At 43.9% G+C, this 70057-nt stretch overlaps 4 protein-coding genes and 1 long non-coding RNA gene across 11 annotated transcripts; 1 reads left to right on the top strand and 4 right to left on the bottom strand.

Annotated features, from left to right (window-relative positions):
* Nucleotides 1–2560: 2560 nt before the first annotated feature.
* On the bottom strand, nt 2561–5898 carry LOC111947185 (forkhead box protein B1-like). Its single transcript, XM_023953760.2, has one exon. The coding sequence runs from the start codon at nt 4570–4572 to the stop codon at nt 3652–3654; it is 921 nt and encodes a 306-aa protein (XP_023809528.1). The 5' UTR covers nt 4573–5898; the 3' UTR covers nt 2561–3651.
* A 773-nt stretch (nt 5899–6671) lies between these two features.
* Nucleotides 6672–25596, bottom strand: LOC144991053 (uncharacterized). Its single transcript, XR_013654974.1, has 3 exons — nt 25457–25596; nt 16600–16686; nt 6672–6805 (listed from the first exon to the last, which is right to left on the bottom strand). It is a non-coding gene; the product is annotated as an uncharacterized LOC144991053 (long non-coding RNA).
* Nucleotides 25597–29614: 4018 nt separating this feature from the next.
* Nucleotides 29615–31142, top strand: gtf2a2 (general transcription factor IIA, 2). Its single transcript, XM_004086064.5, has 4 exons — nt 29615–29835; nt 30577–30681; nt 30748–30874; nt 30950–31142. The coding sequence occupies exons 1-4, from the start codon at nt 29764–29766 to the stop codon at nt 30973–30975; spliced, it is 330 nt and encodes a 109-aa protein (XP_004086112.1). The 5' UTR covers nt 29615–29763; the 3' UTR covers nt 30976–31142.
* A 796-nt stretch (nt 31143–31938) lies between these two features.
* znf395a (zinc finger protein 395a) lies at nt 31939–44180 on the bottom strand. 2 transcript variants are annotated; one of them, XM_078944753.1, is made up of 11 exons: nt 43959–44180; nt 42375–42547; nt 38354–38511; nt 36606–36745; nt 36421–36530; nt 36133–36335; nt 35955–36055; nt 34873–35116; nt 34635–34718; nt 33683–33753; nt 31939–33616 (listed from the first exon to the last, which is right to left on the bottom strand). In XM_078944753.1, exons 3-11 carry the CDS (start codon nt 38507–38509, stop codon nt 33505–33507), a joined length of 1221 nt encoding a protein of 406 aa, XP_078800879.1. In that variant the 5' UTR covers nt 38510–38511; nt 42375–42547; nt 43959–44180; the 3' UTR covers nt 31939–33504. The 2 variants fall into 2 exon arrangements, with proteins under 2 accessions (XP_078800879.1, XP_023809527.1); XM_023953759.2 differs by lacking the exon at nt 43959–44180 and having other exon boundaries at nt 36606–36733; nt 42375–42516.
* Nucleotides 44181–44329: 149 nt separating this feature from the next.
* Nucleotides 44330–68542, bottom strand: il17a/f2 (interleukin 17a/f2). Of its 6 annotated transcripts, none has more exons than XM_078944086.1 (7): nt 68378–68519; nt 50451–50626; nt 49629–49689; nt 49487–49547; nt 48362–48433; nt 46431–46502; nt 44330–46356 (listed from the first exon to the last, which is right to left on the bottom strand). In XM_078944086.1, exons 2-7 carry the CDS (start codon nt 50570–50572, stop codon nt 46061–46063), a joined length of 684 nt encoding a protein of 227 aa, XP_078800212.1. In that variant the 5' UTR covers nt 50573–50626; nt 68378–68519; the 3' UTR covers nt 44330–46060. The 6 variants fall into 6 exon arrangements, with proteins under 6 accessions (XP_078800212.1, XP_020557053.1, XP_078800214.1 ...); XM_020701394.2 differs by lacking the exon at nt 68378–68519 and adding an exon at nt 54119–54237; XM_078944088.1 differs by lacking the exon at nt 68378–68519 and adding an exon at nt 51863–51970.
* Between the last annotated feature and the right edge of the window lie 1515 nt (nt 68543–70057).

Raw genomic sequence — 70057 nt, 5'->3', positions numbered from 1 at the left:
TAAAATATAAAACATCTAAATGTAAAGTCTCAAATTTGTGCATCTAATGACGTTTAAGGAGAAAAACAGACTGATGTGATATTTCACTTGTAAATAATAAATAATCAATAACTGCCCTTATAAAACCTTGATAACATAAAAAGTCAATCTAAAATGCAAAACTCTTTTATTTTGAAATGTCTACATTGTTTTGTCCTCCGTTTCCTGTTTGTAAAGGGAAGTTTGTTGATTCTGGTCCGACTTGGTGCTGAAAGCTTTGGAGGCGGACGCCTGTTTGTTTAAAGTTGTCTTTAAAGCAGCAAAGGTTTTCCGTTTAAACGCCATTTGTTTGACTTGTGTGGTCACTGGGCTGGTGGGGGTCCGGGGGGTCTGGGGGGGGGGCTCTCAGGGTGACATTTTTACCGCAACAGTCGCCGTCTCTCAGCAACGCTCTAAAGACCTGCGCGCATTGATGGAGCTCCTTTGTGTCCGGCAGCGGGGAAGTGTTCGCCGGCTAATCCCCAGACGCCGCCCGCCGCTGATTCAGCGCTCCGGATTTTCACACACACCCCACCCCCACCCCCAAGCAGGGACTCCACCCAAACTCCACCAAAAGTTCAGGTGGAGTCACTCTGCAGCTACACCTGAACGGCGGCAGAAAAACAGAAAAAGACGGAAGACAAACCAAAGAAGAACCAACAGTCGAACAGCAGATGAAGGAGGAGCAACACTTCCACGCCGTCTTTCTATCGTCTTTGAAGGCCGTGGCACACAGCCACCACCTACGTTTTGAGAAATGTCGGTCTTTTCGTGATTCATCCGTAATCAAGTGTTTCTTGCGTCCGTCATTCGTCGATGTGTGCAGATGTCCGTCGAGGGTTTCAGGCGTTCGGTCTTCACGTGAATTCGGTTTTTGAGCTGCTCAAAGTTTTTGGCTGGTTGAGAATGACGTAGTTTACGTAAGAGTTAGTGGCCGACAAGTGTGCATTATCAGAAATGAACGTACGACGTGGAAGCCTGAAATCGAGGGGCGATTAGCACATTTATACCATGGTCACTTACAAAAGAAATAAATATTCAACCAGTTTCTAGAGCTTTATTCTTCTTATTTCTTTGGTTTGGATCACTTTTTCACAATAAGCGGACTATTTGTTATGTGGTACGTGGAAAGCGATATCTATGCTGATGATCACGATGTGTTCAATAAAGCTTCAGTTCAGAGATTCAGTTATCTCTGTGGTTTATCACTTTTTATAGCCAATCAGAATCGAGAATTCACACGGACCATGGTACAAACGCAATTATTACATAGATGCTACACAATTGTGCGTGATATTGGTAGAGACATACACACATTGTGTTCCATGTATGCCTAACAGACTTTTCATGGATGAACCAGTGGTGGATAACTTTTATATCACGGATACGGCGTACATTCAAATGAGGTAATTGATGCATGAATCACAGATGAACTGCATTTAAACATCACAATCACCACACGGTTCATGCTCTACGTTGATCTGTGTTCTTTGCGCGGTTCATTCGTACTTGTTCCACGGTTTTGAAGTGGTCCATTCCTGATAGATCTGGGAAAGTTTCATGTAAAGACCACAACTGTTCTCACTTTTACCACAGACATTCATGTCTGACCAGTTTTCATCCGTGTTATATGAACAACATGTGTGTAGCGGCTGTAAGACACGGCCTACTCTACAGTCACATTCACACACTGCTGGCGCCAACCTGTAAGCACCACGATCAACGTGGGGTTTAGGGCCTTGCTCAAGGACACATCAACACATGGCTCAGATCAGAGGTTGGCCGCTCCACCTCAGCACCACGGCAGCTCTTTGGTAAAAAATAATGTCAAATGTTTTTCTTTTGGGGGATTTTGAAGTTGAACTCACAGAGAAACGCTCTGGGGTTTGCTGACTTCTCATCGTTTCCACGACAACGGCTTCCATCCCAGCTTCAGGGTCTCTGCTTCGGAGAAGCATCTGAAGACGTGGAGAGCGTCGTCTGTGTTGCTGTTTCCTGCTGATTCTCTGCTGGCTTTGGAAACGTTCAGGCGTTCCAGTGGTGATGCGGCTGAAGCTGGACGTCTGAGGCGGAGCAGCGGAGCGTCGTCTTCACATCAGGGCAGAAACACCTTTAAAATCCCGTCAGGCTGACCTTCCAGGAACGCTCTGGGGCTCGTTTCCTAAATATTCCCGGTGATTTTCTCTGCATCAGGATGCTCCCCGCAGCCTCCTGCAGCCTCTGGCGTGACGGTCACTAAGGCGCCGCTGCCCGTTTGAAGACGGTGAGAACGCGGAGCGGATGGGTCTGACAGGAGGTTTCAGTTCTGCTCTGACCGGTTCCGGTCCAGATGTCACAGATTCAGGCTCCAGAGTTCACTTCTGTGTCTTTCAGGGGCAGAAAGCTTTGATCAAATGCAAACGTCTCTTTAGCTGATGAAATTAAAGCAGCTCAAAACATCAAATCTGACTTCTGTCTTTACATTCAAATTTAAACAAGTTTTACGTTGAAATATAAAAAAAGAGTTTTAGATTTTGGCTCTAAAAAAACAGGAATAAAAGACTATAAATAAGATTTTTAGTTGATCAACAAGTTTCACTTTTTTACAACAATATTTTCAATTGTTCTGCATTTATTGATGAGGTTTTATGTTTCATTTGTTAAAAAGCTGAAAAGGTCTGGATGGTTACTTCAGGTCAAATCCAGTCGACTCAAAACGTTTTTTTAGAAATTCCTCCAGAATCAAGAACATGATTCTTTAAAGCAAAGATATTTCTAACAAGCAGATTTTTCCAGAAGTTGAACTTTTTCCACTTTTTATTCCTTCAGTCGGTCAGTTTTAAGAAAAACACAAAACTTTTTTTTTAAACTAACAAACAAAAACAATTATAGCTTCAGAGGAGAAACAAACAGGTTTTCAGGAAAAATCTGAGACTGAAAACAGGAAAAAGACCCAAACATTTATTTTTTTCACTTAAAAAATTTAACTTTTATATGAAATCCAATATTTCAATCACTTAGGAGCACAATAAATCTTATTCATGTGTTTTTTTTTGTATATTTAATGACATTTGTGTTGTAATTCTATTTGATCCACATTCATATTAATATTTAAAACATGGTTGTTTAAATAAATATTCATTTTAGGAGCTCTGAAGGTTTGGCGGCAGAAGGAACTTTGGTTCCAGATGTTTCGGTTCTGGCGACTTGAACCACTTTAAGGGACAAAAAGGTGAAACTTCAGACCCGATTCTCCACCAAGGTTTCTTTAATGATTCCATTTGCAAACATGACGCAGGAGAAAAATCCCACCTGCCCCTTCAGGCCTCCTGCCCCCTCCCCAGAAGAAATATGGAGTTCACAAACACAAGCTTAGTCTTTTTCACGCAGGAGGAACATGCAGCTACAAACCCGCAGGTTCTCCGAGCCCCGCGGCCTCCAGCTGGAGCAGATCCACACAAATGAGATTCCACCTCCTCTGACTGAGACTGTTCAACTGTACAACAAAACGCACGAGGACACATTTGGTTTTCTGGATTTTCCAACTTTTGGGGGGGAGAGGGGGGCTACAGTCATTAATCTTAAAGTTCTGGACCATAAAAGATCTCCAGTCTCACGTGTGAAGGAATGAGGTTCCTTTCTGCTGGAAGCCCGTCAGTGGACGGTCACGGCGGACGGGAGCCCCGCGGACGGCGGCGCGTCCGCAGGCGCGGCCGGGCTGCCGTGACCGGCGGCGGCCTGCGGGGACGTGGGGCTCACAGACTGCGGGGAGTTGGCGAGGAAGGCTGGGATGTGCGCGGGGAGCGCGGGCAGGGCGGGCACCGGCGTGGGCGTGGGCTTGATGGGCACCGGGATGGCGGGCATAGTCTGCGCGCCGTGGCACAGGGACTTGAACGGGACGCCGTAGGCCGCCGGGTAGTCGCAGGTGTCCATCACGCCCGCGCCGTACACGTGCGGCCAGGTGGGCGCCAGCTGGTTGTGCAGCGGGTATCCGGGCGCGGGGAAGGCCGGCAGCCCGCCGGGCATCTTGTACTCGCGGGCGATGATGTTCTCGATGGCGAACGGGTGTTTGAAGCTGGACGCGGGCGCGCTCAGGTTGTATCCGGCCGGCATCTGCGGCAGGTGCGCGGCGGCGGCGGCGTGCAGCGCGCTCAGCCGCAGCTTGGCCTGCTGCTGCTGCAGGTAGTGCGCGGCGTCCTGCGGCTTGCTGGCGACCAGCGGGTCCGCGCCCGGCGCGCCGCCGACCTTGAAGCGCTTCCGGCGGCGCAGGAAGCTGCCGTTCTCGAACATGTCGCCGCAGTTCGGGTGCAGGGCCCAGAAGCTGCCCTTGCCGGGCTGGTCCGGCCTGCGCGGGATCTTGATGAAGCAGTCGTTGAAGGAGAGGTTGTGGCGCAGGGAGTTCTGCCAGCGCTGCGTGTTCTCCCGGTAGTACGGGAAGCGGTCCATGATGAACTTGTAGATCTCGCTGAGCGGCAGCATCTTCTCCGGGCAGCTCTGGATGGCCATGGCCGTCAGGGAGATGTAGGAGTACGGCGGCTTCTGGTCGCTGTACGTGTTCCTCCCCGGGCGAGGCATTCTGGAGGCTCCGCGCAAACTTTGGCCAAACTCTTCCAACTCCTCGGTGCGTCGGTACTCACGGCGGGGGGCCGGCCCGGTGCTTGGCACGCATGTTTGGCGCGCGCAGCTGGAAGGTGAGCGCGGCGGCGGCCGCTGCTGCTGCCTCCTCCGAGTCCTCCTCACATCTGCTCCTCAGCGCGCCGACACGAGCGAGGAGCTCCATTAATGGAGCGCTTCTCCTCCGCTGTCACATGATCCCAAACTGGGGGGTGGGGGGTTCACGCGGATTTACGCGGACGCACAGGGAGGGAGAGTCACACAGCAGCCGCGAGCGCAGCGGAGGGAGCTGCGGCGCGTGCGTGTTTGCAGAGGTGAGAAGACCGACGAAGAGCAGCGAGGAAGATGAGTTTAAAAGTCTTTTATTTTTAAAGTTGTTCTTAATGGTTTTTCAGTTTAAGATCAAAGCGAGACATTTTATTTTTCTGTCTCCATTAATTTGAATTTAGTTAAGTTTCCGAATTATAAAAACGCTTTTGATTTTTATTTTGTTAAAAAGTTTCCATAAAATAATTACAAAGTTTCTTTGTCTAAATTTATTAAAGATCCTGGAGATTTATGAGCTTCTTAATGTTTTCCAAATGAAACACTTTTATTGTCTTTTTTTTAAATCGTATTTTACTATATTTTTTTTATTGAATTTGTTTCCTTTTAATTGTTTGGATTAAATTATATTTAATTTAACACAACGGTCAATCAATTAGATTTGAAGAAATTATGACAAAGAAGTATATTTTAATTTCTGTTTATGTTTTTCTTTAAACAACTTTTGTTATAATTTGTTAATATAAATGGGAAAAAAAGTTAAAACTGAATTTATTGATGACATTAATCTTTTAAATATTTTACATTTTTTTGTGTTTTTTTTATTTTATTCAACTGTTAATTATAAAAGTGTTCTATATATATATTCAAATCATTTAAAATCCCTTTTCTGTCACAAATGGTTTTCTTATTTGTTTTCTGGATGGTTCATTGAGTCGTCTGTCTGTGATTTGTGTCGTCTCGTGTCGCCGCTCGTGTTTCATTGTGATGAACACGCTCAGGATTAATGCGGAGCTGACGGCCCCCCGAGGAAGATGGGGCAGCAACTTTCACACGCCTGACCTTTGGCCTGGACGCCCAAGCGAGAGTGTTCCCACGTTGACGGGAGATCGGTCATTAAGTCTGTTTCATTACGAATTCATTTCTGCTTTTTATTTTTTTATTTGAAATGTTTCTTTAATTCATTAATTCAATTAATTGAAGCTAAAACGTTGAATTCATTCAATCAGTAAAATAAACAAATACTTAATTTATTTCTTCTGTTTATTATTGTCAATTTTTTTCTATTATTTCTTACATTTTTTAAAATTCATTATCACACTTTCTAGTTTAATTTTATGTCTTTTATCTTTTTACTGCTTTTAAAATCTGTCAATTTTGTGATTTTTATTGATCGAACCTGCATTTCATATTTTATAAAACTGAAAAAAAGAATATATATAAAAATTTGTTTTGAAAAATTAGTCCTAAGCATAAATTACATTTGCGTACTAGTGAATTTTTTATAAATGGCTAAACTTTAATATTTCTTTTGTAGGCAAAGCAGACACTTCAGGTGTCGGGTCTCTCCTGACTGCATCTCAGAAACGAGTTCTTTTAACATGTGTCACTTTAGCTGCAGTCTGAGATGAAACTTTGGAGAATTTTTTTAAACCGTCTGCATGTTTTGCTTAATGTGTTGAAAAAAATGTTCAGGGATAAACCAAAAGTAAAAATATTTATGGAAACCTTTGTCTGGAATGCTTTCTGATATTTGTGCTTAACCACAGTATTTATGGAATTTGTTGCGATGAAGAAGAGTTTGAATCTTGACTGAATGTCTTTTCTGCGCCGATGTTCAGACGGTTGGAGCTGCAGGTGGAGGTCGTGTCTCATCGTAATGAGAAGTGAAGAGACGTGCACAGATGAGGCTTTAAAATGCATTGTGGACGGAGCGTCAGCCACCCTTCAGCACGCTCCTCATCATCATCGTCCACACTTCAGCGGCTCTCAGACGGATCAGCCCCCCCCCCCCACACACACACACACTCACAGAGCCGTCTTGATTAAGATGTTCCATTGACTTCATGTTCCTGTATGCAGACTTCCAACGGAACCAGGACTGCTGAAAGACGACCCGGTTCTGATGGTGTCTTTGCTCAAAGTGGTCCTCATGAGATGACAAAAACAAGAACACACACACACACTATGTTAATGCTGTTCCGTGTTCTCTGAGCACGGACTCGCACCATCCGCCTCAAACTGAATTCATTTGACAAACGGTTCTGTTAAGGCTGATCAGGCTGGCTGTCCTCCCGTTACAGGTGTGAAAACCAGAACACAACCTCACAATGTGACACAAACAGGAACACACACACATTCATGCGTGTTTTCCCCTGGGGACTGTCATTAAAACACTTCAGTTCCCATTCATCACAAAAGTGGTTTTTATCTTTAGTATTTAGCCAGAATACAGTTTAATTAAAGGAAAAGTTTCCAATTCCTGAAATTCATTGAATGTGTGATCTATAAAACGTTTTTTTCTGATTATTTGTTTGCTACATTCATGAACTCAGTTGCATTCAGTGCTGAAGGTGTAAGAAACTCCTGTTGTTAGTTCTGCTTTAATTTGTGAACATGTAAAATTATAAATATATTTTTTGATCGGTTGGCTACCATCCAGGCAGAAAAGCAGGAAATTTTAAATTTCTGCAGAATCTTTTTTTTTCTAAAATTATCTTTTTCGTTCCTGTCAGGAAAAGTGGGTTAAAAATACAAGTTTTCTGTGTTTAATAGACACACAGTAACGTTTTTGAAACTATGTAATATGTAGCTTGTATTTACATGCGTGTATTTTTAGTCTTTGATCTTTTTTTAAAAACTTTGACTCTCACCTTATCCAGTTGTGTTAAACTGTGAGTCACCGAGTCACTGGTTCAATTCCCGCCAGCATGACTTAGCTGAGTTCTCATGGCTGATTGGCTCTCTGAGCTCAGGAGACGATTACTTCAATTAAACTGCTGATTAAGCAAAGTGGAGGCTGATTAGTTAACGAGCGGCCTTCAGGAGAGGCACTAATTACCGAAGCGATTAGCACCGCTCTCGTTAAAGCCCCGCTGACATCATCGTTCCAGCAGCTGCCTCTGTCACATTTGAGCTTCTGTGACGGGAATTTGAATCACTTCACCTTTGGAAGCGCCACACTTTATTCTTTCAACCAAAATGCAAACGATCATCTGAGAACAGACCTCACAGATTTAAACCCTTCAGAAAAATTTACTTTTTGTTTTACTCCGTTTGCTTTCAAAGACTACATTACCCAGCATTCTCAGAAAAAAACTTAATCTGAATCAAACGTTGATGAAAATCCACCACAGCATCTCCACTTTCCTCAAAGAAACTTTTTCTATTTTGGTTCAGATCTTTAGGACAAATGTTTTGGCGACCTAACGTGTCTTCATATAAAAGAATTAAATTCATTTTCTTAAAAAAAAAAAAAAAACTTATTCATTAAGTAAAATAATAACCCCCAAAGACGAGGTGTGCAATGCTTAACAAAACTACCAACTGTAGTTTTTTTTTTACATTTCAGGCTAAAAAATAATGTTAGCTTCAGATTTTTAATAAAACGTCAATCATCCCATTATTTCTTTTGAACCACTGTTTGCTTTTGCTGAACCCATAAAGGAAACGTTAAGTTCTCTGAATGGGGTTTGGGTTTGGTTAGAACAGGAACACAGGACAGGTACACTGGGCTTTTGGGTCATCATCAATTAGTCCCTCACTTTGCCCCACAGTCCCCTTTTTTCTCAGCCAATCACAATCACACCTTGAAATCAACAGATAGTCGTCTCTCTCCACGTTCTAGACTAGAAGTGGGCAACGATGTAGACTGGTGGGCCACAAAGGGTTGTAAATTTGACAGAAGCAGGTGCGTGGAGTGTTTTGGTAAGGCTTACATTTTAATGGAAAATGGTTGTTTTAAAATAGAATATTTTGGAGTTTTTATTTCAAAGCGTGGCTTTGGTTGTCAGTTTGGTCCCCTTGTACTGGTGGGTTGATGTCCCTCGTGGAAAATCACAAAATTAGAGAAAAGCTGCGTTCATGTGGTGCTGGAGTGATGGGAAAAATGACGATCCAACTCAGAAAGCACACATGATTGTCAGAAAACAACACATTATAAAATCCCTACATAAATACAAAATAACTTTCTGCACCTAGATGAAGGTCAGTGTATTAGTAGAGCACCATCTATTGGGAGACACCAGAATTACATGGAAAATTAAATTGGAGGGATTTTTCTGCCACCAAGTTGCACACAAAACCTTCTAAGTTGCAAATGAAAATATTGAATATTTGCTTTCAAATTCTATTTTTACTTTCAATTTTTTTTGCTTTCAAAGTTTTTATTTTTGCTTTTGACAAATCTTTTATCATTTTTTTTGCTTTTAAATTAATTTATTTTTTGCTTTCAAAAATTTCTTTTTTGGTTTTCATTTTTTCTTTTTTTCAAAACATATTTTTGCATTTGTTGTGTCTCATCTGTTTGACGGCAGCTTTGTCACCTAAACTGAAACTTAAGAGAGCAAAATCAAAGATAGGACAAAAGTGAGATGAGACACAGTGTACAATATGTGAAAACATTTGTGCTGCAAATGCAAAAATATGTTTTGAAAGAAAAAAAATTGAAAGCAAAGAGAAATAATTTGAAAGAAAATATTTAATATTTTCATTTGCAACTTGGAAAGTTTTGTGTGCAACATGGTGGCAGAAATATCACTCCATAAATAAACCGTATTAAGGATTATCCATAACATTGATTCCAGTTTAAATAATTTAACAGGCTGCATAGTTTGCCCACTGCTCTTCCAGACAGTTCTCCACCTGGACTGATGCTTAGCCATGGTCTGGCTTCTACCCGCCGCCAGCATCCAGACTCTGGTCTGAGTTCTTCCCAACCTGCACGCAAAATGTCCGTGGCTCGGAGCCAAACCCCCAAAGACGATAGACTTAATTCATGGAACACAAATAAATCTTTCCTTTCGTTAATCTCTCTTTGTTGAAAGAGCCTGTGAGCCAATTTTGGTCATTTTCTCTCAACAGGTTGAACCTTTTTGCAGAATGAATAAAGAAAAGGCAGAACGACACCAGCTCAGGTCATAACTGTACATTTGGCTGCTGGTCTTTCTGTAGGAAATTGCTTGGGTGGGACTTAACGACCATTTGCAGCCGTCTACCTCCATTAAAGCTCTTCTGACCGGGATTTATGGACCCCCATCCGCTCCTCAGTGGGCCGAATATGAACGCAGCTTTTTCAGCTGCAGGTCCTCCTGATGCTGCACTTCTGCAGCTCCATTAAGTACACGAGCGATGAAGACGCTCCTGCTGTCTGTGATGAGGAAGAGGGCCTCCTCCTCCTCCTCCTCCTCTTTGACTAGCAGGAGCTCGTTGAGTCTGAGATTGGTGGTGAAAAGCTCAAAGTTTCATCTGTGATGGAACTTCATCCTGCAGCTCACAGACCGAGGACTCAGAGAGACCAAACGTCCGCTTTGACTTCCCTTACATGATGTTAAGAGAACTTCAGAGGGCTTTACAGTCCCTGTTCTGCACAGTCCAGGTGAGACGGTGCGTCAGGGGTTCAGGTGAGCTTTGAGGTCTCTGGGTGTGGAGCCTTCTGATGTTCTTCAACATCCTCCAGTGGATTCCACCCGATAAACCACCATTTGAACTGACTTGTTCATCAGGCCTGACTTTTCTATTTTGTGTGTGTGTGTGTGTGGGGGGGGGGGCGCCCCCCCTCTCCAACATCTATTTCAGATCAAATCTTTTTCCTCTATTTTTCTGTTTTTTCCCGCCTCTGATTCACTCATCAGTTGGTTCTTCATTTCCATAAATGGTGTTTTTTGGGTGGGATTGTGACCAGTAACCCTTCACCCCCCCCCCCCCCTCCCACGTTGGTGTCAGTGTCATTAGAACAGAGAGCACCCCCTCCCCACATAAAGCTGCTCGGTAGCAGGGCTGCTGCTTGATGCGATGAATATTTAATTATTAATTAGTCGTATGATTCCTCCTCCAGAGTTATTATCCCTCAAACTGGTTGGCGAATTTAATAATTAGCAGCCTTTTTGTTTCCGCGTCCCCCTCATTACTGTCACGATTGATGCAACGCAAACTTCATTAAAAATTAAAGGGGGAATCTTTAATTACGGGGGCCGCCCTCGCTGAAGCCCGAATTAGCCAACTCAGTGATGTGCAAATGAGAGCATTATTTAAGAAACATGCTGGAAGTAGTTATGCTAATTCGCGCGGGTTCACAGTGGCAGACCTTTCCACCGGCGGCTGCAGATTCATTAAATGCTCCATGCAAATTTAATGTGGCAGCCTTAGTAATGCCTTGTTAATTTATTCAGATTTATTGAGTAAGACTTGTAAAAAGTATCCGTTTAATGAGCTCATCTCCGCGGCTGGCGGGCGCTGATCGCTTAGCTTCTTAAGAAGGTGCGGCAGGCGCCGGCGAGCGGAGAGCCACGTCTTCGGCTGCTCAGAGCGTCCCAGGGGAGAGAGGGACCGCAGCCGATGAGGTTACCACAGGCTTCGGGGGGGGGGGGGGGCCTTATGGAGAACACAAGAACCCAGAGGAAAAGTGGAACGTCGACGTTCCTGACAGACCTTTGAGCTCCTCTGCAAACATCACAGCCGTCAATCAATTCGCATTCCTGAATCAATCATCAGTGTTTTAAGATGTTTTTGATTGTCTGGGTCTCCCCCAGCCCGGATCCCACACAGGGTTGTTCCAGGATTGGCATCCGGCGTGAAAACCACTGACAAACCACCTGTGTGGATTCGTGAAAGCTGATTGGCTGAAGGGATGCGCCGAGAGGTGAAGTCATCGACCGTCTGCCGTCACCGGATTTTGACGTAAAGAAAAGCAGCTCTGCGCCGACAAACCAACACTTTCTGTTTGTCGCGTTTTTACGCAATTAAAGTAAATTTTCACGTGAAGACCGGAATGCAACTCCTGACGCTGATTACGTTTCTATTTGTTGATGTAAACCAGATTCTGAGGCAGAAAAAGGGAGTTTCACGCCGATATTCAACACTGTACAGTTGGTCAAATGTTTACCTACATAACGTAACGTATCTACTGATTCTGGATCTGTTGGAAATGCGTCATTTACGTAAATTATCGCAGAGTTGAGGAATTTTGTGTTTTTCATGTCATCGGTGACGGTGAAGGGTAAAAAAAAAACATTTAGCTGAAATGTAAAAATAAAATCGTTCTGAACTCGTCGTGAAGCGAACAGAATTTTGTCAAATATCAAAAACTTAAATGGATCATAACAGCAGAACCTGAACAGAACCTTTAAAATCCTCTGAAGTTACCGTCTGTCAGAGTTTGAATTGACAGCAGAGGAAATGCGGTCGTTCTTGATTAAAGTCAATAAAGTCAATGACAACAAGTCATGGCAACATCAGATGATGAGGATCAGATGAGGCTGCTGGGATTTCTGTTCGGGACAGTCAGGTTGATGGTTGAACGGCAGAAAAACTGGATCATCACATCAATGATTCGTTTCTTTTACTCATTCGTCAGAAAACCCTCAGGGGGCTTTACGTAAAACACAAAGTGACTGTTTTTTCTTTTCCTTTGGAGATGAATCGTCTGTTTCTGGACGTTTGGCTGGACACGTACCCCATCCCCATCACCTCAGCTGATCTGAAGAGCTTCCTCTGAAAAACAAAAGCTTAGCTCCATCCTCTTCCTCTGCTGCATCAGGACGACTTAAACCCACAGATCTGCAGGAAATCCTGCAGCTGTCTGGAGGAAAATGAAATAACAGCTTCTTTAAGGTCAGGATTTGCGGCGTGAGCTCCGCTCCCATCAGCGGCTGATGGCTTCGCTCTCCGGATGACGTCCGTTCCACCTGAGGAGCTGGAGGGCCCTCGGAGTCTTGAAGGCCGAATTGGCAGCTGGTTCCACGCCACTCCGGCTCGGCGGGCATCCATCAAGCCGTTGCTCCTCGCCATTAGAGAGGATGAATCTGTGACACGTTAACAGATGCAGAACGGAGGCGGGGTCTTCACACGCAGCTCAAACATTAGTGGGGTTTAAACGCCTCCAACCGGATCCTCATTCAGAGACTCGCCTCTTAGACCAGACGCTGAACCAGCAGCCGATCCACGAACAACCAACGTCTGGACTTCAGCTTGTTTGTTTCGACTTTTTCAGCAGGGTTCGATTCCCAGGGGACAGGGCGAGCTTCATGCAGTGAGGGTCCTTGGAGACCCTTCCCTACAGCCTAACTATGAGGCCACAGGTCTCCCTGTGAATGTCCCAAGCCCGGATAAAATGCAGGGTTGAGTCAGGAAGGACATCTGGAATCAAAATCTCTGCCACGCCCCCTGTGAGGATCAGTGAAAGCTGATTGGCTGAGGCGACTCCTGGAGGGATCTGCTGAAAGGTGAACATCTGCTGCAAGATTTTTCCTCAAGAATCGCCTGAACTTTGACGTCAAAGTCTTTTACAGTTGTTTAAGCCAGGTTAGGCATAAAACACATGATGTTAAACCAACACTGATGACAAATGCATGCACCCGGCATGTCCAAAGCCCGGTCCACAGAAATAAGACAAACCTGCAGTACGTCGTGAGAAGTGGGTGTAGGATTTCCTAACTGTGATTGGCTAAGTTACACATTAGAAAGCCACTCCGGGGAAAACGGTGTGTTCGGGGTTTTTAACATGTTTTTAAAGTGTTTTTGTTCTGGAAATGGATCAGGAGCAGATGAAAAAATGATGATCATATTTGTCACATAGAAAGTGCAATGGGGGGGCCACAAGATCCCTGTTCCGCCCCTTTTTAAAACATCCCCCTGCAGACCAACAGATCCATGAACGTCTCTGTTTTCCTGGTCTGAGCTGGAATCTGGATCAGAACCGGAGGATGGATAGATCTGATGCTGCTGCCATTTTTGTTAGTGGTGACGTTAGGTTGGGGGTGTGGCTGTAAGCTAGTGGGAGTGTAATCAGAGAGCCCCCAGTTATGGGCGATGGGAAGTGGAGGGACGCTTTGTCAACAGATCAAAAAGCTAATCAGAGCCGCTGGAAACCTTCAGAGCCTAAAAGGCCAAACGAGAAAAACGAGAATTCTTTGTTTCTGGAATCCAAACCAGACTTTTTTAAACAGACTTTTTCTGTGTTTTATTTCTGTTGTTTAAATAAAGTTCAGAGATTTTGGTAAAAAATATTGAGATGTTTTTCTGTTCTTTGCATAGAAATGTAAAGTTTCTCAATCCCAGAACAACTTCTCTAAATGGGATCTATTGGACTTAATTCCTATGAAGGTTTGAACTTTGAGAATATAAAGGAGAGAAAAGGGTGAAAAGGTTCATGTCTGTGTGAGAAAGGTGGTGAGTAGTGAGGAGGTGTTCTTTGTGGATTTGACCGATCACCATTATTTTAGAACAAAACTCCTGCAATAAACGAGGAACTCTGTTCTGGTGAAAAGGTAACACAGAAATATGTGTAGCTGCAGCAGAAGACACAGAAATGTGCTTTTTACTGGATGAGAAACAGACGTTCAGGACACAGCTGCTCAGTTTTAGTGCAAACTGTGAGACGTGAGGAGCTGCAGCCTCAAAGCCTTTAGTAGGATTATGACGCCAGAGGATCCACTATTTATTGTTTTTTTTAATGTATCAGGATATTTTTTCCTGACTTTTAGTCTTTGAAAATCACAGAGAGAGTTATTTGGTCATTTTTATTTCATAAATATTGTTATTTTATTAAAAGGATCATGAATGAATAAAACTTTATTCATACAGAACTTTACAACTCCTAGAAGGAACCAAAGGGCTTCACCACAAAAGACGGAGAAAAGAAGTTTAAAGTTTGAAAGAAACAGAGTTCTTGTGGCCTCACAAGAAAAGGTTTGGGGCCCCCGCTCCAGCATCCATGTGGTGTCTGAAGGTTTGTTGTTTTCCATTCTTCCCATCATTCTAACACCACATGAACGCAGCATTTCTTTACGTTTTACATGAGGAACATCAAGCCGTTGGTGCAATTGAGAATAAAAGTTTTAACCTAAAAACTCTAGATTATGATTTTCAATCCAAATGTTTTCATCCAGATTCCATGTTATTTCTTTCTCACCCACTCAAGGGTTTTTCCACGCCTGCTGTGGATCAGCGTGCGTTCTGATGAACTTTGCTTCACCTCTGAAGGAGAAGCTGGTGGAACGTTTGAGGACATCCAGCAACAGAACCTTTTCAAAGTTCTGCCCTCATGGTTCCCTTCATTCACTCTGAGTCTAACCCCCCCCCCCAGGACAACAAAAAGACTCAAACGCGCCCCCTGCTGGCAGTTTGTAGGCGGTTCATGAGTGAAGCCGTTCTATGAAACCACCACAGACCTGATCCAGACCTCAGAGGAAAACCACGACCAACATTCACAAACACGAGTGTTAAAGTGACGAAACGTCATAGAAACATCTGGAAATAATGAGAAAGATGCAGCAAAAATGAAAAAGAAAGACAATTTAGAATAAGCAAAAGACATTTTAGTAAAAACATTACGTAGAATGTCTGAAAACTACCGTCGTCTGCGTTTCTTTAATTTGAAAAGTATTGTCCGGATTGATTTTTAAAAAGACCAGGAACTGACGATCTGAAACGATGGGAACAGTTTTTGAGGATTTCACCGGTTGATGCAGCAAAGCAAAATGCAAACGTCTGCCGTGAAGGCGGAGCTCCGTTTTACTAACAGGACACGAGAGCTCCCATTGGTGGAGAAAAGACGCACAAGAAAGTAACTGAACTGCTGCCTTTAAATGTTTTTGAGACCAAACTCTAGACTGCAACAATAATCTGCAACTGTTTATCAAAGCTTCTGGGATTTTAATGATGTTTTTTTAAAATGTGATTGGCAGGGAGCTTCCAGGTTAAATAATAAATCAATAAATCAATCAATAAAAATGTGGCCTCTAACACGTCAAACGTAAACTCAGCTCAAAGTGTTTTTCTTTCAGAGATTTATCGCTTCTATTGGAGTTTTAGTCACTTTATCCAAACAGCAACAAAAATAACTAGTAAGTAATAAAAATATTTGAAGCAATAAATAAATCCTCTTGAAGGTGAAGTGAAGTTTTCTCCTGGGTGAAAGTCCTCGTTTTCTGCTTCAGTAAACCGGAAAGAAAGTTTCTGCACTGAGAGGCTGGGGCTCAGCGTCTGGCCTGCTAGCGTCGCCTGCAGTTCAGTTCATTTTTATTTATAAAGCCCAATATTTACAACAACAGTCGTCTCAATGGGCTTCATACTGGTAACAAACATGAATCCTAAAGAACATAAAGTCCTAGAATTCCAAAGGTAATGATTAAACTCAACTAAACAGACTAAACTAACATCTCTGCCCTTAGATCATCCTTCTCTGTACGGAAAAACGCCTAAAAAAACAGATTATGGAAAAAAAGGAGAACCCTCAGGGGTGTCCACATGGAGGAGGGATCCTCCCCCAGGACGGACAGGCGATGGACCAGAGCTCTGAGAGAGGATTAGCTTATCTAACTCTACAACTACATGTTTAAAGTCCAGCAGACGAGCTTCATCCAGAGCCAGATCCAGGTTCATGGTCGGGTGTAGGACCAGGAGCAGAGCTGAGGTCCACAGACGAGCAAAGGCTCAAACTTATCACCGAGCCGTCTGGTTCCCCGACGTAAACCGTGTTTTTCCAGGATTTATCCAGATCCCGTTTTAATGCAGACCTGAAGGTCTGAGACCTCCTAAGGTCACAGCAAAAGCAGGATCGTGGTCTCTGGAGGTTTTTTTCACAGCTCTGATGTTGGTTCAGAAGAAGAAAAGCTTTTTTCTGCTCTGTCGCTCCTTTTTGAAGTTTGGGAACCCCTCGTTACATATTCTGGGGTTTTCTCGTTCATCGTGGAGGCTTTTTCCTTTGTGGGTCGTCTTTCTTACCTCGTTGCCCTTCCTGGTTGGGGTCTGAACCCGAGCGCTGAGCTCGCCTGTTGTGCGCCTGAGCCGGTCATCCAGCCTTCTTCCTGTCTGAACAAATGAGAGATGTTTCCGTCATGAGCTTTCTCAGAGTTAGACTCAATATTTGCTGCAGAACTTTGTGTTTCTCTTTGTTGCTGCGGACGGAAACTCTTCCGAGTAAATAACATTTCAATTATCAGAGGATTAGCGTTTGTTTCAGGATGAACTTTGATGTGCAGCAGCGTCGCCGTGTGAGCGCTAATGAAAGCAAAGCCCTCCTCAAACACATCAGCCAGCCGCTCTCTGCTTCCCCAACGCAAACCGTGTTTCTCCAGGATTTATCCAGATCCCGTTTTCCAATTAACCAACAGGAAGCGTCAGTGAGAGTCTGAGCCGCTAATCCGTCCATCAGAGGGACGAACGTTTCGCCACAGCTTCAGGAGGAAGAGGGTCAGAATCCCACCGTGATGCTGCAGCCGCTTTCTGCTGTAGAACTGCGGTTCTGGTTCTGGTTCTGGTCACAGGAAGGGAAACATTTCAAAGATCTGAAAGTTTAGTTTTATTGTTAAAAGTTTCTTTTTTATTTCTCTATTTTTAGACATTTGAAGGTTTTTGTTTGTTCTTTTTTCAGAAACCACATCACAAAAGCTGCGTTTTAAAGACTGATTTTGTCACTTTGAACATTTATTTATTAAGAAAAGGACGCTGACATTTAATGAACAGTAAAAACTGCTGCAAACATGATAGATTTTAGCCACAGGCTGGTTTCCATCTGCAGTCCTCTGGCAGGTCGATGGTGTTGAGGAGATGAAACAAAAAGAAACGACACACACGAATGTAAAACACCTCAACATCTGTCTCCAAATACAAATAGAAACAGAAGAAAACTAAATCAAACATCAATTTTCAAATCAGTCGGTTTTGTGGCAAAGCTTTGGCGCCATTTCAGGAAACCTGACTTCCAGGTACGCTGGATTGTTGCGTCCCTCCACACGCCGTCATCAACGAGACGTCACTTTGAGCCAATTAAACAGTCCACTGTTAATCACAATCGTAAAACCCATGAATGATTGTCTTTTTGCATTCAAACGGTTTGTCATGTTCTGTCCTCTAACCGCCATCAGCGTCTCGGCGCCGGCGATCAGGGATGAGCAGATCGTGGAAATGTGCTGCTTTATCTGTCGGGGATGTCCTGATGTATCTAAAGTGACAAATGATTATTGACAGCTTTCACAATATTCCTAATGTTTTAAAGGATAGTTTTAAGTCCAGTAACACACGAAGGTACTGAAATAGTTTGACGTGTTGTATGTGGAGTGTCTCCTCTAAAAGAAACTTTTGCTGGCGTCAGCTTGTATGTTGGCTTGGAGAACATAAAGAGAAATGAAACGACCTCCTCTGAAGGTCATCTGAAGCTGTGGTGTGTTCAGCTGCCTTCTGAGGGCTTTTGGCATAAAAATCACTGGCTCATCTGCATACATGATGACTACATTTGGTAAATGTGTATTCCGATGTTCATTCCTCACAAAAAGAACCCCAAACCGGGTTTTTTTGCTCTCTGAACACCAGCCCCTCCCACCCTTTGTGATGTCACAAAGTGAGAAACAGTCCCTTCCAGGAAGAGTCCGTCCTGCCAGCCCCGCCCACCAGGCGCCCAACAGACACGCCCAGTAGCTAGTGGTGATCGGCTAAACGCTTTCCCTTCATATGAACAATATGCACGTCCGTCTTTGCTAAAGTTTGGATGATGCTTGTGTTCGTGGGCAAAACGCAGACACGCTGCCAAGGCCAGCTCTAGTGGGCGGCACCCACAGGGGGTGAAAGGCGGAGCCTCAGAGATCGAGTCGTCTTACGTCCAAGTAAGATGAGCTGCGAAAATAACTCATATTTCATGTCTAAAAAAGTTCTATAGTGAGCTAACGTTATATATGATCATTTATATGGATATAGTTTACTTTGATAGGCTTAGGAAAAGCAGGATATGGGCCTTTTACCAGAGAGTGAAAATAGTAAAGGCCTCTAGCTTGACCCTTGAGGGACCCCTACTGGAGAATGATGGTATGGCGACTTCATGTCACCGACCTGCACACGCCGCCTTCCTCCATAAAATGACATGCAGTCAGTTCATAGGTTTAGTATTAGTACAGGATTTATTTCAAATCAAATCACAATTTCCATTAAATGAAAAAAAAAGTCTACACACAATTTTAAAAATAAGATTTGAAAGGGAATGGAAGAAGCTAATGCTTATGAAAATCCAAACCCCCACTCAACAACACTAAGATACGACAAACACATGAAAAAGACGCCCAAATACTCCCACCACACCCCCTATAAAAATGGAAGGAAACAAGATGCCTCAGCTGAAAAAGGATACAAGAACAAAACAAACCAACAACATGTGTGAACACGTGTAAACATGCCCCCCCCCCCCCCCCATTGTTAATAATCCTTCAACAGTCCAGAAGAAAACACATACTCCTCAATGATTCATTGCATCTTGGTACTTATTCATTACGTATCTTTTAAAAATACCTTTAAATGAACAAGACTTTTCCAAGTCTTCGTTTCATCAGGTAGATTGTTCCAGGGTGACATCCTTTACTGAGATACACGTCGATGTTGGGGTTGTCCTTACTTTAGGTTGAGAGAATTTCTTGATTCCTCGCAATTTATATCTATTAACAGCATCAAGATTGACTATTAGTTGACAGAGAATTTATTGATGTTTTATACATAATTTGGGCAGTTTTAAAATCTACCAAATCCTGTAATTTTAAATTAAATGTATTAAGAAAAAGTGGATTGCTGTGCTCATTATATTTAACTTTGTGAATGAATCTCATGGCTCGCCTAGAGTATAATGAAAGGATGCAAATTTGTTGTGTAACAATTTCCCCCCACTTCCATACAATAATTCAAATATGCCGTTAAGAAGGAACGATACAAAATAAATCAAGCGGATTGATTAAGCATCAAGCTACATCTTTTCATCACTCCAACACATTTAGCCACTTTTGAACGTAAATAATGTATATGGGATTTCCGACAAAGCTTATCATCAATAATTACACCCAAAACACATGTTTTTGCACTTTCCTAATGGCTGTATCATTAATAATAATTTGCTTCCTTACTCTCTCTCCTAAATAGCATAAATTTAGTCTTTTTTAGAATCAATGATAATTTGTTCCTATTAAACCAATATTTTAACTTAGAAGTTTCTCTAAGTTCAGCCCTGAACATAAAATGTTGGTATCATCTTCAAAAAGTATGAATTTCATAATTTGTGATAATTTGCACATATCATTCATATAAAGTAAAAACAGAGGTGGTCCAATAATTGAACCTTGAGGTACACCGCATCCGATATTCCTATTTTTAGTTTTATTTTTACCAATCTGTACAAACTGCTGTCTATCTTCCAGGTAGCTCTTTAACCCGTTTTGTGTTACTGTTCTGACTTCATACTTCACCAATTTATTCAGTAAAATAAGATGGTCAATCTTATCAAAGGCTTTCTGTAGATCTATGAAAATTCTAATGATGAATTTATTTTTTCAATGCAGTTAGTAATCTCTTCAACAAGTTCGATTATGGCAGGTGATGCAGATCTTCCTTGTTGGAAGCCATATTGACTGTTGAATAGCAAATAGTTTTTCTGTATAAAGTTAAGTAATCTTGAATTAAATAGATTCTCTGATATTTTGAAAGCTGAGGCAATAAAGAAATTGGACGGTAATTTGTAAAACTTTGCTTATCTCCTGATTTAAATAAAGAAATGACTTTGGCAGTTTTCATTTTGGTGAGAAACTGTCCACATTTAAATGACAAATTGAAAATATGTGTGAGTGGTTTGATAAAAGCTTCAGCAACATTTTGAATTATTCTCTTGTCAACGCCATCCGCATCCTGGGATTTTTATTGCCACATGTCCTGATGGTCTCCAGTACCTCCTTCTCATTAGTAGACGTGAGAAACATTGTATTTGAATTGGTCTCAAATTACAACAGTTTCAATTTTTGAGTTCAGGATTCACTGGAACTGTGGAAAACATTTGATCTCAAATGATCAAAAAGTATTTATTTGTTTGAATAAAATCATTAAATTACATAAAAAACAGAATTTAAATCCTGTAGTCAGATTTAAATGATAAAAACAGATAATCAGAATTCAACTGCAGATGATTTATGACAGTAAAATGATTGTTATAACGGACAAAAGCAGGAGATCTTTTCATGTTACCCCCCCCCCCCCCCCCATGTGAGGACAGGAAGTTGTGCAGAAAAAAGAGCCTTTCATCTTAATTACAGCGAGGCGGCATAAATCCACGCCGCCTCGCAGAGTTTGATGTATTTTTGCGGCTGTGAAGTGAAATAAGTGCGAGCGGATGCAGAATCAAGATGAATGCGGGGCGGGGGCGCTGGAGACTCAGTGGGGGGTGGGCACTCCATCTTAACATGGCCGCCCTGTGTCTGATGATATCTTATCATTAGTTTTCCTGTCAGTGATGGAGCGGCCGGCAGTGCCCCCGCCCTCCCCCCCAGTGGTGCACGCCATGTTTAAAAGTAACCTTCTTTCCATAATAATGGTCATTCGTCATTTCTTTAGCTGTCATGGGGGCGGGGGGGGGGGGGGGGGGCGTTCAGATGGACCTGAAGAGGTAGAGGGACGATCCGCCACCATCACCACCCTGATGTGTTCAGGGAACGTGGGACCAAAGAGCAGCAGTGGAACCGCAGACAGTCTGTGGACATCAAACATGGAAGGAGGAAGTCCTCCATTACTCAGCTGTGGGGGGGCGGGGAGTGGGGGGTCCAGTTGCACGTTGGGGTTGTTTTCTGTGGATTCAGATGTAAAGGTGTTATTTACAAACCGTCTGTAGATCTTTCATGTTTATCCTGGTTTCTGCAGCTTCTTCCTGGAGCTTCAGTAAATTCACAACAATCAGAAACCCCCACACCCCCCACACCAAATTTGCTCTGATCTGATCCAGGTTAGTCTGCCCTGCCTGTCCAGAGTTCAGGAAACCAAGCTGGCTGCTGTTTCTTCTCCCACACAGCAGGGGGCAGTGTGAGTTTACAGACAAAGAAGTCTTGGGTTGTAGGCGTTCCAAGTGTTCTAGGCATTCCAGGTGTTCTAGGTGTTCCTAGGTGTTCTAGGCGTTCCTAGGTGTTCTAGGCGTTCCAAGTGTTCTAGGCATTCCAGGTGTTCTAGGTATTCCTAGGTGTTCTAGGCGTTCCTAGGTGTTCTAGGCGTTCCAAGTGTTCTAGGTGTTCCAGGTGTTCTAGGCGTTCCTGGTGTTTTAAGGTGTTCCAGGTGTTCTAGGTGTTCCAGGTGTTCTATGCGTTCTAGGTGTTCCAAGCTTTCCAGGTGTTCTAGGCGTTCCAGGTGTTCTAGGTGTTCCAGGTGTTCCAGGTGTTCTAGGTATTCCAGGTGTTCTAGGCATTCCAGGTGTTCTAAGTGTTCTAGGCGTTCCAGGTGTTCTAGGTGTTCCAGGTGTTCTAGGTATTCCAGGTGTTCTAGGCGTTCCAGGTGTTCTAAGTGTTCTAGGCATTCCAGGTGTTCTAGGTATTCCAGGTGTTCCTAGGTGTTCTAGGCGTTCCTAGGTGTTCTAGGCGTTCCAAGTGTTCTAGGTGTTCCAGGTGTTCTAGGCGTTCCTGGTGTTTTAAGGTGTTCCAGGTGTTCTAGGTGTTCCAGGTGTTCTATGCGTTCTAGGTGTTCCAAGCTTTCCAGGTGTTCTAGGCGTTCCAGGTGTTCTAGGTGTTCCAGGTGTTCCAGGTGTTCTAGGTATTCCAGGTGTTCTAGGCATTCCAGGTGTTCTAAGTGTTCTAGGCGTTCCAGGTGTTCTAGGTGTTCCAGGTGTTCTAGGTATTCCAGGTGTTCTAGGCGTTCCAGGTGTTCTAAGTGTTCTAGGCATTCCAGGTGTTCTAGGTATTCCAGGTGTTCCTAGGTGTTCTAGGCGTTCCTAGGTCTTCTAGGCGTTCCAAGTGTTCTAGGTGTTCCAGGTGTTCTAGGCGTTCCTGGTGTTTTAAGGTGTTCCAGGTGTTCTAGGTGTTCCAGGTGTTCTATGCGTTCTAGGTGTTCCAAGCTTTCCAGGTGTTCTAGGCGTTCCAGGTGTTCTAGGTGTTCCAGGTGTTCTAGGTATTCCAGGTGTTCTAGGCGTTCCAGGTGTTCTAAGTGTTCTAGGCGTTCCAGGTGTTCTAGGTGTTCCAGGTGTTCTAGGCGTTCAAGGTGTTCTAGGTGTTCCAGGTGTTCTTAGGTGTTCCAGGTGTTCTAGGTGTTCCAGGTGTTCTAGGTGTTCTAGGCGTTCCAAGTGTTCTAGGTGTTCTAGGCGTTCCAGGTGTTTTAAGGTGTTCCAGGTGTTCTAGGCGTTCCAGGTGTTCTAGGTGTTCCAGGTGTTCTAGGCGTTCCAAGTGTTCTAGGTGTTCTAGGCGTTCCAGGTGTTCTAGGTGTTCTAGGTGTTCTAGGTGTTCCAGGTGTTCTAGGTATTCCAGGTGTTCTATGTGTTCTAGGCGTTCCAGGTGTTCTAAGTGTTTTAGGCGTTCCAGGTGTTCTAGGTGTTCCAGGTGTTCTAGGCGTTCCAGGTGTTCTAGGTGTTCCAGGTGTTCTTAGGTGTTCCAGGTGTTCTAGGCGTTCCAGGTGTTCTAGGTGTTCCAGGTGTTCTAGGTGTTCCAGGCGTTCCAGGTGTTCCAAGTGTTCTAGGCGTTCTAGGTGTTCCAGGTGTTCTAGGCGTTCCAGGTGTTCTAGGTGTTCCAGGTGTTCTAGGTGTTCCAGGCGTTCCAGGTGTTCCAAGTGTTCTAGGCGTTCTAGGTGTTCTAGGTGTTCCAGGTGTTCTAGGTATTCCAGGTGTTCTATGTGTTCTAGGCGTTCCAGGTGTTCTAAGTGTTTTAGGCGTTCCAGGTGTTCTAGGTGTTCCAGGTGTTCTAGGCGTTCCAGGTGTTCTAGGTGTTCCAGGTGTTCTTAGGTGTTCCAGGTGTTCTAGGCGTTCCAGGTGTTCTAGGTGTTCCAGGTGTTCTAGGTGTTCCAGGCGTTCCAGGTGTTCCAAGTGTTCTAGGCGTTCTAGGCGTTCCAGGTGTTCCAGGTGTTCCTCTACGGTCCACCTGTGGAGGACGCAGTTGTTGGCACCTTGGTTCACATTGAGGTTTTCTCCTGAGAAGTTTGGAGCGACTCTAACGTCAATACTTTGGAGATCCAGGTCCTGTTGGATCTGTCAGCGGTGAAACCTGGTCTGGATCACCTCTGACGGACTGCCCCCGATCCCAGCAGACGAACCAACCGGACTCCGAACGGATCTTTTCTAGACAGACATCTAGAGAACCCAACGGACGATGGAACTGAGAAAACCATGCAGCTTCTTTAAGGGGAACTCAGGAGATCCACAGCAGTCCGTTCTCCAGAACCCCATGACCGACATGATCCAATCAGCTGGAAAATGAACCGATTCAACAGAACTCAAAGAAGAACTTTTGGTTCCAAAGCCGAGCTCCAGACAAGGATCAGAATTTATTTATTCAAATGGGTTTCAAACATGTTCATAGTTTTCAAAATGGTACATTGAGTGGATAATGATAAATAATACAGACCCGTGTTTGAAAGGGAGCAGGCAGAAGTTTAGCTTATTAAAGCTCACTCCGTAAAAAGACCAGAAAACAAAACCAAATTAAACCAAACAAACAAAAATCTGCATTTTCAGCACCACAAAATAACATTATTGTAGCTCAACAGTCTTAATCCTGTTACACAACCAGTACTGCCATTTCTGTTCTTATATTTCTGTTTATTTGAATGAAGTATATCTGAATTTGTGGAAGTTTCTGTTCCAGATTTTTGGTCGGCACACGGAGAAAGAATATCTTCTAAGGCTGGCTTGTGCTAATGCAGGTTTAAGGTTTCCAATTCCTCTTAGTTTATGGCTGTTTTCTTTGATTATAAATCATTTCTGAAGATTGTCTGAGGTCAAATGACTAAAACGTTGACAAAATAATATTAAATCCTGTATAAAAAAGTTGGTTTGTTGTGTTGGATGTTGGACCAAAACATGACGACTGGACGGATTCTGGTGTTAATGTGGCGGGGAGCATGGCGGGGAGCATGGCGGGGAGAATGGCGGTCAGCTTTCGCAGAGGGACAGACATCAGTCGGAGGTTTTATATTTACAGATCCTTTCACAATGAGAAGGAAAAATGAAAAATAAACAGAAGAGTTTGAAAATAGACTCAAAAGGGAGTAGAGGAAAAACTCTATGTTCACCCCCCCTTTTTATATCAGTGGGGTTCCCCAAGGGTCGGTTCTCGGTCCTACGCTTTTTAACTTGTATATGTTGGTGATGTCATCAGGACACACGGCGTTGACTTTGACAGCTATGCTGATGAGACACAGCTTTACATCGCCGTGTCTCCTGATGACCTTGAACCTGTTAAAACTCTTTTAAACTGTATTTTAGAGACGAAGTCATGGATGGCAGAAAACGTCCTACAGCTCAACCAGGACAAAACTGAAATTTGGATCATTGGTTCTGAAGACGAGAGAGAGATGATTTTACCAAAACTCAGGAATGTTAAACTTCTCAACGTGAGAAACCTGGCCGTGCTTTTTGACTCTGAGCTAAGTTTGATCTCTCACATTAAAAGTGTCGTGAAAACAGGATTTTATCATCTCAAAAGCATTTCCAGAGGCCGCCTGTGCCTCTCTCTTACAGTTCAGCGGAGTTGAGTTTAGTTTTTAGTCAGGAAAGAAAACTCTGGACCAGAGAAGAAAAGTCCTGAGAGACGAGTTATGGAAGAGAAAATTTTATAAGTAACAGAAAATAGAAACGAAGCCAAACAGTGAGGTTTACCTGAAAGGATTGGTTCCTCTGGGCGGGAATCCTTCAGACGGCGAGAACCAAAGCCTTCGATGGCGAGTCTTAATGAGACTTTATGCAAATGTTGCTTTTATTGTGTTCAGAGTGTGGATGGAGACGCCTGTTTGACTGTGGATTATTAGCAGCAGATTAAAGCTAACGCTGCGCATTCGGGCGGCCATGTTTGCTCTGGGAGATCAGAGCGTTGCCAGATCTGAGGGGTAATCCACCAAAGGGACTGAAGGGTTTGTTTTTGTCTCCATCATCAGAAAATCTGTTTCTGGCTGGACCTCTGGCCTTTCAGGACTCAACTGGGATTCGTTTGAACATTAAAACAATTCTAACGGATCAGAACCGTAAATGTCGAGCAGCAAAGAAGGAAAACTTTCCCCTGAGGATGCATCAAAGTCAAAAGATCCTAAAACGTTTGTGACTTTAACCTGACAGACGTTCAGATCCCATCAGAAACATGAGAAACCTGACGGAAATTATTTTTTTAAATATTCTTTTTCGTCTTTATTTTTTCTGTGAAAAATATTAGAATTTAATTCCCAAATTGTTTTCTACATATAAATATATTTATTTGATTTGCTGTCAAAGACTCCGCCCCCTGAGCTTTCCTTCCTTATAAACCAGAGACATTTCAGGTGAGTGGATCTGCAGCTATTTAGTCCAAAAATATCAAATAAATAAAACTAAAAAAGGTTCATCAGCATATGAAGGATTTATTCCAAGAAGAGGAAGTCACTCCAACAAGGCGACGGTCTGCTTCTGTAAACGTGTCATGGCGCTTTGAAGGATTTAGTCCTTTTTTCCAGCTCCCTTCTCTGCTCCTCCCCTCCAGGTAGAATCTACTCCTTGGGTTCCACCTTCCCTAACTGGACTCACCTCATCAGCCCTGACCTCTGCTCCAGTATTCATCTCCAGTTCGTTTGCCTTCAGTGGATCTGAACTGGTTCCTTCATTGTCTACGTTTTATGTTTGAAGTTGATCTCTGCACAGACTCTGGGGTTTAAAAATCCATCACTGATCCCGTCTACAGCTGAGTCGGTCGCAGCTTCTTGGTTCTTCCTGAAGCCCATCAGACGCTGAACGTGGAGCTCCTCTCAGGGTCGCGTTAGCAAACGGCGGACATCCATCACGGGCAGACGCCTGCCTGCAGGCCGAGCCCCCCGCCCGCAGGGGCCGGTTCACGGCTGCAGAGTCCTGCGAGGAAACGCTCAAACGTTCACGCTGATGGATGTGTTACGGTGTGTCAGGACAAGACTCCACGGTGGAGGGAAGAGTTCCTTAGATGACACATAAAAAGGCGGGAAAAACTCCACCTGACACGGACGCTACGGCGCTTGTTTCACCACCGTGAAGCAGGGCGGTTTCAACACAATGTTTTGTGTTAACTAGCGCAGATCATGTGGTTGATGACGAATGAAGCGCCGAATGCATTGTTGGTTGGAACCAGGGTTCAGAGGTCACGCGTGTTGGAACAGCTGGGCGCTATTCTCTACATTACAGATAAATCCCAAACAACGGTTCCTGACCCGTTCTGGTGTTTCCATGTATGGGAATCAGCGTCAGTTCACTCAACCATGGCTCCTGATAAAAAACACTCTGGGATCATTTCAACTGTGTTTCCATAAATTCATTTCTGTACTCATAAAGGGGAGGATATGATAAACTTATGATGGCGAGGGCGTATGGTCACTGTACAGATTTCTCAATGACAAAGCCGTTTGCATCTGAATGTCATGAGTTCCAGACCAGCGTTTATTTTCGTCATGTGGTGTATGTTCTGCAGCGTCTAGGAAGCCCTTCTCACAGAGATCCTCACACATTTAGTTTTAGGCTTTCTCATCATTTCCACATTGAAATGTTACAGTTGGAGCAGATGATAGACATCCAGTCCGCCACCAGATGCCGCTGTTCTGTGTGGCTTCAAAGCCCGAAAGGTTGTTTCATTTTTCTGGCACAATTCCGTGAACCCCTTTAAAAGCTTCATGAGGCTTCAACTCCCATCAACACAACAGGACCGGAAAACCAGCATGAAGGAACCAGGACAGACTGAACTACAGCAACGCAAAGACACAGAGAGCAGAAACGCACACACTTAAATAGAGCTGTCCGCCGCTCACCGAGAGCCACAGGAGAGGGGGCGGAGCCCTGCAGGTGAACCCACAGCAGACCTGCACACAAGACAAAACAGGTAAAAGGAAACAGAAGTGAAGGTTGTGACGGGATGAGGAGAACATGGAGAACGGTCTCTCCATCTGTTCCAGTTTCCTCTTTCAAGACGTTTTTGGATTAGATGTGAACAACTTTAACTTAAAGAAGACGTATAAAACGTTTGAGTGAATCCACAGACTTTTAGCTGTTAAATTAATGATAAAACGATAAAGGAAAGATTTCAATGTTCAGATGAAATCTCAGCAGGAACCAAACGTCAACGATCAGTTTTCCCTGTTCGGTTTTGACATCGAAGGAAAACTTTCAACGTTTTACTTTCAGAGCTGAAAAATGTTAAAGGCAGCGATCGAAACGTGAAGTCGTTTCAAAGAAAACCATTCAAACACAAAATGATCATCTACAAGTTCAAAAAGCAGATAGAGAATGAATGAAACGGAAAAAACGGATGACATGAGAGATGTTCCAAAAAGACATCGAATGCTAACGTTTCTTTAGTGCTAATTTGGATCAAAAGTGTAGAAAGCAGCTGAAAAGAGGACGAAGAAAGACATTAAACACAGCAACAACAGAAACAACAACTTTTACTGAACTGGGTGGAATAGTTAGTTAAAATGCAAAAGAAAGAGTTTTTAATTGGTCCATGAGGATGAAATCTACATTAGCTGATGGCAGAGGTGGTCTCTGATAAGATAAATGATTGGGAAGTTAGACCTGACAGGTCTGGTCTAACTTTTCTCATCAAGCTGCCGGTTTACTGTAGATCCATTCCTCCCAGTTAGGTTCAGGTCTCTGATCTAGTTCCTGCTGTTCTTTAAGGATGTGGAAAGGGGGCTTATAGCCAGTTGAAAAGGGTGGCATGAATACAGGTAACCAGTGGAGGAGAGAGGAGCGTTTCTGCAGAAGAAGCAGCGGGTCTGTGAGGAATTCTTGTTTGTTTGTTGGAGATAAATCCTAATTTTCTGCTCCAAACAATCCCTGAATGATAAGTGTTGGACTGTCAGAGTTTACTAAGAAGTTATTTACACTCCCAGGTAAACACTGATCTGTTCATTACTATGTGAACACAGACTCGTGTTCTGCTGCCATCTAGTGGTCAAACAGGATAATTACAAATGTTAGAAAAGTTTTGATATCTGTTAAAACCCTTGTGCTATCCGATGGGGTCCAGATGACCCCACCCTTACATTGACGTGTTATTCCTACCATGACAAAGGTGGAGAGGATTTCATGTAATCCATGGACACCAGTGAAGATCACAAATCATTGAAGAACAAAGGTTCAGAGCACTGTCTAGTGGGTCTAGATGACCCAACTCCCAATGTTAAAGTGCCTCGGATAGCACAAGGGTTACAACAGTACTGTAATAACAATATGTATACATATGTTATAGGCAATAGAATAAAGAAAGAAAAAAAAAAATATATATATATATATATATATATATATATATATATATATATATATATATATATATATATATATATATATATATATTTTTTTTTACTATATATACTATATATATATAGTACTATATTGGACATTAACAGGCCTCATTTCACATCAAAGAATGGGTAGAAAACCAAATGAAACATCCCGGCATAAGCAATATTACAACAATTGATAGGAAAACACCACATCTTTTCCATCGCTACATCACACAGCAGTCCCTGCAAAGCCCGTGAAGGTCAAGGGTCACAGATCCTAATGAAATAAGCAAATTCAACATTTAAACGATTCTAAGGAAAGAAATAAATATTTTGGATCAAAATCAAAAGAAGAGGGAAATGATTTACAAGACTTAAATTAAAAGTAAATAATATAAAATTAAATAACGTTAAACAATGAAAGGAAATGAAATTAATTAACGTTCAAATAAAATATGTCGGTAGTGTAGTTTTCCAAAGCCTGATTCAAGTGGACATCCACGCCGATAGGGGGCGGTAATCTTTTGCAGGGACCAGCATCCCGCCAATAACATTTACAGGAAACTCGGCCTGGTCTGCGCATGCGCTGCTGAGTTTGCTGTTACAGTAAAAGGCAGACAGCCTCTCTAACTGGACTTGTTGTTTGCGTGTTTTGTTTGTTTGTTTATTGACACTCGTCCGGACGCCGCCGTAGCCATGGCGTACCAGCTGTACCGGAACACCACGCTGGGAAACAGCCTGCAGGAGAGTCTGGACGAGCTGATCCAGGTCAGTTAGCGGGAACGGCTAGCTCCGTTAGCCCGCGAGACTGCAGCGGCGGTCCGTCCGGTTCGAGCGGGACGCTGCAGTCCGCGGCTGGTTTCACACCAAACCCGCTTATGAATAAGTTTTTCTGTGGTTTTTTTTACTGTCGTAACAAACATGGAAGTTTCGCAGGACAGAGTAGCGCGTTGTTAAAACATCACAAGTTTGTTTCTAGTTTGTAAACACGTGAATAAAAAGTCTGAGAAAACTACAGAGCGTTGGTGTGAAGATTAGATAATACAACCAGAAAAACGTCTTTAAGTCAGAAAACTTGACTCTAATGACGGTAAACAGCCACCACGGCGCATGCTAGGTTACTTTGTGAATTTTTGGCTAAACTCAATGTCACGTGAAATTCGGTTTCTTCGATCGCCTGAAGGCTGCGTCCGAATTCACACGTCACAAATTTCCCGAAGTAAACATTTACAAAGACCGTTTATGAATCCATTGTTTTCTGAATAACATACCGTTTTTCTAATGAGAAATCGTTCAAACGCAATGCATTTTGGTCTATAGTGAGTCTAATCTAGTGAGCATTGATGCACACTGGTTTTTCCCTGAGACTTCTGGGAAATTTCCAGGGTTCTGAGTTTTGGAATCGGACTCTCGGACAGACCTGCAGACGCCCGATAGTTCGGCCTCAGTTTCCGTGTTTTTTGTGCCAAAGTGAGACGTTGTTTCTGCTTGTGTGCGTTTGGGGCGCAGACCCAGCAGATCACCCCCCAGCTGGCCCTCCAGGTCCTCCTCCAGTTCGACAAAGCCATCAACACGGCGCTGGCCAACCGGGTCCGGAACCGGGTCAACTTCCGGGTGAGTGCAGCTCGGGGGTTCTGCGGCTGGCGCGGGCGTGAGCGCTGACCCTGTGTGCGTCCGCAGGGTTCTCTGAACACCTACCGGTTCTGCGACAACGTGTGGACGTTCGTGCTGAACGACGTGGAGTTCCGGGAGGTGACGGACCTGGTGAAGGTGGACAAGGTGAAGATTGTGGCGTGCGACGGAAAGAGTGAGTCCAAGCGTCTGAAGCTCCTCCTCCTCGCCACATTCTCCAGGATCCTGATGAAACTCTTGTTTTCCTCAGACTCGGGCTCCAACGCCGCGGAGTGACGGCGGCGGCGGCGCTGTGGGCGGACCACGACTGTACATATAATTTATTACATCACGGTTACCTGTGAGTGTGTGACCACATGCAGCAGGGCTTTTTTTATTCAAACGGAAGGTTTTCAGTTTGTGTATGCGCTGGATCATCTTTAATAAAACTTTATTTAAAAGGCTCTCGTGTTCTTCAGGAGTTTCTGCTCAGCGGGAACAACCGGCAATAGTTCTAGTGTTTCTGGATCAGAACCAAACTTGAAAAAAGAAAAGAAACCTCCTCCAGGCTGGTGTTCTACATGAGAGGGTTTTGTCTGCTTTTCACTCCATGTAAAGCATGGTGGCGGGGGGATCATGGTGGGGGTCCAGAAAGAGTCCAAAGGTCCACCAAGACTCGTGGGGCAGTTGGAGGAAGAACCCAGCAGGTCTGGACCTTCTGAGCCTGAACATCAGAACCCAAAGGAGCAGAAGCCGGATTCAAGTGAACCAGGTTATTATGGGATGGACGAAGACACTTGAGTCAAATCTACACAGACAAACGCCACGTGTTTGATCTAAACGTCTTCACGTTGTCAGCGGTGTGGAATAACGGGGATCGGATCCGTTCACGTTCCCGGTGCGAGTCAAAGCTGGATCGGCCGAACGGGAAACCAGAGGAATGCTTTTCAAAAGCTGCCGACATTAGTGAGAACGTTTTCCCAAAGTTTGGACAGGAAGTGACATCATCGTAACCTCCGTCACAAATTTATAAAGTATTTCTGATTCTATGTTCCAATGTCAATCACTTTGCCCCGCCCCCCCGTAACATTGGGATCAACTCCCCAAACCAAAAATCTGGAGGACAGAACAGCAGCTTTTCCGTTATTTTTCACTCTGAACAGCTGTAAGTTAGTTTTATTCAAATGAACTTGTTTCTATTTAGAGTTAAAAACAAAAAAACAGAGTTTTGTTGTGAACGAAGTCAAACGGGAAACAAAACCCTTTTTCTGTTTTTATTACCACCATCATGCAGAGACTGTGCGGAAGCCGTCCTTCGTCTTCCCGCTGAGGAAGACGGACGCTCCGCTGAGCTGGAATGAAACGTTCCCGCCGCTCGGACATCAGGAGGAACGCCACGGTGGACGCCATCAGTACTGCGTGACTCCCACAGAGGTTTCTGGACGTTTCGTGGACCTGGTGGAGTGCTTCTCCTCTCTGAAGACCCTCCTCTTCCTCAGTTTACCGCTGAAGTCGGCAAAAACGTCGGCTCGAAAAGTCCATTTCAGATACAGAACAGAGAAATCCGGCTTCTTCGCTGAGATTTTATAAAAACAGCCGGATGTGAAGAAGAGGCTGAAGAGGCGTTGGCACAAAAAACATCAAAAATGATCCGAGATCGACGACGAAGATCAAAAACATTAGTTTTTAGTACGATTACAAAAGATGGTACACATGTGAATAACCAAGACATGAAGAAAAGTCCACATGGTCATGACCTCTGGAGGAGGCGCCACCTAGAGTTAGAGTCTGACATCACAGGATAACCAAACACAGTTTTGTTCTTCATCATAAAAAGTTGAAGCCTCACTCGAGCGGTTCTCATTGTGACCTCACAAAGATGGCCGACTTAAGCTTAGAAAATGTTTTCCTCTTGATTCGCACGCGTTCGATCTGACCAGAACAAAACCAGAGTTCTACTGTGAAGGCCAGACGGAGCAGTTCACATCATCACCTGAACAGATGAGGCGCGCCAGTTTAAACATGGTTGCTATGGAAACTCCAACGTTTACTTTGAGGTAGAGACACAAAACTTGGCCCACACGTTGCTCAACTGAAGAGGAGAAAAAAGTCAGATGGTTGCTATGACGCATCTCCTTCACAAAGGTGGCGGTTTTCAATCCAATTGAGACTTCAATGGGCATTTCTCTACCCCTGATCACAGCACGAATGCTGACTCATCAGTCAATAATGGCCGCCCCTCTGCATCCTGTCAGGTTGAGTCTTCGTCTGTTTAAAGCCTGATGATGACTATTTTTAGACTCTCAGTAGACTCTTGACTTTTAATCTGAATCTTTGATTTCCGATAGTCTGACCGAGGAATTTACTCTGAAAATAAGTGCTTTTTTTTTTAAAAACAACCTTTTACATAGAGATCTTTTTTTTCTTTTTTTACAAAATAAACAGTTCCCTTATTCCTTAAAACATATTCTTGAAGAGAAAAACATTTTTGTCAGAATAAAGCACCAGCGTTCAGTTTTTTGCTGTTTTTTTGTGTGAAACCGATAAAGTTCCCTCGAATGTTCTCGTCTTTTCGTCCACCCCCATTTTAAACCTGGAAAAGTGGTTTCCAACCAGCCTGAAATGTATTAAAAAAGGTCTCTTGATCCGTGACCTCTGGCCGCAGCAGGGGGTGGGGGGTGGCGGCGTAGCTGCCAGACGTCTTTGTTACACTGAAGACCAAAACTATTCCAAAAAAAAAAATAGACACTTTCATTTTTCCAGACGTAGAAACTGACTTCTCTTCGACAGACATGGCATGTCTGCTGCTCTTCCTCCTCCTCTTCCTCAGTCCAGGAAGCGCTGACAGGCTTTCTTCCAGCGGCAGGCCGTGCACCACTGGTCCCTGTGTTCGATGCCGTACACCTTGCGGCACTTCTTGGCCTCGCTGCGGATCCTCCTGCGAGACAGAGGAGACGTCAGAGCTGCGTCTCAGAGGAGGCCGGCGCCACCAGGAAGCACTGACCTGCAGGGGGCGCCCTGGTGCTGCAGCCACTGCTCCCCCACGCTGACGGAACGGACCCGGAACGTGGAGCCCTGAGGACGACAGAGCGGCCGTGAGACGGAGCGTGCCGCCGACCTGCCTGCAGGGGGCAGTAGCGTCCCAACAATGACGCAAAGGGGTTTCCCTTCTGAGGGAAAAAAAGGTGCCCCCCCCTCCCACTCCAGGAGGAAACCAGTTCCAGCAGGCTCCTCAGGAAGTAAACAATCTGCCGCTGTGCGAGGAGACGCGAACGCCGCCTCCCAGCTGCAGCACGTTTCACAGAATCACCCGAGTGAGGAAGTTTGAGAGTCCAAACCCAAAATGACAACCAAACCCCCCCATGCATGTCTGCAGAGTTCTGGCTTTAAAGAACCCGCTTAGAACTTTCTGCACCAAAGCAGATCCGCCTTCAGATTCTGACCGGAGGTTTGGGTCAAAACGTCCAGGAGAAAAAAAGTCTGGAATCTGCCAACGATTAACGAGAAAAAACATCAGCCGACTGAAAAATCTGCAGGTGGATGAAGGATGAGTTTGTTTTTCACATGCAGGTGGACTCTGGTGCGGCTCACTGCAGTGTAGATGCAGGCGGACCGGAGGAGTGGACCTCCGCTCCACGTGTTAGAGGAAACGGATAAAAAATGGATTTAACGGTGAGCTTTAAGGTCTTTCTTGGCCCGAGTTTCAGGTTTACACAGAAATAAAGATTTGCCAGGCCGATTCAAAGTTCACAGTTGCCATGGTAACATCATGCAACAAGCAGTTGGAGTCCGCCAGTCGGTTTCTTTGATGCCACGGTTTCAGGTTCTTCATGTTGTTCTGACCATAAACCGACATTGCGGAGCCAAACTGAAGTTTTACATTCTGTCATGATCCGTGACAGCCACAGCGGTGTGGGCGTGGCCTGTGCATCCGGACATAAATAAAGGTTATTTACCGGTCTGCTGCAGGGGGCGGGCGCAGTCATCAGGCGGCACAAGGTGGGCGGAGCTGGCAGCACCACGTGGCTTGGAGGCGGGGCCTAGACGAAAAGACTAAATATTACCAAATAAATTCTACGCAGATTCATATTTGAACCTTAAACGCTCGGGTGAAATTAAATATCCAAAACATTATCGATGGGAAACAAAACAATTTACAGAATAAAAATCCATCCCGTTTGTTGTTCAGGTTACCTGGTAGGAGTGCTCTGATTGGACCTGCCAGGAGCTGCCACAGGGGGAGGGGGCAGAACGGCTCAGAGCAACGCAGCCTGACGGAGAGGGCGGGGAGGGAGGAGGGGGACTGGGGGGGGAGGAAGGGGAGGAGCTAGAGGAGGCTTGGAGCGGAGGGGGAGGAGACTGATGCTGCGGCTGGCTGATCTCGGTGTAGTAGAAGTCCTCCTCGCTGCGGGAGCAGCGCTCGTGTTCACCCCCGCGGCTGTGGGGTCAGAAGACGAAGACGTTTGGAAACATTTTTCCGTGTCTCGCATTTATGTTCTCGTCATGAAAACGTTTTTAACAGTTCAAAGTTCAAATCCGGTTTTTAACCTTTTTTTTATTAGTATTTTTCTTTAAACATTGTCATCATTTTTTAAACCATATTCTCTTCACCTCAAAATCAGACAAAATGTTTTGTTACGACTTTGATTAACTATGAAGCTGCATGGCTTGATGGATTGTTAGAGCATTATGGGTAATGTAGTCAGTGGAGTTATACATCCATCCAAAACCTCCCATTGACTCCTCTGACTAATTGCCAGCTGCCTTATGTCCTCTCTAGGCATTCTGGGAAGTGCAGTCATTTCGCATTGAATAACTGTGTTTTGTTTATGGTCCGTAATTTTTAAACTTTCTTAAAAAGTTTGATTAGAAAGACAAATCCACAACAGTCATTTTAAAATGTCTGCAAAAGCTAAATGACGAACAAAGAAGGTGAAGAAATCAAAGAAACACATTAACTGCCTTTTTTTTCCTTTTCCACCGTCTCATACATCCATCCACCCATTTTCTTGACCTGTTGAATCCCTTTTGCGGTTGCGGGTTGCTGGAGCCTATCCCAGCTACTGATGGCACACTCTGGACAGGCCAATACCAGGCCGACCGCTCCACCTCTGCACCGCGGCTGTTTTGCCACATAGCTGTTCTCATTGGTGTGTGACATTATTTTACATGAATTAGGCCGTTGTGGCGCAGGGGTGGAGCGGACAGCCTCTCTTCGGAGGATCGTTGGTTGAGTTTGACATTTCATCTTTGAAACATTATCAGATGAGTCTCACCTCAGATGTGTTGTTCTGATGTGACGTTTGATCCCAACCACTGAAGTCAGCACCTTGCCGCAGCTTGGCCACAGACATCGGTACGCCACTTTCACGGAGTTCTGTGGGGTCAGAGGGAGTGTTAGCCCCGCCCTCCTTCATTCCAGCTTCGTCAGACCGGCACGTGGCCCCGCCTCACCCTTCGTTTCCGTGGTGCCGGTTCGTCAAAAAGAACCTGATCCAGCTCCATGTCCAAGCCCTCATCCGATGGCACCACAGTTTCATTCTCAGGCTCTGCTGTGGCTGGGGAAGAGGGGGCGGAGCTTCCATTGGCAATGTCGACGCTCCAGTGACCGCTGCTGCCGCTATCCGAGAGCTCGGGTCCAGACTCCACAGAAGGACCTGAAGAAGATTAAAAACGCTTCCATAAATCTGAAATAACTCAGAGTTTGTACAGTTCTTTTGGGGTATTGAGTTTGTTGTTCACCTGCAGAGTTTGGCGGGGGGACGGGCTTTGGGGGTGGACTGCAGGACAAACTGCTGAGGACCATGGCGGCCATCAGTTCGTCCATGTCCACCTCCTGCGCACCCCTGGAGCTGCAGGACGACAACAAACGTGACAAACCTCATCGATAAACAACCGAGGAGCAGCGGAGGTGGGAGGAGCCTCACCTCCTGGGGACGTCGATGCAGGAAGAGACGGATCTACTGCTGTGATGGGACGAAGCGCCGACCACTGCGTCAGCCGGGGCGCGGCTCGACAGATCCAGAACCCCCGATCCTTCACCTGGTCCTGCACACTGAAAGTACACCTGAGGAGAAACACGACGGACTCAGACGGACTTCTTCTCCAACAGCTGGGGTGGAGATAAAACAAGAACCTGAAGAAAATCAGAAACGTTTCAGGTTCAAATGACAAGACAACCCATCCAAAAGCTGCTGAACTTTGGGCTTCCAGATCAACTATTTCTTTTTGTTCCTCGTAGTTCATTATTAATAAGGAACACCTCCTGCAGCTCAGCTCAGTGGTGTTTCTATTGAATCCAACTGGAGCCAAGTTCAGGCGTCAGTCGCTATGACTGCCTTCAGTTAGGAACCCAAGAACGCTTCCACTGAAACCAGAACCAAAGCTTTGAGTTCTGAAGTTCAGCGGGCATCCAGCAGCAGCAGCAAAGGACCCAGCAACATGTGAAGTTCCCATCCCAGAGTATCAGGACCAGAAACTAAAGCTTACATAATTAAAGACCTCAAATCTGCAGCAAATGTCTCCGGTACGACGAAAAACGACGCCAGAGTTATTACAGGTGAACGTTCTGTGTTTCAGTACAAGAAGCTGAATAACAGACACTAGCTAACCAGATCTGTCGCCCTATGTAGCCGCTTTTTGGTTTCCCTTTAGGCTCGCTACGGTTAGACAAGAGAATATCCGATCTTCCCCACCTTTACATGACGGAGTTGAGTTTTTAACTCCTGGACAGACCTCTCTGCTGCTCTGACGCTGATTCTGACACTCAGTTCACTTTGATAATACTGTAATACATGATGATAGTACTAACATACACTGTGATCGTACCATAACAGAGTACAATAATACCCCAGTACACTATAGCCTTGCTTCCACTGAGTGGTCTGGTTGAGCATTCCCGTTATCAATTAGACCGTTTAAGCTGGACTGAATGGTACCATTTTTTGGCCTCCATTGGTTGTTGGTCCATAGAAAAATGGAACGGACCCGTTAGGGCGGAGCTGCTGTTTTGATTTTGAATTGATTTGAAATGGTTTATTTCAAATCAATCAAAGGAAGAATGATGCACAAAACATTACAATCATCAGTTATCCGTTCATACAAAGACGTATCAAACTTAGGATAATTAGACATCAAATTAAAGATTGCTTGACAGGAAGTGGAAGGAAGAAAACTTATATAATCCTGTTCTATTTTAACCATTTTATTACATGATTTATCATTATCTGGTTCATAACTTTTGATCAGATATCTATGCCTTCCTAACACAGTTTCAGGCCATCACGTATGCTGAAGTATCAATACATCACATGACAAATATGATAATAACTATGCCTGTTGAAAATCGTTGATTGACTGAAGGTCATTACAACACAATAAAAACCGTCGGTATTCCTCGTCGCCGCCCGCCATCTTCTCTCACACTACGTTAAATGCTTTGTGTCTACAAAGAGCTAAGCTGGGAAAATGAGCTGCTGGATGACCGCCATTGTTGTTGTTGTTAGCTTCCAGCCGCATGCGGCCTGACGGTCCAACTTTGAGCTGAAACGCTCACCTGAATTGCCTGGTCCATTCTAAGATTGGACAGGACCGCTCAGTGTAAACAAGACTTGTGATTATACTGTAATATACTATGATACTACTGTAGTACATTATGATAAGACCGTCTGCTCACCTTCAAATCGCCATGACCTTTGACTCTGCTTATCCCTTGCTGTTGGGACCCCATTGCTGTGGCGCAGCCAGTCTTGGAGGACTCTACCGTTGAACAAGGCGAGCTCACCAGCGCCCCGAAAGGAGAACGCTTCCCCAAACGGGTCTTTGGTAACATGTCTGCAGAAGGCATACGGGTACAGAGAGTCAGGTACCGTCAGAGACCTGATATCTCTGATTTTAGCACCAAGCTCTAGTAGTTTGACACAGACTGTTGCAGCTTCAGCCCCTGGAGATTTCACCAAACTCTGGTGGACCAACAGTTGCCAAAACCAGAGAATCGTTTTCAGTTTTTACCAACTTTTATGTTCCTGGAAATGATCCGAAACGTTGAGATCTGTAATAAAAACTCTGGAAGTTGCTGCTTCCCCGGCTGTGGTGGAAAGCCCTCCGTTTCTGAGGGAAAGGCCGGTTATGTCCTTTACATGGAGGTACGAGGGCGCCGTACAGGATCTCTCTGCTGGGGTACGACCTTGCATGAGGATCATGACCTGAGTATCTCTGGTTGTGTTTTCCTAAAGGTACTCATGGGGGTGAAACCTTTGGTTCCTTGAGGTTCTGAATTTTTACTCAGAGGAATCTTCTGGTCTCAGTACTCAGACTGAAGGCTGTGGGGCAGCTTTCTGTTGGAGTAGCTCCATAAGACCTCTTTTTCTACCCTCCCACTTCTTCTTTTATTTAAAGATGAAACATAAACCAATGAAAAGAGGGCATACTGGAACCTGCTGGATGGGGGGGCATCCACGCTCAGGCTCAGATTGTCACGGACAACGCCAGTCTGAGCAGGAGAAGCAGCGTTTCCTGAAAACAGCTCCTCTGGTGTCCCAAGGAGCCAGAATACAAAACAATGAAAGACTTTTTTGTCCCACTTTCACAGCATGGCGGAGGGTGGGTGTGGGAGCGGGGTGGGTGGGGCGTTAGTGTGAAGGGGCCTCCAAAGCAAAAGACAAGGCAACGATTTGAGAGCACTTTCCTGTTGGGGAACCAAAACGATTGTTCCGATCCAAACTCAGGTGCAAAGATGCCTTCAAGCCGGCTGCAAAAGGCATCAACGTGCAAAACCCCAATAATCCATGAAAGATCTGCTGTGGATGAAGATCTGAGTCAGTCTGCAGCGTCAGAGAGCAGCTGGTAGACGACCAGCAAAACCAGTGAGTAATCAGCTGGGAAGACGAACAGATCTGATGGATTTAACAGTAAGCCTGCCCCCCCACCCACCCACCCCACGCCCCCCTGGTTTCCTGTTAATCAGCGAGTCATAGTTTCCACACCAGAATTCCTATTTCCATCACATGGACATGTGCATCAAGTGTAAGAAGCTCCAAAATATGAGCTAATGCAACAACCCCAGCTGAGCAAAGAGGTCAGAACGCTGCTTTGGTTGGGGGGGGGGCTGCATCCTCCAGGAGATGCAGGAACTTTTGTTTGGTTCTGGGTACTCAGATGTTCCTCCAGCTCGGTCCACTTCACAACAAGCCTCACATTTTCATGGACCAAAGCTCCCAAACAACTGTGACGTCAAAGACGGGAGCGTCTAGAGCGGTTGGTTCTGGAAGAAGACATCGGTTAGACTCCAGGGTTCAACCTTTAAACGCCTTCAACTGGTGTGCGTGTCTGTGATCATTTGCATCTGAACTCCAACAATCGCAGTGAACAGCAGCTCATCATCTGTAAACCATGAAGGGTAGCCTCTGTCCCAAAGTCTTTCACTCTTCAGTTCTTTGGTTTCGCAGCTACAGAGCTAAACGCTCTTGTTCCACTTTGAAGGGATTTTCAGCAGATGATCTCAGACACTCGTTTCTGAGGGTCCGATTGGCCACTTGGCCTTGAATGAAATGTTGGTGTTGAAAGACTAACTATGCTTGTCTTTATGTTTCACAGGAACTTCTTTAAGTCCAACAAATGGACTGCAGTGGATTTAGAACCCAGTTCTTCTTTGGGAAAGCTTCAGCCTCGCCGTTTGTTAGTCAGTCAACCATGAAGCCAAACATTTCCTTTAAAAACACACTACTGAGTGAATGACAGCTGCTATGGGCCCCCCACCTTCATCAAGGCCCCCATTTTGACTTGTTTTACACCCTTTTCCACATTTGCCTTTGCTGTGATGCCCAGCAGGGGCACATGGGGGAGATAATCAGTCCTCTTAGGTCTGATAAGATTTCAATGACGTTGGTGAAATCGGGATCTGTTGGTAAAACTGGTAGAGTTTCTAAAATCTAAACTGGATCCACGTGTTGGTGTATGTGTGTGACGGTGTCCTAACGTACGGCCATCACGCGTGTTTATGTGTTTCGGGGCGTACTCAGACTGGGGAAGTCTTTTGGTCCGGATCCAGCCCGCTTGATTTGGTCCGGATCAAGTCCTGAACCTTGTGTTTGGTCTGTAATCATACTGCCGTCAAGTGTACTTTCCTGTTTCGACTAAAGATCTCTTTGCAGTCCTTGTCGCGGTGGTTCACAGATTCAAACTCAATTTTGAACACGTGTGTCAACGTCAGGTACAACAGTTTTTACTTTGGTACAACCAAGGCAAAGGCTGCAAGGCTGCACGGACGGCTAGGACGGTACGCTGACCGCTGAGTGTTAGATACATATAGATTGTCGGGCAAACAGTGAGGAGCAATGTGCATCTCCTTAAAAGTTGTTTTACTGAGCCTGCAATTCATCCATTCATCCTGATGAGTTGCTGTGTCTCGTCGTTGCTACTATGTTTACATCCCATAATATTCGGCTACGGTGGCCGTTTGGTCCAGTTGTTCTGCTCCGAGCATGGAGCCTATTCAGACAAAGCTGGAGCTCAATCTGATGGGAATCGAACAGGGACTCCCTCAAAAGATGAGTCCAAGAGCGGTTTCTGGTCCAGGAACCGGGTCCACTCGTGTGTCTCCAGACTAAAAACACCTTCAGTCCGCTTTGAAACCATGAAGCTTCAGTGGGATTCTCTCCGTTAGGCCGAAGCTTCTCCAACACTCACGACGCTGAATTTCTGCTCCGTTCTTCATCAGATGATCTCGGTTCTTCCCTTTCCTTCTGGGTTCAAACCTCCTCTGAATTGTGGGGTCAAGACTCAACGGTGAGCTAATGGTCAACTAAGACTTCATGTGGTCCGCCTGTTTTACCTGTGTGCATCCTGACTTCCATGATTTCCTCTTGATTTTATCCTCATCATAAACTCAGGTTTACTGAATTGCTTCAGTCAAAGTTTTCCCTCCTGAAACACGGTTTTCAGCAGACATGTTCAATCTTTCTCTGAATGAACCTCACAGCAGTTTTCCCACCAAACTTTCTAGCAGATTCTGGTCCCAGAAAAGTTTTGGTTCTCGACTTTTCTGCTCAGATTATCGTGTTTATTGTTGCTTCAAAGCTCCTGTTCGTTTGTGGGTTTGAACCCGATTTCAGCAGAACCTGAAGAGTCCAGGAGAACCACAACCGTGAGTCCCATCTCCACAACCTGGACTTTCCCAGAAACACGCTCTGGAGCGAATGCTAACCGCTGAGCCTCTGAATGTGTTGAGTTTAAAGGTCACACAGACTTCAGTGAAAACCCAGAAGGACTGAATTCATGTCAGTCACACGATTTTTGTCAAAACCAACGCAAAGAAAAGTGTTTCAAGGAGACGCAAAACATGCCTGGCTGGCCAGCGCACACACACACACACACACAAATGCACAGGCCCAACACACCCCATCTGCTGTGAGCCAATCACACAACCCCCCCCCCCCCCCCCCCCCCCCCCCCGCAATAAGAGTCCAGAATGAAGGAGAAACTTCATCGCCTCCATAGTCTTCATCACACAGCAACTCCTCTGAGGGACAATCACATCAGAGAACATTTCTGCACAAACAGCAGCAATCCGGGGGGGAGGGGGGGGGGTCTCGTTTTTCGGTGAGAACTTTATACACTCCCCCCTCAACCCACACACATAAATACCCAACCACCCCAGGCTGAGCTGCAAACAGCAGAAACAAGAAGCTGTCACGTACCTGCAGAAGCAACCAGCAGCACCGAGGAGTCCTGCAGCTCTGTGTGTGCGCTGCTGTTCAATGGCAGAGTGTGAGTGTGTGTTTGTGGGTGTGTGTGTGTGTCTGTGAGTGAGTGTGTGTGAGCCTGTCAGAGCAGCCTGGAACACCAGGACCGGATCCTCACTCCGATGGAACTGAGGAGACATTTTCCACGAAGGTCTTCACAAACTACTTCAGCCACGCAGCTTCACCACCACCAGGCTTACCTGGGATACGTAGTTTTTATCTTTAAATATCACAAAGAATAATATCATTTCAACAAGGAAATCAACATTTGATAATTCTGATGCAGATAAGCAGCAAAGTACAGTAAACCCTTGTTTTTCGCGGGGGTTACGTTCCAGAAAGAACCCGTGATAGGCAAAATCCGTGAAGTAGAAACCTCTATTTTTTTAGCAATTATTATACAATTAAATACTCTATTATACATTGAAAAGAAAGAACAAACCATTTTACAAGCTCAAGCATTTGTTTCACAAATAAAAGTACTTTAAAAATGTTTTTTTTCAACAAATAACTTCTGTACTGTACTGTCAAATAATAATTTGAATCATCGATGTAAACAGAAGGCTTCAAATCACGGAGATTAGCCCCGCCCACCGCGACCCGAGTAATTGGATTAAACGGGAGAAAATTTAAAATGATTATGAAAAAAATACAAAGTACAAACGGACAAATGACTCAGGTGTATTTCAATGCTCTTCAGTCTGAGAAGCTGCAGTGTTTTCTCCTTCAAGCCCGCGGTGCAGCTGTGTGTGTTTGTTCAGGAGAAGAACATAGTGATTGACAGTTGGTGTTGCTCTTTTTCTATGGGTTTTAGAGAAACTTGAAATTTCAAGATGATTTGCATGTACGTAATTTGGAAAGCTGATTTACGTACGTGTACATATTAAACTGCAACATTATTGACGCACAGGTAGAGAAGAAGCGGAGTGACTTTTTTAGCCAATCAGAATGCAGAACACAATGCACCTTGCAAATCCGTGAAGTAGCGAAACCGTGAAAAGTAAACCGTGTTATAGCGAGGGATCACTGTAGTTGCAGCCAAACATCACATCACTGTTACTCTGTAACTGTGAATTAGTCTATACCAAACGGTGCTCTGGAACTATTTCACCTCATCCCAGATGAGCGGCCATTTTAGTGACTCTAAATCCGGAAATCGGTCCGTTAAGGAATAAATTATAACAATCTTTGTAAACAATTTTCTTCTTCTGAGGTATTGGTCATAATAATAATGAAGTGGTGGCGTTTTATAGTAAAAATCAACAAAGATTGGATTGTTGGTCATTGTTTGTCATTTGAACGTCACTCTCGTTTGTGTTCTTTGGCTAAATGTCATCTTAGTTTTGTCTGAGTCTCGTTAGGTTTGGCTCGTTGCTGATCCCGCAGGAAGATCCGGTCTAGAACCCGCTCCGGGGTTTCCCAGCAGCTCTCCCTTCGCGTAGTAAACAAGCAGGTCACGTGGGCGGGATTCGAGGACCGATTGGTTGGATCATCGCTGTGCAGCAGCACACACCCCTCCGAGTTCCGTTGTTTACTAACCGAAACTGTCGTGAGGGAACGCGGAGCCGCCGCGCGGCAGGGAAAGAAGCCGATGCGGTTTTCACGAACTTTCTGCGGGGGGGGAGGTTGTTCTACGGCCTCAGAAAAGTAGTTCCGCCGACAACATTCTGTGGCTGGGCCGTTATTGAGCGGAGCAAAGGCGCTAACAAAGAGCAGCCGGGGGGGGGGGGGGGGGGGGCGGGGCATCAGCAGCGTGTGCGTGCACGTGCGGCATGTCCGCGCGCCCTTCCCCCCACGCGCCGAGCCACAGGCGTCGCGCTCGTGAGCTACGTGCGAATTCGGAAGGGCCTCGTTTAAAGGAGCAGTGCCCCTTTATTGTTGTGAATAAATGTTTGCTCTGATCACATCACTGCTTCAAAAGACTCCAACTTTATTTAAAACACGGCGCTTATAAAAACTCTTTATTTCAAAAATGCCTAATTTAATTCATTAAATGCACCCATGACACCAAAAAAATTAAACAGTTTAGGAACCAAATAAAAAAAACTGCAAAATAAATCAGAGTAGTAAAAAAAAAAAAAGCTACTGATGAGAAATGAGAACCTCTATTTATCCCACTATGCACCGTTTTGTATCTGCAAGAAATTTTCCTAAAGTCTGGTTCTTTCACGTTGGGTTCTATGGGCTCCCAGCAGAACATACAACTGTCAGCACACAGAACTGAGCAGAACCCAGCTCACTTTTCAAACCAGATTGACAAAATGTGATTCAGTTTTCTTTTGGGAAAAATTCTTTTCAAACCACAATATTTATGAATCAAATGCTAAATAATACCACTCCTGTTCTATTTGGATTTTAAATGTGTGATTACGAAACACTTTACAACATAATTTAGCCATTTGCTGTTGAATGAAACTTGTCTTTAGTGGTCTTTATCTTCATTTGTAACCGATCCTCAAACAGCTGTTTTTCTGTTTCTGCTGCCTCAGTCAGAGGACCACGGGACGGGACGGCTTCCTCCCTCCAGCTTCCTCCTTCTGCTCCGAGCTGCTGGGTTCTGCAGGCGGCCCGGTCCACTTCTGCTTTCCGTGTGAGAGCAAACCGATGGATGGAGGGGACATTCATATACTAGTGTTAAGGAACGCAGGAAGCAAAGTAAATATAACAATCTGCTTTTCCGCCTTTTCTGAGGCCCAAAGTGGTTCAAAGTCCCTCAAAAAGCAGCTAAAACCCAGTTTTCGGATCCGACCTACTGCACTCTCTTGTTTGGGTCTGACCTGATGATGATGTCACTCTGCAGAATGACCCCTCTGCTGCTGAGGTCCCTGAACGCAGCATCTCCCAGCCGCAGGATTTCTATGGTCTTAACGGATTCTTTCTCTCCGTCTTTTTCCAAACTTCAAGACTTGTGTGTGAAAATCCCAGCAGTTCTCCTCCAGCAGTGGTCTTTCTGTGACCCAGACAGAGGCGTCAGACCCTGAAGCTGTTAGATGCTGAGTGATGCTGCCGCTGTCTTCAGTCTTTAGAATGGAACCAAGTCTGAGCCAATTTACAGCATTCAGTTACGGAAAAGATACTGCATTATATTTATCCACACACAAAGGGCAAAAACATGTCAGATTTTCCCCGAAAGTATTATTAAAATATATAAGTTTAAAGTAAATCGCTTAAAAAAGCAAAACAAGCAAAAGTAGTAAATTTTCTGCAATCTTTAGCAGTGGGAGGAGCCATGTAGGAATGGGAGGGGTCATGTAGCAGTGGGGGGAGTTGTACAGAAATAGGACGGGTCATGTGGCAGTAGGAGGAGCCATGTATCAGTGGGAGGAGGCATGTAGCAGTAGGACGGGTCATACACCAGTGGGAGGGGTAATACAGCAGTGGGAGGGGTCATACACCAGTGGGGGGAGTCACGCATCAGTGGGAGGAGTCATGTCATTTGCCATGCGTTTGACTTCATCTGCATGTTGTTGCTCCTCCTGAGGTGAACTTTATTTTTCATTTTATAATCACTTCACTGACTTTAAAAAAAACTTCACCAGAGGAGCTTTTATTGTGAAAGTCTGTTTCCTGTCCTCCTCTTCCTCACCATCTGTTTCCAACAGAAGTCTTCATCTTCTCACCTCCACGTTTGTGTTTTTTCATCATCCATCCATCTCTGGGTTCCTGTCAGGCAGTGGAGGCCCCGCCTCCTCCGGCCCCTCCTGCTTCTCCTCAGGTGAGTCGGTAAGGCGGAGCTTTTTGCTGACCCGGGCATAAACGGAGTTCCTGTCTGGACCGCTAAAGTGCAGTGTGACAGCAGAACGAGGTTCACCGTTACCATGGCGTTGCTGAGCAGGACTGTCATTGGCTGGAGGTGATGGGATGTCGTTGCTCCGCCCACACTCCATGGGGTTAAAGAGGTGGGAGTCGGAGTCTGAAGGGGCAGTGCCGTTTAAATCTACAGACATAAAAAAAATGTTTTTTTGCATTATTTCCTCCTCAAAGTTTCACTTTTTCAACAGTCATGCAAACCTTTGCTCTCTGGCGCCATCAGGTGGCTTCTCCAAGGAATGAAGGAAACAGGGGTTCCACCAGGAAGTGAGTCTGAAAAAAACAAGCCGGATTCATGGGAAATGTAGTCCCAGACTAAAGGAAAGGAAGAGGTTTTAAAGTTTTGTACAGGATGGACTCAACCAACGTCTACGTCCAGTGTTTAAAAATAATCCGAAAAGTAAAATCCGTAAGGTAATCGCCGTAGTTTTTTACAATAATTCTAGATGTTTCAAGGCAGTAAAACTCCTCACTACACTTAAATACACGTTTTTTTCAGACAGACATTAACATTTTCAGACTTTTCTCTCTTGTATGAACTCTCAAAGTTCAAACCTTAGCAGAAAAATGAGTCCAGATGGACTGAAAGCAAAGATCTTACCGCGATCAAAGATTTCTGTAGATTTAGTGAACTGAGCGCTTTCCGTACAGGAGACGATGTCTACAGCCAATCAGGACACGGAACACAATGAACGGGGAAAAAAAGGGAAACGGCGAAAGGTGAACCGTCTTATAGTGAGGGATGTCTATGTGGCCGCCACACTTCAAGCCTCATCTGTGGCGTTCAGACAGGTGATGTCAGCCATCAGACATACAAGCAGGTCTGAAGGGAACCTGGGGGGTTTTCCAGGAAGCACTTTTAAACTCCCCTGACTTTAAGCCTGAACTCTGGCTGAAATCCTCCTGAACTTGCTTACTCTGGGTATGTCGGTTCCAAAAGACCGGATATGAGTTAGCGTAATTACGCTCGACTTGGTAACCCTGGGTTAATGCATGTGCACGGGAAGTACATAAAGACATTCTCAATGGATCACCATGGAAACACGTGGAGAAAAAAAGAGAGCGCAATATTTCAGTAAGACGGAGCGTGAGATTGTAATGAGGGCGTATGAAGATATTTATCTAACTAAATGTCAATGTCTAATGTCATATTACTCCAATTCAATTAAATGTTTTTCTTCTTAATTTATAGTACTTCTTGAAATCTCATATGTCTAAGTTTAAGCCTGCAGATTTTCTCATTTTCAAACAATAAAATGAATGATACAAAACGGAATTAATGTATGATGTCATTAACCATATCTGACTTATTCATTAATCCACTACACACTAGTGGTGCTAAATAAACTCATCCTCTTCTTCCTCCCTCTCACTCATGCTTGTTTAGCTCTCAAACAGCTAAACAACTAAACACATTTGGTGAAAAAGCCACACTTAAACCCAAATCCGTCCAGACAGGCAAAGGGAATGGTATCCCACAATCCCTTGCGGTGCTGATCTAAAAGCAGCACCAAAGTTACACCTACTTAATTGAATTAATTTGAATGAAAGTAAAATAACTGTCTAACTACGTGTTATTTCTAAGCTGACTTAACTAAAAAAATGATTTATCTTAACTAAAGCAAATAATGAAGTTAGATCAAAGTAAAAAGTTTCTCTTTCCAACATCCATATGTGGTCTTATCAGCCTCTCATGGTGGAAAAAGTATTATTTGAGCTTCTTCATCCACTAAATCATCTTCAAATGGACACGCCATGCTGATTCACCTCTCTGAAAACAAACTAACCTTCAACTAAACCTGCTCCAGACCAGGTTATGTTCACAGCATGAGTTGCTATGGCAACTTGACATACCCTGAACCTGCTTTCTGGAAAACCCCCCAGGTTGTAAAATGGATTTTAAAAAACAATTTTTTGGTCCTGTTTTCTTTGGTTGTGGTTTCTGTTCTTTGGTTCTGTTTTCAGAACATGTCCAGGTAGTTGAGGCAGTCCAAGCGCTTCAAAATGTATTTAGGTATAAACTCTGATGGAGAAAAAAGCCTCCGTCTGTCTGCAGCATCACGTGCCCCCCCCCCACACACACACACACGCACACACACATTCTGTCCTTCCGTTTTCAGAGGCAAACTGACCTTTATTAGTCTGCGGCTCCCCCTGCTGGATTTGGGAGGGAATGACTGGCGCTTCCCCTTTAGGATGAAACTCTAAACACAAACAGAGAAACACTGAGAGTAAACAAACACACAAATAAAAAAAAAAAACAAGCACACAAACAAACAGCAGACTTCTGGGGCCACCAGAATCTTCATTCCTTAATGAACTTGTTTTCTTCTTTACTTTTCATATTCTACCATTTATTTCTGTTTTCAGGGTCAACGGTTTCCCTGATCATCAGTGGTTCTCTGACATGTTGCAGCTTTTCCTTCCATATGATGAGAAATGTTTATTCTCCATGGCTCCTTTATGACTGAATGCGTAGATTTGAGCATTTCTAAAATCTAAAATATTCATCGTTTCTGTTTTATCTGCTTTCTTTATATTCATTTTTCAGTTGGGGCATTTAGTTTAGACTTTTTATTGTTGAGTGTAACTCTTGTCTTTTTCCTTTTCACACAGTTTTATTTATACTAATCTGCATATTTTAGTGCTTTTTTGATTCAATTTTTTGCTGCACTAAACTTTAGTGTATATAGTTTTCAGCATTTAATCCTTCATTTAGCACCTTGTACCATTTTTCTAATTTATTTTGGTAGTTTTATTTTGAAATTTGTAGCATTTAGCTTAGCATTTTCAGATTTTTAACGTATCTTCCCCTGCTAATTTAGGGCATACATCCCTCCATCCATCCATCCATCTTCAGAACTTGCTGAATCCCTTTGGGCTTAGCAGGGTTGCCGGAGCCTATCCCAGCCCCTGTTGGGTGAAGGTGGGATTCACTCTGAACAGGTTGCCGGTCTGTTCCAGGGATGTTTAGGGTAGGAATCTGCATTTTGGTTGATCAGTTTTTAGTTTTTGTTCAGTTATGTTAACATTTCTTAGCTTCTATGTGACGTTTTTGCAGTGATTTTTTTGAGCATTTCAACATTTTTAGCCTCTTTTTAGTCGTCTTACAGTCACTTGGCCTAAAAGAGTAAATATTTTCTCCTCTAACTCCTTCTCCAGTGGAGGAGAAGATCCTGGGTTACATTCATGGCTAACATCACTCAGAGTTTTTAGCTTTGACGGCTTCATTTCCTGCGTCTCCGTCCTCGGCTCACCTTGCTCATCCTTCTGGATCTTTTCGATCATGGGGTTCTCTCTGACCTCCTCCAGCCTCACCTGCCGGCATTCAGGTGAAAGACACGTTCACAAGCGTTTGCGTGAAAGCTGAAGATCGAACGTCTTTTCTTCGTGTCTTACCACTCGGATGAGAGCCGAAGGACTTTTTGCTGCTTCTGGATCTTTCAGCTCAAAAGAACGTCTGAGAAAAGCATAAAACCAAATCAAGTTAAAACAAAAATCATCATTTTATCCATTTATTTACATTTAGTTTCCTTTAAATCTGTGTAGGCTTTTATTTTGGAATAAACGTGATGCTGCCTGCTGTGTATCATCTCTGAAAAATAAAAACAATTTAAAGAAGAGTTTCTACTCCTTTTTTTTTTGGGGGGGGGGGGGGGTGTGTGTCACAGTCCACCTTAACAGCCCAAAGAGCGAGGGGGGTCAGCGACCTTTGAGGTCAAGGGTCAACAAGCTCCTTTAAGACTCAAAACTCAAAAACTGCATTTACACAAACCCAACAAACACCAACATGTACATTGATATTTTTCCAAAAACAGGGTAATTAAAAAAAATGCAAAAGAATTCAAAACAACAGCTGAGGCGAAGGGAATGAAATCGGTGATGAGAAGTTCTGCTCTTCATCTTTGATGTAATTTCCTGTTGATTGTTTTATCTGAAGGATTTATGATCAAGATTCTTTAACGTGGACAGATCTTTGATCTAAAACGGTTACCATGGTGATATAAAACGCCGGAGCCACATGGGGCTGAACACTCTGCTCTCCCTTGGTTGCAGATGTTTGAGCTTTGGGGTAAATGGACCTTTGAGGAGCTGCACTGTGTTTTCTGTGAGAGTGAAAAGATGAAGACGGACCTGTAGGAGGGAGTGTCCGACCTTCTGCACCTGCGGATCTCTGAACGTTCATGACGGAAAAGGAAGGAACCAGTGACTGAAGCTGACCTGTTGCAGTCGCTGCAGAGAGGCGTGAGGAAGATGGTGAGGAGGAGGAGGAGCAGGATGAAGACGAGGACGAGACCCGATGGGAGAGAGGAGGCAGTGAGCTCTGACTCCAGTGACGCCATGGAGACGGGGTGAACCGGGAGACTTCCCCCCCACAGGTGAGCAGCTTCCTTCAGCTGAGAAGAAGCACAACGGTGATGAAAACCAGGATGGTTTGGATCATCTGAAGCAAATGCAGATGAAATTCAACATTCCAAAAAGGCAAAAGCTTCTTTGTGTAGAAATGTCATCATCCTGCCTCCATTTGTCACGTTTTCAAGGAAATCTGTCAAATATCCACCAGGGGTCGCTAACTACGAAATCTCCGTTCTGCTTTGCTGCCGCTAACATGCGGCCCCTCTTTAAAAAAGTTCAAATGTTTCTTTTCCAGTGAATCCTTAAGCGCCTGTAGCTGCAGTGTCGGCGTTCTCCGAATGATCGGAACTCTTCCGCTGTTCGCGCGATCATCGAAATTGCCACGGATTCTGACGCAGCTTTGCGCCGATGCGTTCCTGCGTAAACGCTCAAACAGAGTTCTTTTTGTCAGAGCCCGTCCCAACAGAACCCTTAGAATGAGACGTGGCCACAGCAATTCTCAAACAGTGGTTGCCATGGAAACAACCGCGATATAGAAATGTAAAAAAGCGTTAGTACCAAACAACCACCTTCATAACCACACCACCTGAATGGTTGCTGTGGGGGCCTCACCTCTATGTGCTGTGGGGGGAGGGGCACACAACATTAAGCAGTAATATCTGCCTCCGTGGGGGGGGGGGGGGGTCTTCTGTTTTGACTTTCTTTTTTTCCTCTGCTTTGATTTAGGACTTAGGGAGGAGCCTGATGGAATTCCTCTGATTTAATTTTCTCAAGTGAATGTTAGAAACGCTAAAAATTCCAGATTTTCTGACTTTAAAAGTTCCGTAAAGTATCGTAAACACAGATTGTTCTGTTGACGTAAAAAAATCAACGTTAGCTGAGCATAACCACAGTGGGCCACGGATCCAAGGGGTCAAACTTGTCAATGAAAACAAACACCAATGTGATGAAATGAAAAGGAGGATAATGAAGAGATTTGATAAGATTCTTCCTGTTACCTCTGCAGGCGTCATCCCACCCATGTCTAACAAAGTCTGTATTCTCACCTTACATCATCATCATCATTCTCTGATGGACCAGCCTTTGTTTGGTTTTGTTTGCGTTGAAATTGATTATTAACCAAAAGATTGTCTGCTGTGTTGACCGTAAAATAAAACTTTTCAATGAACACGCACTAAAGACTGGATGAGGAGTGTCTGTCTTTCTTTAGCTGGTCGTAGACCAACTTATGACGGTTTGTCTGTGTCTAGAGAAACGGTCAGAAGAAATGCTCTGACCTGTTCTCTCCAAGATCCCAGAGAAACGGCATCATGAGACTAAAGCCAGAGACCTTTGCTGGTTCCCAAAAACTCTGCCTTAACTGATTGGTTGGTGGTTGATCAGCTTTTTTGAAGTCAGATAAAGTCCAAAACCTTGTAACCTTCCTTCAGAATGGCTGTTTTGCTTTAAGTCAGAGGTCATCACCTCACAATCATCTATACCAACCGACCCATGCGCTTCCTCTGACTGGGTTTCTGCCGTTGCCATGGTAACAGAACAGAACAACCTGGAGGAATGCCAGAGGAGCATTTGGTACTGTGGTAAACGCTGACGGTGTCTAAGCGGCGCAGGCTGTTTGTCACATAAGAACATCACAGAGATGCAGGAGGTGGTTTGGATTTAAAGTATCCTTTAAAGTGATGGTCCATTGCGACCAAACCTTTTCCAGGTCCAGGGTGGGCAGGTCTGAGCAGATCTTCACTGCTCAGCTTTGAAACCGTTTTCATGATTGTCCACAGGAACCAGAACTCTCTGTGCCACGCCCCCAACATTACCCTGAGAAAGGCGTGTTCTCTTTGTGGTTTCAGTCATCACCGGATCAGAGGCAGGCTCCGGGATATTTAGTCAAAGTAGCATCCAAACAGCGCCACCACATTCGCTGCAGTTTTTGTTGAGTTTCTTTGTTTTACTGCTCTGGTCATTCCAAACTCAATGAGGTTAACGTTGTTATTTGGCACCTTGCCACTTCCTCCTGTAGGTGTGTGTTCTGTTTAAGTGTAACGCCTGAACGTTAGGAAAACGGACTATCAGGACACAACTCCGGATGAGTGAGGTCACTGAAGGGGGCAGTAGGAGGTATGCAGGTATAGAGTTGAGAAGGTCTACATAGAACGTCCATCCATTTATCCATTTTCTTGACCCGTTTTATCCCTGGCGGAGGTCACAGGCATATAGAAAGTCCATACAGGTCGTAGTTCTGTACGGCTGTGTTTGTTGTTGAAACAGGAAATAAGCAGCAGAGGGGCACACAGAGCCGATGGAAGTGATGACGTCGGATGGACAGCGTGGAAACTCAAAAATGGCTAACCCTCAAAGACAGGAAGTGGATCAATAAACGGGGGGACGTTCACAGGAGCCTGGTCAAGGACGGAATCTTAGTCAGCAACGTGAAGACTCACGATAAGACAGGAGTAACGGAAGGCAAGTCAGAGACATTGTCAGGGACGTAGCTGGGTCAGGAACACGGACTTGACAGAACTTGAAGGTCACTGTAACAAGTAAACCAACAACTACGACCTGGCCATGTAAGAGTATATAACCGAGACGAATGAGCTTAATAGTGACTGATGAGGAGGTGAAATATGTAACACAATCTAAATGTATTATATTTAATTTTAGTGAAATCCATAAACATAGACGTCGCAGATCAAGACAGTCGGCTCACACAGCTCCCAGACTGTTCACCCCCTCCACATCTAAACACCGTCAGTCAGTGGAAGCCCCCCTGCAATCAGGATGGGCTCATAACCTACAACAACAACCGTCAGATGACAGGTCTCAGAGTTTGTCAGGGAGTTTACTGGTGGCACGTCCTTCACCACCAAAAAAGACCAGAACTTCCAGGTCTTCACAAGATTTTAACTTATCCCACAGATCTTCTTTCTGCTCAAAACATTCCAATCAACCATCCAGCCAACACCCAACTCGTCCTCCGTTTACACCAACTCCATCCGGTGACAAAAGAATAGCCGTTTGCCAACGTTTATTGACTCTGGATCAGGTTGTCGGATGAGTTGGTATCTTCTGGAAAGTTTGACACCAGTAAATACAAATCCTTGTGAATTTTGTCTATGTAGTTCTTGAAATGCTTTTGAGGAACTACCTGTTGGACCTTTGGTCAAAGATTATTTTCCAGTCCAGAGGAATGACTTTAACAAATCCTCAGTTCAACCTCACTGAGCATTTCTGCAGCCAAATGTTCCAAGTTCAAGGGAAAAGAGTTCAGTCCATAACCGTACATCCAATAGAACAACTGCTGGTTGTTGTCACGTAAATCTAAGACAATCTGGATAATTTTTATGAGAACATAAAACACAACACAACAACAGAAGAATATGTCTAAACCAGTTAAAGGTTTCTTCAGCAGTCAGGGGTTGATCAACACTGAACCTCCACAGCTCCGTTGAGGCTAAATGCAAACAAACATTCCTCGTTTGTTCTGACTAGTTCTGGCCCTGTGGGCTAACGGGTAGAATTAAAGGGTGCAGACCAACCTGCGTGCAGAGTACTGGTTCTGGTCAGCTTTTGTTCCTGTTCCACGTTTACTCATTGACAGACTGAACAAACAGTGATCTGCTCAACTGAAAAAGCTGCTTAAAGACACACAGAGCGGCACTGCAGGGCGGAGCAGACAAACACCTTATCTTTAAACAACAGAGCTGACGGGCGGAACCGCCGCCAGTTCTGCTGCCTTGGCCGTGATCTGGCGGTGGGCTTGGGGTGGCTTTGAGCTGAAGTTCAAGTGAAGAGCAGAGCCTGTCCTCTCTGTAATGGACCCCAAACATCTGAACTGCAGAACTCATTGCTGCATTTTACGAGTTTAATCAACAGATTCAGGATTTGGAATAAAATGGGATGCAACGTGAACACGGTTTACAGCAGATGGGGGTTTAGTCTGTAGATGGGCGATCGCCTGGAACATCCCTAATGTGCCACCACAAGGGGTTGCTTCCCAGAGCCTCTATGTGCTGGTTCTAGGTCTGAGTTCTGAACATTTCTTCTTTCTGCTCCTTTTTCATCCTGATTGTTTGATGTTTTAGTTTCATGTCTGAATAAATTAAATAAATGTGTAGATTCAAAGTTTGTTCCATCATTAAATGTTTACCATCCTGCATCGTTCAAAGGATTTCGTGGCCTTTTTCCCATTTCCAGGCAACATTTCAGCTCCAGGGAACAAACACAGACTCCAGCAGATGAGTCACCTTCATGCTGGATCACAAGAACATAATTTAGTGTCCCATTGTTGCCTTTGTTTAATGTGTTTTGATTTTTCAGGCATGAATTTATATAAGGCTCTACTTTTTGACTGTTAAGTCCACAGTAGAAAGGAACCTCTGTCTAGTCATTGGCTGGAGGGAGGGAAGCCTCAAAGGACGAGGTAGCGGAGTCTATCAGAATTCAGAACCAGACTGGACCTTCTGCAAGTGAAAAACACGCACGCACAAACACACACTCATGCAGACACACATATACCCGTTTAAATGACCTATGGGGATGTGTTGACTGACAGGTGTTTGTTGGATCCACCTTTTCTACACAGCAGAAAACTTAATTTCTGGATTTGTGAAATTGTTTACAGAAGAGAAGAGTAACTAGAAATATGAACAAGCTTTAACATTTAAACCAAACATTTTCCTTTTCCCCACCAGTTTTCAGAATTTTCCTGTGATTTTAAACTTAACAGCGAAATTGTTACAGCAGTTGTGTTGACAGTATAATTTAACCACAAGAAAATATCTTCATTCACAAAAAAGCTGATGTTTTTAGAATATTTATTTGATACAAGACATTTATCATGGCTGTAAAATTGTCCTCCATCATGAAAAAAGCTACAAAAGCTATGCTACAAAATTTTAAAAGCACAATTTCTATTGGAGGTCTATAAATAATTTTTAAATATTGAAATTTGAAAGTACATTTGTAAATTCCTAGTCCAGAATATTTTCACAGCATTTCTGAAAAAACATTTTTTCACTCCAGTAATCTTAAAAAAATTTAACCTTTATCACAACTGTTAAATATTCTGTCCGCATTTTCATATTTATTTTACAAATTTAATCAAACCAGATGCACCACGGCGTAGCGGGTAGCGCTATCGCCTCACAGAAGAAGGTTCAAATCCCGGCCAGCTTCTTTCTGTGTGGAGTTTGTAAGTTCTCCTTGTGCATGCGTGGCTTTTCTCCGGTTTACCTCCAGTCCACAAACATGATTAGTAAGTGAGTCTTTTAATGGTCCATAAGTGTGAATGTGAGTGTTTGGACCTGAAACACACTGCCGACCTGGTCAGGGGGGACCTGGGATAGGCTCCAGCATCCTCTCACTCTGGGTGGGGGGGCAGTTGGTTTAGAGAATAGTTGCTAAATGTTTACCTCCTTCATTCAGGTGACCTGGGGCTTCAGGATTTTAGTCAAGTTCAGAATACACAGAGATGCTGTTTTTATGTTTTCATTTAAATACAGAAACTCCATCCAACGTGACAAATTGATCTGATATAATTTATCTTTTGAACTTACAATCTGATATTTGTCCTCTTAAATTTTTTTTCTTTTGGGCTGACTACCTGTGGGTTTTGACTTGTGTTTAATACTTGTTATTTCTGGTTTTAAACTACTTTTTTTAAAACACTTTTTTTACTCATTTTTTACATTTAGGTAATAAACATGAGGATTTTGTTCTTTTATTTTGTGTGCTGTGTTCTAAGTAACATTTTCCTCAAACAATAAACTTTGTAATACTTCAATGCTAGCATCAATGTCTGCTGGTTTTCTACCTAAACCTGACAGAAAATCCACAACCAGCCAAAGTCCCGAGGACTAATTAAGATGTCAACGAGCTGCTATCACACAAAAATTGTTGGGTTTTGGGCTTTGTCATAAATTATTTATGAAGGTTAGAGAGTAAATTCCATTGTTTAATTTAAAAAAACAGGAAGCGTCACACAAACTCACACCGAGCTTCAAAAGCTACTCATCTGCTCGGCGTTGTCAAAGGTTTGTTGTAAAGATGCTTTGGTTCTGGTTCTGCTAAGTCTGGTTGGACCTGGCCCAGACGCAGGTGCAGCCAACGGCCACCAAATGGTACGAGGCTGTGTAGCAGTGGCTGCCTTTGACGTGGTTCAGAACCAGAATGTTCTGGTAGATCGGAACAGAGTTCAGGCTGTAGTCTTTGGGCTGTCCTGAGGTGGGGTTGGAGCAGAAGATGCTGTCGCACTCGGCCTCCCACAGCGTGGAGGGGATCCGGTGCCTCACCGTGGTGGACCTGAACACAGAGGAGCAGATGGAAGCTTAGAACCAAAAGCGTCCAGAACCAGAGGTCCAGATTTTTACTGACCTCCATCTCCAAGGGGACATCGACCTCTGATGGATGTTACCATTCCCTCTGGAGAGGGAGAAGATCTCCGAGGAGAACTGCAGCGTCACATTGCAGTCAGGAGGATGAAGAACTCCTTCATCAGAGCACGAAGAGAACCGCAATGAACAACATATAACCTGAGGATAGAGAACCGCAAAGATGACCCAATCGCCTGAACATTTAACCCCCCAAAATGAGGCACATTTTTTTTTACATTCTCCACTAAAAATATGCGTTATTCTAGATAATTAACAACGTGAACCCTTTGAATGTCTAAAACTACAAACTAGTCCATCGGTTTAAGGAAGAGCTCACCATCAGAATGCAGATGCTGTGGGTCGGCAGCTCCATCCTGTCACTTGGGTCAGTACCAGCTACTGAGCTCACGTCTCCGAGATCTCCGGTATTTAAGAGGATGAGCGCCGCTCTGTGATCTGATAACCCGCCGCAGACAACAAAGTCAAAAATTTGATCTCAGCAGCTTTGAACTTCCAGGTAATCAGAGTCCGATCAGAGGAATCTGAGATGAAATGGACATATTTCCTTCTCTGATAACATCTCTGACGGGAAAACTGTATAAACCAACCTTCAATACGACCTGAGCGCCTGCCAGCCGCCACTACACCTGCTGAATAAGGTGAAGCAAACAGCCAGGTGGGGTTTTCAGAGGTCAAAGCTCGTGTGGGTAAACTATTCCAGGTGATGCAAAGCTGCTTTTCAACATCAAAGCTCGAGAATGAAGGTCAACATTGTCTTTCGAAGAATTTCATGTGTAGGCCTCTTCATGTGCGTGCCGTAGGCCCCGATTCTTAGAGTGCAAAAGAGTTCAAGAGAAACATCAAACAGATAAAAACTGTCATTGCAGTCAAGTACCGTCTTTTTGACTCAAATCAGACAGTCTTTGATAAAAATGCTGTTTTGGTGTTTTGACGTTTTCTTCTGGCATTTTTCTGATTATAGAGACCTTAAATTTAGAAAATTCAGCTTGAAATAGCATTTCTTAATAATAATAATAATGGATAAGATTTATCTGTGCTTTTTCTTGTTGCTCAAAGCGCTTACATTGTGTCCATTATTCATTTACTCCTCATTCATACTTGGTGATGGCAGCTACTGTTGTAGCCTCAGCTGCCCTGGGGCAGACTGACAGAGGCGTGGCTGCCGGTTTGCGCATACGGCCCCTCTGACCATCACCTGGATCATTTATACACATTCACACACCAGTGGAGCCACACTGGAGGCAAGGAGGGTGAAGTGTCTTGCCCAAGGACACAACAACAGCTGGCTGGGGGGAGCAGGGATCGAACTGCCGACCCTTCGGTCATTGGAGCGCCTGCTTTACCGCCTGCTTTACCGCCTGCTTTACCGCCTGCTTTACCGCCTGCTTTACCGCCTGCTTTACCGCCTGCTCTACCGCCTGCTCTACCGCCTGAGCCACCGCCTGAGCCACCGCCTGAGCCACCGCCTGAGCCACCGCCTGAGCCACCGCCTGAGCCACTCCCACCCATTTCTTAGTATTCCTTTATTCCAATTGTTGCAAATCAGGAGCAGACAAGAAAATGGCATTTAAGAATCCACCAGGGGCACAAACTCCCTGCTCTGCTCCATTCTGATCATCCACCTGAAGACAATCCATGAACATCTTTTTTTCCCTTGTCTGAGCTAGAATTTGGATCTAAACTGCATGGCTGGATATCTCTATATTGATCAACAGTTTTGTTGCACCACTTTGATTCGGTTGACCACTCAAATTTATTACAATGTCTGAAATCTTGGGTTGGTTTTTCGGGCACAGTTCTTAACTGGTTTTATTTTTACTTATCTGACAGGTTTCTATCCGCAATACTTGCTCATCTAAGGTGAAAATGACACCTCGCCTTCTTCAGGGTTCGGTATTGGGACCTCTGTTATTTTCAATTTACATGCTACCACTGGGGGAGGTAATACGCCGACATAGCCTCAATTTTTATTTTTTATGCTTATGACACTCAACTGTTCTTATCCATTAAACCTGATGACCTTGGTCTTCTAAAGAATCTCAATGGCTGCATTGCAGAAATTAAAACCTGGATGGCTCAAATTTTTCTGCAGTTGAATATGGACAGACCTAATGTCATTATTTTTGGATCAGTTGAGGCCTAAAACCGTGTGGCTCAGAAATTGGAGTCTCTGTCTAAGTATGTTTCTACAAACTGCAGAAATCTGGGGGTGATATTTGAAACTGATTTAAATTTGGAGACACATGTCAAAGTGGTGGTCAAATCTTGTTTCTGGCAAATACACAGATTATACAGAATAACCCCTCTCCTATTTAGAAAATGTGTTGAGATGGGGATTCACACTTTGATTTTCTCCCGTTTGGACTCATGAAATGCACTCTACGCATGTCTTTCACAGCAGAGTGTGTATAAACTACAGTTCCTCCAAATTGCTGCCGCCAGACTCCTAAACAAAACCCGAATGAGAGATCATATTACTCCAGTTTTAGCATCTTTGCACTGGCCCCCAGTCTGTTTTAAAAAGATTTTAAGATTGCAATTATTGCTTTTAAAGCACGCTGGGGTCTGGCCCCTAAATATATAGCTGATCTCCTCGTCCCTAATGTACCTGGTCGCAATCTTAGATTTTCGGCAAAAGGTTTTTTAACAATGCCACAATCCAGATTCTCCATGTCAGTAACTGGTGTCGGAGAACCCAATGCAGGAGACCAGGTTTAGTGACAGAAAATAAAATATTTAATGACCAAACCAAAACAAAACTACATGGAGAAACAAAAAGGTGATACAGCAGAGTAGATGACCTGACGAGGATGAACAGAAACCAAGACACTTAAATAGGCTGAGGTCAATTAACTAAACTGAAGACAGCTGTGGATCATGAACCTGAAACTGGTGTGACTGACAAAAGGGAAACCAAAAACATGACCAAGAACAACAAAACCAACCCAAACCACTGAATCCTTACAGTGCAGCCCATTGAGATGACTATTGTTGTAAATATTGGGCTATATAAATAAAATTGACTTGAATAGATTGAAGACCAAGGGAGACATGGCCTTTAAGAGATCAGGCCAGCTGAGTCCCTACCGGTATTTAAAAAACGCACCTTTATATGCATGCTTTTAATGATTTTACTGGCTCTTAAATTTAAACCTATGGGATTATTGATTTGAATGATTTGACTGATTTAGTGTTTTATTTTGTCGTACTGTCAAACACCTCAATACTGTTTTTAATCCTGGTCTTTGGTCTTGTGTTAATTGTACAGCACTTTTTAAGCTTGATTTTGAAAAGTTTATATAAATAAAGTTTATTATTATTTATTATTACTAATGTTATGTTGGGGGTGTTAGGGGCTGTAAGCTAGCAGTAGATAGTGTAAATAGATGGGTGACAGGAAGGGGGGGGGGATTGTTCTGCGGTAACAGTCCCGCCCACAATCCAAGAGGTGACTTTATGACGAACCCCTGCCGGTCTGTAGAAACTATGTCCGAGAAAACAACACAGGTTCTTGGATTTTGGCTAAAACAGCATCATCGTCACCATCAAAAGACCACTGGGAAAGCTTTGACAACAGATCAGAAGATGATCGAAGTGGAACTTAAAATGTATTTTACTGATGGTCTGTGTGACCACCAAGTAACTAATTTTATGCATTTTATGTGCAATTCCAAAAAGAGCGAATCACTTAAATGAAGCATTTTAACTTATACCTGACAAAACCATGGAGAACCAAGAAGGCCAAAAAGCAGATGAGCTATATAAATAGACGAAGGACTGTTAACAGAAATCAAGACGGCTGTGGATGATTGGCAGTGGCGGTTTTTGATATGGGCGATGTGGGCGGTCGCCCAGGGCGGCACTTCATAGGGGGCGGCATTGGCCGTGTCCGATGAGTAATGTGCTACATACAATATTCAAAGAGGTAGCTTGAAGTTTTAATTTGAAATTACTTCAGCAGCCGACACTTAATACTTTTATTTTGACACATCAGACTCTTAATAATGTCTTCCCCCTGTTTCCTCTTCACACTTATGGTGCAAAAGAAAAAGAAAAAAAAAAAAGAATAATTTAGAGTGAAACAACGTAAAACAGGCACATGAAAAGGATTTAGGCAGAACAAACATCCGTGCTCAACCCAATTTCGACAAAAGCAGGCAATGGGGATTATTTCCCACAATTCTTTGCTCCGACACAGCAGACCCGATGCGCACGTGACCACCGCCCTCTGCTGCAAGACACTTGCGGCCACACCTCTTTGCGGTAGTCTTTGGAACATAAGTAAAAAAAACTCGAGAGGGGAGCGCGACTCGCCGGTGGCTGAATCACACTAACAGGTGATTGGGAGTCTTTTTTTATCTGACAATCAACTCTGGGCCGCAGCTGCGCCTCCCGTCATAGAGACGGAGCCGCGTGTGTCAGAGGGAAGGGGGGGGGGAGGGGGGGGAGCGCAGACCATTTTATATGGATTGAGGTTTTTTGGAGGATTTCTACTGTTGGTGTTGCACAAATTTAGGGAAATGCCAAATATTTTTGGAGTAATCTCACTGATGAGTTCTAAGATTTAGTCTTTAATGTTTTATAAGACCTAAACATATTAATCACAATAAGTTTTATTTTTTAGATCTAATCCCTCTGATATGTTTCACAAAGACACACACAGGACGTCACACATTAAGAAATTATTGCTAAAAATGAAGCAGGAGTCCAGCTCTAAAAAAAAATGCTCTAAAGAAGGATGAAAGAGCATAAAAATGGAATTATTTGATATGTAATTTCTTATTAATATTTCCAGGCTTTCTTTGTTTTGTCCTGCAGCATGATCATATTTGTATAATTTTGACAGAATATATTTCTATGGAGAACAAAATATTACAAGTTATTTAAGGTTTAACTTGAGTTATTCTGGATTAATGTTCCTGTTTTTATTCATATTTATGTTCAAAAAGTTCAGTTTAAAAGGTTTAAAAGTTTAGCTTTAGTGTGTTCAGTAAATGTTTATCTTCTTCGGCCCAAAACCTTAAGCGTGTTTTTAACTTAGGCCCCTGTGTGACTGAGTTTGACCCCCCTGTAATATGAGTCTAGAAAATCCATGCATTTTTTGAGTAAAATGGCTAAATAGAAGATAGGGAACACAACAGGATGTTGTCAAATTTTGTATGTGTGCGGGGGGGGGGGGGGGGGGGGGGCGCTGGTGGGGGTTACTCGCCCAGGGAGTAAGTTAGTGTAGAACCGCCACTGATGATTGGCAACCTGAAGCTGGAGTGACTGATGGGGAGAAAAGCACAGAGAACCAAACCCCAAACCAAAGCGCTCAGTCCACACACCTGACCAATGTCAAACATAAACAACCTTGGTGGATGTGTTCCAACAACAAACAGGTTTGCTGGTTTCACAAATTTGCACATTTTCAGATTAAAAATAAGCTACAAGACAAGCCTTCTCCTGCTTTGTGAGCATCAACTGTTTTCAGTTTCAGGGTTCTAGACAACTGCAGTAACATGACGATGTTAAAGTACAAGAGATGCAAGGTGCACCAGTTGAGAGTAACAAACTCACCTTTTCTCGGAAAAACGAAAGCATTGAAAGAGGAACGAAAGCATTGAAATGAGTGTAGTTCGGATCATTTTTGTTCAAGATATATTATATAACTAAATTCATGTTTATGTGAAAATTGCATCACTTTGGGTTTTCCTGCATTTAAGATCATTTTTAGTCACCGAAGACGAGACTGAACAATGTTAAAAAGCAGATTGTAAAAACTCAAAAGCTTGTCAGATTGACCGAGAGCAACAATAAATGACAGTATTGTCTGCATAAAAATGTTGCATTTGATAAGTATTGACATAAGTTGTTGAAATAGATGAGAATAGAATAGGTCCAAGAACCGAACCCTGTGGCACACATATTTTGACCTTGTGAGCAGGAGAGCTGGAGCCAGATATTTGTATAGATTGGGATCTATTTGACAGATAATCAACAAACCACAGCCTGGTCAGAAAACGGTTTTCAGGGAAGCTAGCGCACTTTTGTCCTGGACATGGAAATGTGTCTGTTATCATCAGAGTTTTGCATCAGACCTTAGCATCCGTCGCTAGCATCAGTTGTTTATAATCCTAACATTTTTTTTTAGGAATTATCTGATCAAATGATGACTAAGTGGACGCAATGCTAATCTGCGCAGTAACTCTAAGACCCATCTAGGAAAGAATCCATAGCTGGAGACATGCTAGCAGCTAGCATGTCTGTGCAACAATAGAAAATAAGCAAAAGGCATCTTTTGATTGAAACATATGTGTGCCTCTCGGACTCGTTTCACCTTTTTAGCTGAAGTTTAAAAACTGAAACTGAAGGGAAACTCCAGAAGTTTTGACATTGTGTTCACCCACTGTTTGCCATGAACTACTTCTCTCCGTCTTCTGCATTTGTTTCATATCTGCACCACAGATCACACTCGAAATCGCTGCCGTTTCTCTGTGTGGGATCAGACATGATCTTATCTGTCCCATCTTAACGTTTTCAGGGCACCAAGCGCACTTTTGCACTCGACATGGAAATGTGTTTTTGAGGCGCACACGAAGAAAGACACACTGAAACTCTGATGAGAAAATCCTTTCAGTTCTGTGACCTGTTTCAATTGTTTTATGCTAAATAAATTCCTAGTTGCTTAAACATGATGGAGTTCGTCTGGAGATCCTCTGACAGTTGCACCAGATGAGGATTAGGAATTAAAGAATCCAGATCATTTATTTCCTTCTTTGTCTGAGTATTGGGAATGGTGCGACTCCGCCTCCTACTGTGAACTCCCAGATGTATTCTTGTGGTTGAATTTGATGTCATGGTTGTCACTTTCTGTCAGAGGCATCAGCAAATTTCTGTGACCTGCTTTGGCACAAAAGAAACCAGATTAGATTACATGATAAAGGTCTCGATCCTCTGTTGGTTACTCTGACAGCACCGACTTCAGTGTCGAGGGAACATTTTTAAACCTTTACCGCAACTGTTTGACCACTTTGCATGCTTGATGAGTTTCAGGGAATCCAAAGTGGATCCTGTTCATCGAAAGCGTGAAGCTGTTAGCTGTGCTTTCGTCCAACAAGACAACAGTTCAGGTCCATGAAGACGTACTCCCAGCTGTCCTTACAGATGGATACGGGCCATCTGGAGGTGAAAAATGGTCAAACCTGCATGGGTCAAGCAGGTGATCTGCATGAAATATCAAGGTCATAGACCGCTCAGTGAAGCCGTAGAGAGAAAATGTTCATGCACATTTATTTTCTTCATGCTGTGGCAACAGGTTGTAGTGAACTCTTAGACAACACAAAAGGGTGAGTAAGGGGGGACGTAGGTGAGACGCAGGTGTGCCGTACTGATTTTCCCTTTTTTTACCCCCTTCCAATCGCACTCCCTGGGTTAGTGTTGTTGAAGGGAAAGGTTTGTGCTCCTTATGCTCCCCCTGTGTGTCCTTTCTGCACAATCTGGCAGGTGTGAATGTCGTATAGGCACTTGGGTATCACATGCACACCCCGTGCGTGCAGCATTTGTGCGGTCGGTAAGAAGTCAGAACTCACACCTTACTAACAACCAGAGTGTGGCGTAAGGACGCCGTACGACAGCATCACCCGTACATCATAAATGTGTGTAGCTTCCATTAACCTTACGAATACACTTACCAGGCCCACAACAATGGTATGCTCCATTTTCATGACTTCCCTTGAGGTGGTCGTATCAGCCTGAAGGGAACTGTAAGACACACCTGATCTCACCTGAAGATCTCCATGACCACCCACGGACCCGGACAACCCAAAAACCTGTAGAACCCATACGGGGTCAACCCTCTGAACAGGTACATGTGACTAAGCCTTAAATACAGTAAACAATGGTTAGTCCCTGAAATTCAGTTTATTACAACAACAACAAAAAAGACCCTTTAAACCCAGAGATTGACGTTCTTTGAACTACTGTAACTCCTCAACCGTTAACACAATTAACGTAATCCCAAACGGACTTGGAAGCCAAGAATAGCCATAAATGCAACACTTTACAGACGTGAAGTGTTTATGTGAACACAAAGCAGCTGGTTTTGACATAGAGGAAAGAATCTTTGTGATGTATGGATGCATAGCTGCCTTTCTGCATCTCAGAATCTGAGGGACTTATGGTAATAATTGCGTTAAAGGCAGAAGAATTGCTGTAGTTTAAAGAGCGTGTGTTGGAGGCTGAAGGAAACCAACAAAACACCTGGGGCCTCATTTATAAACGTTGCCTACGCACAAAAGAAGGCGTACGCCACTCTCTACGCAATAATTGAGATTTATAAAAAGCAAACTTGACTGGAAAATGTGCGGTCCTTCATGCAAGCTCTGACCCAGGCGTACGCACAAAAATGGGTGAAATGAGAAACGGCGACGCCGTCGGCAGATGGAAGAAACACGTGAAAGTGAAAATGACAATACTGCCTCTCAGAAATAACATGAAGACTTCACAAAGCAAGTCTTACAATTAACAGCTACACCAACACCTGTTTGATCGATCAGCAGTGAAACAAACAAAAAAATCAAACGAAAATTACAACAGAAATTCAAATGAACACATATTTGCAGAAAGAAAAGTGAAATATGTTCTGCAATATTGGCATGTTGTGCAATTCATCCTCATAAATAATATAGTTAACAGAACGAAATAATGTACAAAACTGATATTCTCGTTAATGTGTCCGTCTGGCGGAGCAGATATAGGTGCGGGTGTGCGGACGGACGGACGGACGGACGGACGGACGGACAGACAGGAAAGTTGGAAAGTTGTTTTCATATTAAAACATTTCTTCATAAGCTATGGAATTATGGTATTCATGCATATGCCTTTAGTTTGTTTTATTTTTGATAAAACAATGCATGGCGTATGTCTCAACCATTCAGAAAGCAACAAGAAATTATATTTGCGCTGATCAGTTTCCCATTTCCACGTGGATTATTCCCGACATCTGTAGCTTGCCAGATTTAATTAAATGGAGGGAAATAAAATGCCCCATCACAATGCGTAATGACGCACAATGGCTGATCTTGCGCTCTTAGAAGATATTTCTGTGCGTACGCACGTCCTATGTTTCATCCGTACGCCACTTCTGACGCAAATCCTACGCAAAGTTTTAGAAATGAGGCCCCAGGAGAGTGGAGCAAAAGTTGGCATTTTTGGTGTTTGGACTTGAGCTGTTGGGATTCAGGTGTTAAGCTGAGCTCTGCTTGCGTGTTGAGATTTGAACGCAAATCTGCAGACGTCAGGATTAGATCCGTCATTTATGGTAAATGGCCTCTACTTGTAAACTTTTCTGCTTTAAGGCCCAAAGTGCTTTCCAGTCACAGTCGTTCACCAACACTCACACATTCACTCACTGAGGGCAGCTCTGCTACCATGCAAGGTGCCAACCTCAACCACCAGGAGCAACGTCAAGTTCAGTGTTTAGTCAAATAACACTTTGACGGTCAAGCCAGGAATCGAACAGGGCGTCAAAGCTTTGTTTTTATTCTAAGATCCTGGATTATTTTTCTATCAGGGTTTGTTCTTTGAGTTTAAAGAATAGAGAAAAGTCTGAAAATGTTCGTGTCTGTTTGAGGAAAGTCTGCAGTGAGGCCTTCACGGATTTCATCTTCACTGTGATTTGTAGAACGCTAAAAACAAGGAACCACTGTTCTGATGAAGCAATGCAGATATCTGTCCATCTGCAGCAGAAGACAAAGGAATTGGACTTCACAGACATGCAGAACACTGCAGCACAGCTGCTCAGTTTTATTCACGAAGTTCAGCACAAACTGTGAGGAGCTGCAGCCTCCAAAGTCTCACAGGGACGAAGACAAGAGAAGACGGATTATTTATTGTTTTTATTTTTAGTATTATTTCATCCTGATTTTTTTTCTTCGAAGATCACAAAAAGTAAATTTTTTTTAGTGTTTAATTTTTTTAAAGGATTTTTAGTGAATGAATGGATGCATTTCCAGGCCTCTAGAGGGCGCAGTTCTCATTCTCAGCATTATTATGTGTTGGTATAAAATCATAATCTGTCTGTAGTCATCAACAGGAAATGAGGCAACAGGAAATTCGTCTGCAGAGAAAATTATGATGATGAGAGTTCTATGTGTTCAGTTGTCATAATAATCCATCCAGCCCTTTGCTTGTAATGACAAGTTAGAAAGGTGACAGTAAAGAAAGTATTGAGGCTAATTTTTCATATGTAGCAGGATTTATTTAGATAGTACTTATCAGAACGTAATAATTTTACATGCTGGCTTTAGTTTTGCTTTCATTTTACTGCCTCATTGGTTGTGTTTCATGCAAATATAGCATTTCCATTTCATGTGATGGTGGAACCGAACACATGAACATTTTTAGTCTGACAATGATGATGATCACGAGCTTGTTTCCATATGTGAGTCCAGAATGTCTTGTGCATGTTCTTCTACGTGTCCCATTTTCAGTTTCACATTTCTGTGCATTAAATCCAGTTCAACTACGACACATGTCTGTTCGTTGGAGGATGAAATGCAGAGAAAAGGTTTGGCCGGCTGTGGATCTCAATAAACGACACAGGTCACTATGAAGGGAACAGTAGAGAATGACTGAATACAGGTTTCAAACATCCGACTGACATCCGACTCGGTCATCTGTAAGGTTGGTCGTGTGTTGTCATGTGGCTTCTGTGTCATTTTTGTTGCAAATTTTCTGTTAAGAATCAATTAAATAAAATGTTGTCTCCTGATGGAAAACACCGGTTGTGTATTTCTGTGTAAGTCGGTCAATGCTCATCACAATAATCTCAATATTCTGACTGATATCATGAGCTGCCAGAAAATCTCAGACTTGGTCACAAAGTGATGTTTAGGTTTCCGCCTCACGACCCTCTGGAGAAGGACACGCTGCCTCGTCTCTGCTCTGTACCTGACCGAGTACCTCGTCTCTGCTCCTGCTCCTACACCTGGCTGTGGTTCCTGTCTCCGGCTCGACTCGCGCCCCCGGCCGTCCCCCCAACCACGGGTGGATGAAGCTCGTCTGCTGGACTTTATATATGTAGTTGTAGATTTAGATAAGTTAATTCTTCTCTAAGAGTTCTGGTAAATCGCCTGTCCGTCCTGGGGGCGGATCCCTCCTTCATGTGGACACCCCTGAGATTTCTTCATTTTTTCCAGAATCCGTTTTTTTAGGAGTTTTTCCCCTACAGAGAAGGGGGGTCTAAGGGCAGGGATGCCAGTATAGCTTAGTCAGTTTGTTAGATCATTTTAGTATTTTCCTATTGAACTCTTTGTATTCATGATCCTTTTGAGTTCATGTTTCAGTTCGAAGCCCATCGAGACGACTGTTGTTGTGATTTTGGGCTATACAAATAAATAAAATTGAATTGAATTGACTCACCTGAGAGCGTCTGGACACGCTTGATCACGTTTGACCCCATGTGAACCGTGAACCGTGCTGAAGTGGTCCAATCCTACACATCTGCTGACCCTATGACGTCGGTTAAAAATAAATATGCAAGAATTCTGCTCCAAAAACCGGCCTGAGTAGAAAATACAGCCCAACATTTTTAGAATCTAAGACTTCTGTTTGCTCTTATTTATTGGTAGATGACGGCGAGAAGAGGGCATACTGCCACCTGCTGTACAGGAGGGAACGTCAGCGTCTAGGGATTGCTGTGGACGGTGTGGTGAACAGCCAGAGGTCAGACCAAAGGCAGCCGTCAGGGTGCTTCACAGACGTTCTGATTGTAGAACTGTGGAGACGTCCATCAGCAAGAATCAACAAGAACCCAACAAAGAACCCTGAGGAACTCCACAGCAGACTCTAAAGGAAAATAATGTGACACTTCTGACATGAAGAATTCTGATGGAAATGTTAAACCGAATGTTTGCCCTCAACATCTCTAATTTGATCAAATCAAATCTGAGGCGGGTCTGATTTGAAGACGTTGAAACGGTTGAAGACGTCACACATGGCGGCGTGTCAAACTGGACTTTTCACCAGTTAACATGATGACAGGAGGAGTCAACAAAAGGTTCTAAGAAGGAACCTTCTGCAGAATTTCTGCTTCTGTTCCACATAACGTCTCTTACAGAACCAATAATTACTAACAATTTTTTTAATGTTTCAGTGAGAGCAGAACTGTTTCTGTTTCAACCAATTTTCTGATGAAACATCGCCCTCTACAGGCAGAGATAGGAACTGGTTGCTGTTTGGCTGACTTCTGTTGCTGTTTAGTCCTGTTCTGGGTCACGAGGTCACTGGAGTTTATCTTCATATGTTTACGCTGAAAGTGTCAAACAGCTGCTGAGCTAAACTCAAGAAGGACTTTTATTTTCATTTAGTTTTATTACATTACACCCAGCTGCACGATGGCGCAGCAAGAAGGCCCCCGGTTCAAGTCCCGGCTGGGGGGACTGAACCAGAACACATGCTTCATAGGTTCATTGGTTACTGTAAATTGCCCCTATGTGTGTATGTGAGAGTGCATGTGGGTGGCACTGCGACAGACTGGCAACCTGTCCAGGTCGTCCCCCTGCCTTCCCCCACGAGTGACCGGGATAGGCTCCAGCAGCCCCGTGACCCCAAAAGGGACAAAAACGGGTTTAGAAGATGAATGAATGACATTATACCTGGCTCAGTCTCAGACAGCAGAAAGGTTTCACTTTGTTGTTTCTCGTTTATTAGGAAGTTTAAAGTTTTTAGTTGTTTTGTAAAACATAAACCACATATGGAACCAAAACCAAAATCAAATCACGGGGAAGTGAACCGTTGCATTCCTAGTGTGCACAAACACACACATACACCCACACACACACAAACACACACATACACCAACACGCACAAACGTACACCCACACAAATCCACACACACACACACAAACACACACACGCACACACACACACACACACACATGACCAGGATCAGACCAGAACCAAACCATGATTAGACCAAAACCAGACCAACCAAGATCAGACCAGAACCAGACCAGAACCAGACCAAGATCAGACCAGAACCAGACCAGAACCAGACCAGGATCAGACCAGAAAAAGACAGGATCAGACCAGAACCAGACC

This window comes from Oryzias latipes, chromosome 3 (genome assembly GCF_053564925.1).
Source record: "Oryzias latipes strain Hd-rR chromosome 3, Olatipes_Hd-rR_3.1".
Lineage (NCBI taxonomy): Eukaryota > Metazoa > Chordata > Actinopteri > Beloniformes > Adrianichthyidae > Oryzias > Oryzias latipes.
This window is presented reverse-complemented; position numbering and strand designations above follow the sequence as displayed.

Excerpts from the sequence above, each read along its gene's own strand:
- LOC111947185 (XM_023953760.2), bottom strand. The coding sequence starts at position 4,572 with ATGCCTCGCCCGGGGAGGAACACGTACAGCGACCAGAAGCCGCCGTAC.
- gtf2a2 (XM_004086064.5), top strand. The coding sequence starts at position 29,764 with ATGGCGTACCAGCTGTACCGGAACACCACGCTGGGAAACAGCCTGCAG. Across the intron at positions 29,836-30,576 it reads GTCTGGACGAGCTGATCCAG|ACCCAGCAGATCACCCCCCA; the intron begins GTCAGTTAGCGG and ends TTTGGGGCGCAG. Across the intron at positions 30,875-30,949 it reads TGTGGCGTGCGACGGAAAGA|ACTCGGGCTCCAACGCCGCG; the intron begins GTGAGTCCAAGC and ends TGTTTTCCTCAG.
- znf395a (XM_078944753.1), bottom strand. The coding sequence starts at position 38,509 with ATGTTACCAAAGACCCGTTTGGGGAAGCGTTCTCCTTTCGGGGCGCTG. Across the intron at positions 35,117-35,954 it reads ATCAGAACAACACATCTGAG|CCGCGGGGGTGAACACGAGC; the intron begins GTGAGACTCATC and ends CTGACCCCACAG. Across the intron at positions 33,754-34,634 it reads CCGCCCCCTGCAGCAGACCG|GGCTCCACGTTCCGGGTCCG; the intron begins GTAAATAACCTT and ends TGTCGTCCTCAG.
- il17a/f2 (XM_078944086.1), bottom strand. The coding sequence starts at position 50,572 with ATGGCGTCACTGGAGTCAGAGCTCACTGCCTCCTCTCTCCCATCGGGT. Across the intron at positions 49,690-50,450 it reads CTCTGCAGCGACTGCAACAG|ACGTTCTTTTGAGCTGAAAG; the intron begins GTCAGCTTCAGT and ends TGCTTTTCTCAG. Across the intron at positions 49,548-49,628 it reads CTTCGGCTCTCATCCGAGTG|GTGAGGCTGGAGGAGGTCAG; the intron begins GTAAGACACGAA and ends GAATGCCGGCAG.